At 46.3% G+C, this 71,861-nt stretch overlaps 3 protein-coding genes and 1 pseudogene across 4 annotated transcripts; 2 read left to right on the forward strand and 2 right to left on the reverse strand.

Annotated features, from left to right (window-relative positions):
* Positions 1 to 13,213: 13,213 nt before the first annotated feature.
* LOC121575779 lies at positions 13,214 to 17,467 on the reverse strand (annotated as a pseudogene).
* Positions 17,468 to 26,826: 9,359 nt separating this feature from the next.
* On the forward strand, positions 26,827 to 29,523 carry irak1bp1 (interleukin-1 receptor-associated kinase 1 binding protein 1). The gene is made up of 4 exons (XM_041887303.2): positions 26,827 to 27,151; positions 28,229 to 28,294; positions 28,861 to 28,991; positions 29,076 to 29,523. Exons 1-4 carry the CDS (start codon positions 26,861 to 26,863, stop codon positions 29,338 to 29,340), a joined length of 753 nt encoding a protein of 250 aa, XP_041743237.1. The 5' UTR covers positions 26,827 to 26,860; the 3' UTR covers positions 29,341 to 29,523.
* Positions 29,524 to 29,606: 83 nt separating this feature from the next.
* si:dkey-261l7.2 (uncharacterized protein LOC569751 homolog) lies at positions 29,607 to 50,515 on the reverse strand. 2 transcript variants are annotated; one of them, XM_041887305.2, is made up of 7 exons: positions 50,301 to 50,515; positions 48,704 to 48,846; positions 47,949 to 48,038; positions 47,039 to 47,136; positions 46,673 to 46,833; positions 30,995 to 31,108; positions 29,607 to 30,006 (listed from the first exon to the last, which is right to left on the reverse strand). In XM_041887305.2, the coding sequence occupies exons 2-7, from the start codon at positions 48,826 to 48,828 to the stop codon at positions 29,911 to 29,913; spliced, it is 684 nt and encodes a 227-aa protein (XP_041743239.1). In that variant the 5' UTR covers positions 48,829 to 48,846; positions 50,301 to 50,515; the 3' UTR covers positions 29,607 to 29,910. The 2 variants fall into 2 exon arrangements, with proteins under 2 accessions (XP_041743239.1, XP_041743238.1); XM_041887304.2 differs by having other exon boundaries at positions 50,296 to 50,514.
* A 179-nt stretch (positions 50,516 to 50,694) lies between these two features.
* On the forward strand, positions 50,695 to 52,315 carry LOC121575780 (major histocompatibility complex class I-related gene protein-like). The gene is made up of 2 exons (XM_041889074.1): positions 50,695 to 50,800; positions 50,901 to 52,315. The coding sequence occupies exons 1-2, from the start codon at positions 50,743 to 50,745 to the stop codon at positions 51,896 to 51,898; spliced, it is 1,056 nt and encodes a 351-aa protein (XP_041745008.1). The 5' UTR covers positions 50,695 to 50,742; the 3' UTR covers positions 51,899 to 52,315.
* The last annotated feature ends 19,546 nt before the right edge of the window (positions 52,316 to 71,861 follow it).

Here is a 71,861-nt window from a genome sequence, read left to right on the forward strand (position 1 = left end):
CCCTGACTATGAGAGGGCGTTTACGGGACTGGGACTCCTGGGGAGCAGGGGCCGGTGTGGTTGTCAGGTCCTCCTTGGGAGGGGAAGTGGATGGAACCTCTGGAACCTCACACTCAGCATCTGTCATAAGAACATTTCATAATCAGAAAATGAATGTGTGTGTTTGTGTCTGTCCGTCTGTCTGCCTGTCTGTCTGCCTGCCTGTCCGTCTGCATGTCTGTCTGTCTGCCTGTCCGTCTGTCTGTCTGCCTGTCCATCTGCCTGCCTGTCTGTCCATCTGCCTGTCTGTCTGTCTGCATGTCTGTCCGTCCGTCTGCCTGTATCTGTTGTCACTGTTTTAACAAGCTTGTCATAGGGTGATATATCAATATAACATCGATGCTTATCACTTACCCTGTGAAATATGAGTCTCTCTGAGACGTTTGGTAGGCAGCCAATCCAGTTCAGGGTGTCTCTTCGGTTCCCCTTTTGTCTTGAACAGCTGTTGACAAAACACATCAGGACAACTGAGCCTGTGTAAAATACAGAGTGTGCATCCCAAAGGCACCCTATTCGCTAGTAAGGCACTACTTTTGACAAGGGCCCATAGAGCGCTGGTCAAAAGTAGTGCACATATAGGGAATAGGGTGCCATTGGGACATAGCCATTGACTCTCTCCCCATGTATTAGGATTGTATTACAGCGTCCTCACTCAACCTCCTCAAGACAATGACAACAGTATTGTTCTAATGCTGAGAGACAATAGGTGTGTAGTGAATCTGTAGGGTAAATTTCAGCCCTGCCTTACAGAGGTAATCTCAAAACACAGAGCACCCTACCTTAATCATGATCTTTGGAAACGTATGCATTTTCGGTAGGAAATGCCACTTCCTGTTCTTCTTAGTCTCTTCCCCTCTGGCAGAGGAAGTGGGCCATGCCGTCAGCCTTTACATCAGCCGGGCTAAGGCTCCTGGCAGGGAATTCCTCAGTAGCATTAAGGTCAGCTACAACACCATGAATGATGTCACTTGCGGCATTGCTGGTGTCTGAGTGAGAAGAGCACGCTAGTGTGACCGACCTGTGTACAATAACTGGGAGAAGAGGACGCAGCCATGGAAGTTAGTCACTGCGTCCCAAATGGCATTCTCTTCACTTTATAGTGCACTACTTTTGACCAGGGCCCATAGGGTCTGGTCAAAAGTAGTGCACTAAATATGGAATAAGGTGCCATTCTGGACACAACCAGTGAATTTTACATCATAAAACGCAATGTATTGAGCATCATGTTACAATTAAGTCCTATGCAGATGAAAATAGATACTTTCACTTACCATCCTCCATTGCAGACTTGGACCCATAAGTCAGGCTGTCCATCACCACGTCTGTCATCAACTTGATGACCTGATCCAAAACCATTTCAGCCGAGGGTGGCATAGGCCTTCCCATACACTGCCCCAGGAGTCTCCTAACAGAAGTCTGGGCAAAGTTGTAAATGAGCTCTGAGGCATCGTCCTTGACAGCTTCCTCAGGGCTGGCTTAGGCAGCGCTGGTTGAGAGAGGCTTCTGTGGCCAGCCATGGATTGAAGCTGGCGGCTTATGGTTATCTCCAGAATGAGACCGTGGACCTTTGCGATCAGGTTGTCAGACGCACCTTGAAGGGCTTCAACTGACAGGAGCCTATCCAGATTTTCTTCTGCTGAAGTCATCTCTGGGTCGTCCGTCTTCAATGTGTCCATTATAGTTTTCACTATGATATTGGTGTCAGATATGTTTATTTCTTGTTGGCTCACAAGCGTTGACCGTGAACCTGTCTCGTCCCATTGCGATAGAGGTATGGGATTCTGTCCTTGTGATCTCATCGGCAGCGCTCATGTCAGGCAACTGGTCAAGGCTCTCCAGTAAAGAGTCTAACATGTTAGTGGCTATCAGACACTCCTGCCCAACAGATGAACTCTCAGAGTTGGCCACTCTACACTTGATCTCATTTAGGATCAAGCTGAGCATCTTCTTTGCAGTTTTGCTAAAGCCTTCTTGGCTGACTGCCACTGTTACGTCTTTTTAGAGCCACAAGAGGTTTGCAACTTTCACTCAATCCACTGCCGTGGAGAGGAGAGGCTCTCTTCAAACTGTTGTTGCTCACAACTGACATACTCTGGTGGGCAGAGTGACATCCTCACTGCATGTGTCAATTACATGGTGGTCTGTTGAAGAGCCACTTGAAGACACAAGGGCTTTAGACCTTTTAGCCAAACAGACTTTTGACAAAGGCTTCTCACTTCTCACAGACGGAGGGCGGCTCCTGTCCTCAACAAGAGCAGTGTCAGGGGGACTTAATGCGTCTGAGTGTCTCCACAGGGGGTGGAGTCCAGCACATCTTTGGCTGTGGTGACTGACACTGGTGGAAAAGAGAAAAAGATGTTCAGTCTATCCTTTACTCTGTGGTACATGGTTTGAGCAGCATCCAATAAGTTGTCAAAGACAACTCTGGGTTTGAGCTGGGACTCCAGCTTTTTCTCTCCTAGTGGGAAGGGAGTTCATGCGTCGTCCACAGTGTACTGGGATACACTTTCAAGGTCTTGCATGATAATATTTACTATATCTTCGGCTGTAGAAACCACATGGTGTGAGAAGGTGGTGCTAGGCATGCCCTGTAGCAAAGAATGGTTGGCTTTGCTAGCAGCTCTGAGAATGGTCTCACTCACAATGTGTTTGGCCTTAGCTCGGAACTCAGTACTGTAAAAGCTCTGGATGGAAATGTTAGAGGTTCTGCTGGCTGCACTAAGAGATCGCATGAGTGTGGCAATCTCGGCTGACGTCACATCACTCAAAATGGTGAGGTCCTCCAATTTCGAAATTATCGAGTCCAACTTCTGGTTGAAGTCGAAGGATGAATTTGTCTTGCTCTCCCCAACGGAAGCGGAGCAGTCTTCCCTTTGAAGTGTCCACCCTCAGCACCGAGATCACCTGTTTGATTACCCCTTTAGTGCAGGTGTCGAGGGTGAGCTGGTGGGCTGAGGACTTAGAAGGGGTCTTACTGTCTGTCTTCTGTACAGGAGATTCCTCCACAGTGGCCTCAGTTACAGGAGATACCTCCACAGTGGCCTCAGTTACAAGTAGTCCAGTTGCAGAGAGCTCGATTTGCACAGGAATATATTTTCCCTCAGTGAGATGGTTGAGGTGAACAGCTTCCTTAGTTTGTCCAGGGTTTTGGTGTAAATCTTCTGGGAACCTGAACTCACTTCCACCCAGAATATTTTGCGACCTGGTTTCGTACGCTTGGAGGCCTTATTGACCTCATATACCTCATGCAGGTCGGAAATAATTCCACCAAAGAGATCAGAGGATGCCTCCTCAATATTCTCTGAGGAAACATGGACAGATAGGATTTCCGACAGTTTCCCACAAGTGTCGGTTTTATCCAGCGCAGCAGTATATGTCACAGCTGCATCCTGAATGACCTGAGTGATGCATTGCTCAGCTTTGACAATATACTCCTCCACTGGCTGACCAAGGAGGATGTCAACTTTATCAGCAGGGCGCTCCTTCTGAATACTCACATTCTCCTTTGATGGGCATGGGTTGTTGAAGATAATGCTCTCAGTGACCATCTTAGAGGAGGCGAGAGATGAGTCGAGAAACAGAGATCTGTATATTGTCGAGGTGGACATCTCTGGGTGCTTTATCACAGCAGCCTCCTCCAAAATGGCAGACGGGCCCTGGAGGATGTCAGAGATATCCATGTCCTCAATGGTCTCTACCAGAGACGATAGTAGGTCTCTGGCTGCCAGGTTGGTAGGTCTCTGGTTCTCGAGCTCTGTTTTGATTGCTTGACAGGCAGTTGCCAGAGCAACAACAGAGCGAGAACACAACTGCTTCAAGGTGGAGTCAGAAAAGATGATGACAGATCTGTCATGGACATGGTGGAGAGTTGACTCTCAGAGACAAACGGGCTGAGTTTGACAGACACCTGTCTGACCAAGTCCCCAGCAAGAGCTCTCTTATCTATTGCTCCACTAGCTGAGTTGTGGGAGCAGGCACTCTGTGGCCTTGACGGGTTCCTGTTATCCAAAAATCCTGTTGTCCAAAAAACCTCAAGTACAAGATCCACAACATCGGATGACACTTCTGTCATTCTGTTGTCAGACAGAAATGTACTTGGATGAATGGTGCCTGCATTCACAGTCCAGTCGCAAATGGAGTTGTTGGACTGACTCTGGACTAGTGGAACTAGACAGGTTTCACTTTGACCTTGGCCAAAGAGCTCTGCCATTTTGAGCAGAACTGATCTTAGGACCTTCGATTTGGAAATGTTCAGCAGTGGGTTGTTGTTGGACAGTCTGGTGGATGGTCTGCTAGCCGATCTGTGAACCACTAGGCTTTGTATTTCTGCCGAAATGGCAGTTAGAAAATAGGTCAAGGGGCTGGTCGCTCTCCCCTCATTTCCTCCGTTGGCTTTAGCCTTGGTGATGCTATCTATGATGATGACTATGACCTGTCCAGCCAGAGGACCCAAGATGGCCTCAAGCTCCCTCTCTAACTCAAGGGGAGACTTGTGGCCGAGCGCAATATGCTCTATGGCATGGGAATACATCTTAGAAGTCGCCATGCTTAGCATCTCTTGGACAAACTGTTGACTTGCTGAGATACTTCCAGTCAGCGGATCTAGAGTTCCCTGACTGACACTTCGCATTAGCTCAGCCAATCTGGAGGTGAGAAGGTTTATAACCAACTCGACAATAACCATCATTAACTTGCCGTCCGTTGATATTTTGCTAAGTCTGTATTTCTCCTGTCTACTTCGTTTCGGCGGCAGTACGATGTCACTCTGCGACTGGCCGCTCTGGACCATGTCTGAGACAGAGTCCTCAGAGATTCCAAACACAGATCTCAGTGGTGCTGAGTGTGGTCTGTGTCTCATCTCTCTATCGCCACCCTCAGGTGAGGAGACATATCGCTCTTCGTTCTCACTCAGCAAAGAGGTCATGGACCTGCAGAATGCACAACAGAAATGAATAGTACATGGTAACAAAATAAAAATATGATCCAAGACTTTGGGACACAAACTCAACCTTGTTATTGTTATTCAAAGGAAGCATTGTGAACCATCTCAAACCACACTCAGACCAAACATTAACATTTAGAGTAAACTTTTTTAGAGTGGTTGTGTAGTATCTAAGTAGTATTTCTCACTAAGTGGATCTGGAATGGATATTTGTACCTATAACAGGAAAGACCTGCAAAAAGAGGAGGGGATAGAGCTAGGTATCTGTGAGAGGCGTGGATAGGGGTAGGTACCTGTGAGAGGAGGGGATAGGGCTAGGTACCTGTGAGAGGAGGGGATAGGGCTAGGTACCTGTGAGAGGAGTGGATAGGGCTAGGTACCTGTGAGAGGAGTGGATAGGGCTAGGTACCTGTGAGAGGAGTGGATAGGGCTAGGTACCTGTGAGAGGAGGGGATAGGGCTAGGTACCTGTGAGAGGAGGGGATAGGGCTAGGTACCTGTGAGAGGAGGGGAAAGGCGTGGGAGTGCGTGTGCTGCAGGCGGTTCTGGCGCTGGTGCACTTGCTGGGTCCTCCACTACAGCTGAATCTGACGCTGCGGCCAAGAGAGGTCACCTCTCCTGCCTCATTACTTCCTGATCCAGAAGAGCTTGGCGAATCAGAGAGCTCTATCTGCATGGTGAGGTCAAGGGCGGGAACAACCACAGTGGATGTAGACTCCATCACCCATGCTACAATATCCATGCACTTGGCACTAAACTCATGTCTGCTCATCTGCAATGTTAAAAGACCATACAGAGTTAGTTTGTTAAAGGGGCTGCACTGATATAAAACTTAGAACCATTTACTCAAACTTGTCAATTAAAGCAGTGGTTCAGGATTAAAGGTCCTGCAGGATTTCCACAAATGAATATTTGGTCCATTTTACCAACATTAACTACTTTAGAGGTGACTATAACTCACCCCGACACGCATATTCTCACTCAGCAGATTCCAATGGCTGAAAAGTAAATAAATGCAAGTACACAATGAATTACATTACCTCTATTCTCTTAGACTACGTTATGGATGGACATTACCTCTATTATCTTAGATTACGTTATGGATGGAAATTACCTCTATTATCTTAGATTACGTTATGGATGGACCTCTATGGAACTAGGCCACACCCAGACATCCCTGATTGGTTATTTGGTCCGTTGAGTCCTTTGTATTTGCCCGAGACTATAGGAGACTCTCAATCTCCTCACCTCCTTCTCAAAACCCATTGGATGAGAAGGTCAGAAAGGCGGGACCTCTGGCTTTCTCATCCAATGGGTTTTGAGGGAGGCGAGAAGAGAGGACACGAGGAGTATGCAATTGAGACAGGGAACATATCTAGGGGATGCATGGGGAAGCCAAAGAGCAACTTACTCGTCCTTCATGTCCTGCACAAAGGTGTGTAGGTCTGGGTAGCTTCTCTTTCCCCTGCTGAGGGTGAGGCTGGTCTGGGAGGTTGCATCCTTGTGGGTCACGGTAGTGAAGGTCACCACTGCAGCCTGATGGCGACAACAGAAAGCAGAGTTAGGCTGGAATTCAATTTTGCGTCATTAAAACACAAAATATCTAAATGAAATGTCATACATGTAATAGAAAAATACATCATACCTCCTGTGACTGAGATGGGATGGCAACAGCCTCGTCCATCTCACTCTCTCCTTCGACCTCCTGCGACTGAGATGGGATGGCAACAGCCTCGTCCATCTCAATCTCTCCTTCAACCTCCTGCGACTGAGATGGGATGGCAACAGCCTCGTCCATCTCACTCTCTCCTTCAACCTCCTGCGACTGAGATGGGATGGCAACAGCCTCGTCCAACTCAATCTCTCCTTCAACCTCCTGCGACTGAGATGGGATGGCAACAGCCTCGTCCAACTCACTCTCTCCTTCAACCTCCTGCGACTGAGATGGGATGGCAACAGCCTCGTCCAACTCACTCTCTCCTTCAACCTCCTGCGACTGAGATGGGATGGCAACAGCCTCGTCCAACTCACTCTCTCCTTCAACCTCCTGCGACTGAGATGGGATGGCAACAGCCTCGTCCAACTCACTCTCTCCTTCAACCTCCTGTGACTGAGTTGGGGTATCTGTCTCTAGAACAGCCTCGTCCAACTTGGTCAGTCTCTCAGCCTCTCTGTGATCTTTATGGGATCTAGATAGAGAAAAAGGAATCTCTCTTAGGTCACTGCTATAATGTGAGTGTGAGGATGTGTTCCCATTATAGAATTAGAATCATAGAATTAGAATGAATCATTCTAGAATTAGAATAGATATATAGAATAGGCTCCAATACTCTTGAGATGACTCGGCCTATCCAGAGCCAAATATTTAGAGAATTCTGCCAACTTTTAAAAGGACTCCATGTTAGCGCCTTGGAGCCTTTCATTTATCCTTTCATTATAAGTACATTCTAATTATAGATGTTCAGTTACATAGCATTGTTTAAAATGTCAATATTGCCCATGGGGAGCCAGCTGTCATATGGATATCTACTGTGTCATGTAATGTATACATAAACTCAGCAAAAAAGAAACGTCCCTTTTTCAGGATCTTTCAAAGATAATTCCTAAAAATCCAAATAACTTCACAGATCTTCATTGTAAAGGGTTTAAACACTGTTTCCCATGCTAGTCCCCTGTAGCTCAGTTGGTAGAGCAATGGCGCTTGCAACGCCAGGGTTGTGGGTTCGTTTCCCACGGGGGGCCAGTATGAAAATGTATGCACTCACTAACTGTAAGTCGCTCTGGATAAGAGCGTCTGCTAAATGACTAAAATGTAAAATGTTGTTCAATGAACCATAAACAATTAATGAACATGCACCTGTGGAACGGTCATTAAGACACAAACAGCTTACAGACGGTAGTTATGAAAACTTAGGACACTAAAGAGGCCTTTCTACTGACTCTGAAAAACACCAAAAGAAAGATGCCCAGGGTCTGCCACTGCGAAGATGCCCGTACGTGGTCTGCCACCGTCATGTCTCCCTGTAGCGCTGTCTTAGGCGTCTCACAGTACGGACATTGCAATTTATTGCCCTGGCCACATCTGCAGTCCTCATGCCTCCTTGCAGCATGCCTAAGGCATGTTCACGCAGATGAGGCCAGGGCAATAAATTGCAATGTCCGTACTGTGAGATGCCTAAGACAGCGCTACAGGGAGACAGGACGGACAGCTGATCGTCCTCGCAGTGGCAGACCACGTGTAACAACACCTGCACAGGATCGGCACATCCGAACATCAAACCTGCGGGACAGGTACAGGATGGCAACAACAACTGCCTGAGTTACACCAGGAATGCACAATCCCTCCATCAGTGCTCAGACTGTCCGCAATGGGCTGAGAGAGGCTGGACTGAGGGGTTGTAGGCCTGTTGTAAGGCAAGTCCTCACCAGACATCACTGGCAACAACGTCGCCTATGGGCACAAACCCACCGTCGCTGGACCAGACAGGACTGGCAAAAAGTGCTCTTCACTGATGAGTCGCGGTTTTGTCTCACCAGGGGTGATGGTCGGATTCGCGTTTATCGTCAAAGGAATGAGCGTTACACCGAGGCCTGTACTCTGGAGCGGGATCGATTTGGAGGTGGAGGGTCCATCATGGTCTGGGGCGGTGTGTCACAGCATCATCGGACTGAGCTTGTTGTCATTGCAGGAAATCTCAACGCTGTGCGTTACAGGGAAGACATCCTCCTCCCTCATGTGGTACCCTTCCTGCAGGCTCATCTTGACATGACCCTCCAGCATGACAATGCCACCAGCCATACTGCTCGTTCTGTGCGTGATTTCCTGCAAGACAGGAATGTCAGTGTTCTGCCATGGTCAGCGAAGAGCCTGTATCTGTTGGATTGGAGGGTGAGGGCTAGGGCCATTCCCCCCAGAAATGTCTGGGAACTTGCTGGTGCCTTGGTGGAAGAGTGGGGTAACATCTCACAGCAAGAACTGGCAAATCTGGTGCAGTCCATGAGGAGTAGATGCACTGCAGTACTTATTGCAGCTGGTGGCCACACCAGATACTGTTACTTTTGATTTTGACCCCCCCTTTGTTCTGTTAGTCACATGTCTGTGGAACTTGTTCAGTTTATGTCTCAGTTGTTGAATCTTGTTATGTTCATACAAATATTTACACGTTAAGTTTGCTGAAAATAAACGCAGTTGACAGTGAGAGGACGTTTCTTTTTTTGTTGCTGAGTTTATATCTCAATGTCCCAACTCTATAAATACATAGCTCTGGGCCTACCTCTCCATAGGCGGTGACCTTTGACCTACTACTGAATCTGTATCTGTAGGCCTATGTGATCCTGTAACCAGTCACAAATGTGTCATTAGTGTAAATCACTTACCTGACTTCCTTCATAACATCAGCTTCATTGATGGGGTCATCCAGGTCTATGAGGGTGAGGTCATTCCCACTGACCTCTGACCTCTGAAAGACAGCACAAAGTCATGTTTAGATGTCACCTACTGTGTCGCCTTTTGCCGTGCTCAAAACAACTGGGAAATCTCTGACTTCCGACTTCAGTGCGTTCAAGACAACTGGGAAATCGGGAAAAAAAACAAGCTCCGACTGGGAAAAATCTTTTTGAACAGTCATCCAACTCGGAATTCCAAGTCGGAAGCAGCGCGGCTTGGCGGGTCATGTTTTGGAGGACGCCTGACTCGACCTTCGCCTCTCCCGAGCCCGCTGGGGAGTTGCAGCGATGAGACAAGATCGTAACAAGATCGTAACTACCAATTGGATATCACGAAAAATTGGGGAGGAAAAGGGGGTAAAATTACCACCACAAAATGTAAAAAGGAATTCCAAGTCGGAAACTCTGGCATCTTTCTAGAGCTCCGACTTTCCGACCTGAAGATCACAGACGTCATGATTTGACCTAGTTTTTTTTCTTCGAGTTCCCGGTTGCCTTGAGAGCACCATTAACCCAACTCTCATTGTCACATCATAATGCATCATATTCATAGAAATAGAATCACCAGAACATCATATCAGGTGTACAGTTCAGTTTACCAGTCAAATTGCCATGGTCAGAGGCTCTATCCTTTCTAGTGATCACATCATAATGCATCATATCTATGCTTGTGTCCGAAATAGCACCCTATTTCCAATATAGTGCACTTATTTTGGCTGGAGCCCTATAGAGTCCCACAGTATGAGTCATAATACCCATAAAACCTAGTGGTCAAACAGGGAAATGGTTCCAATCGTTTTAATAATAATAATAATAATAATAATATGCCATTTAGCAGACGCTTTTATCCAAAGCCACTTACAGTCATGCGTGCATACATTTTTACGTATGGGTGGTCCCGGGGATCGAACCCACTACCCTGGCATTACAAGCGCCATGCTCTACCAATTGAGTTTTTCCACCATTCATTTTTCCCATTGGGGATTTTAGAAACACTTAAAATAAGGTCTGTGTTTCGTGTAGGCTTACCCTGGTGTGACGTTTTGATAACCGTGTAAATCTCTCTAGGACAAGGTGACTTATCAATATATTCTCTTGTATTTACCTCCCAAAAAATGTAATGCTTATTAGCTGCTAATGTGGCTATCATAAAGAACTACAAATGCCATGATGATCATGCTGATCGAGGCAAAGGTAAGAATCTCTGGATTAACTATCTAATGTTAGCTAAATGTAGTATATGAATAAATTGGCTGCATTTCTTTAAATTGACAATTTCTGTGAACTGTATGTGCAAGTTTTAAATTGACACAATACCTGTTAGCAAAGGTGTCAGCTAGAGATGACATGCAGGAGCTTGCAGGGATTTGTAGTTTTGCATGATGTCTACTTTGATGCTAATTAGCATTTTCGAATCTGAGAGTAAATGGAGCCGAATATACTGATAAAAGTCACCTTGTCCGAGAGAGATTTACATGGTTACAAAACGTCACGCCAGGGTAAGCCTACACGAAATACAGCCCTTATTTTATGTGTTTCTAAAATCGCCTATGGGAAAAATGAATGGTGGAAAAACGATTGGAACCATTTCCCTGTTTGACCGCTAGGTTTTATGGGTATTATGACACCTCCACTGTGGGACTCTATAGAGGGGTTGGTTGTTTAGCAACAAAACTGGCATGCAACTATGGGGCAAAATAGACAGGGTTTGCTTAGACTGTTGACAACATGTAAACTATATTTAGTCTCTAAATGTTTATTGCAACCATAAATACATTTGAACAATGAACTCGTCTCAAATACATTGTTACAGTTGTTGGTTAGCTAGGTAGCGAATTTTAGCCATTGCATAGACATGATATCAGTCAAAACACCTCAAAACAAGACATGGTATCAATAACACCATACAATGAGCTGAAACATGCCACAGAGCTACGATTCCCCACATGGCAGCTTGTTGTTAGCTGAGGTTCAGAATCATAACAAGATACACGACTTCCGGCCATCGATGCGCGAGCATCATTTTCGTGACGTCAGCCAACCCTTCTATGGCTCTTGGTCAAAAGTAGTGCACTAGCCTACATAGGGAATAGGGTGCCATTTAGGACGTATTTATGAAGGTGATGCCATAACCTTTGACCCACAGCAGATTCTACTGTACCTTTAGCCAACTCTCATGACTCCCCGGCCATAGGCTTTCTAGTTTGATATTACAGCATGAATAGCACATTATTTCATTTGTTAAACAATATTTAATCCACAGTAATTACTATAATTGAAGATTTAAAAAAATAAATAACATGCCTACCTTGCACTCTTTATTCTCCATCTCCTTGCAAAATCAGCACATTTCCTTGCCAAAATGAACGCATTCCTCCAGCACTAGGGAGGATCAGACTGAACTGCTGCAGCGGTTTCTGATCAGTTCCAACGTTTATCAGTGATGACGTAACAATGCTGTAAAGATTTGACGCACTTCCGATCTGGTGCTGATGCAACGCTCTGTGCTGTTGAAAGCTCACGTATGGAAATCCTGCGAGTTGGAAACAAATGTAGGCTATTGTTGCCCTTAAAACTGTAATGTTGAGGACGCCATGAAAAATAAAATACATAACCCACACCGTTAGGCCAAAGTAAATGCAATTTTCATCACTTTGCCAATAGACTTCTTGTTCCTCGTTGTAGCCTTTCTTTTGGGATTAGCACCACTGTCACTGCCTGACACCTAGAAATTGATACTGCGGTTGTCACATAAAACAGATAACCCATAGTTCATTATTAAATAACATAACTAATTTCTTTATTTTATTACTCATAAAATATACAGCAATCTTCAGATACTGAAAGAATTCATGGGAGTTTCGAATTCAGTCACTATTTCATATGTACATGCTAGTTTCATCCTTTTAAAGAAAAAAAAGGACACGAAAAACCTGTGAACCTCCTGTTCCTGATTTGACTAACATAGCATATGTATTGTACATATTTCCAGTTAAAATGATTTTCAAAAAGAGACAAAAAAACGGCGGTTTGAACAAGCCATCACATAAAAGGATTGAGTGGTTTCATTTTTTTGAAGAAGTTAAAGCAAGCAAAACCTGTCAAAATACATTGATTATAAGACCAAGACAAATAATATAGATTTTTTTTTTTTCAACAGAAGAAAATCTAAATGCTGCTGTCCTACCATTGGTTTACAGTGTTTCTCCTCTCCAAGGGAGGCATGTTTTCCCCCTCGTATGCCTCGGAATAGTATCAGTGCTTTTCACAAACGTTGTAGTACTTAGTGTGCATCATTGTTTTCGCTCATACAGCTGCCCCTACTCTCCTAACCTCCACTCAGTAACTAAAGAAGGCACAAAATGATGATGACATAAATATCACAAGAAAGAATACATGAATGAATAATTTACTTTCTAAAATATTTTAGGTAGGTTTAATAACGCAAATGTAAAAAGTCATGTTGCTCACATACCAGTATGCAAAATCTACATCCTAAATGGCACCCTATTCTTTATAGAGTACACTACTTTTGACCAGAACCCTATGGTCCCAGGTCAAAAGTAGTGTACTATAAAGGGAATAGGGTGCCATTGGGGATGGAATTTATTTGAAATTACTAATGAGAGCAAATACTACGATTTTTTGGTTCCCACAGAGGGTCAGGAGCTTAAGACATGAATGATTTTAATAAAATGTTTGTTCATAAAACATAAATGATTTCCCCTCCTTCCACATGGATTACAGACAAGAGGCTAGGTACGTTGACTGTCTTAGTGTGCGGATAAACATGACCATCACTCTCTTAAAACTTAAATGAAACATCACTCCTTATGTTTTTTCTCAGCCCAAAACGCTCAATCCCATTTCTACTGTCAAAACAGGTTTTGAAAAGGCTTCTTCCACATCTTTTGGTCCATGTCTGTTTTTCACTCAGTGAAGTGCTACTATCTCTTAGGACTACAGGTTATTGCCGTCATAAGGTGTCCGTCTGTCTGTTGGCTGGACAGTTTCTACCGTTTAGGACCTTTGTGGGTAAAGGTAAAGGTGGGGTATAGCAGCAGCAGTTCCTCTGAAGTCCAGTATCTGCTGGAAGGACACCTGGTGGTACGAGAGGATGAGTGTGGCCAGCCAGCCTGTTGTGCCTCCCCTCTCCCTCCCTCCCTCCATTTCTTTCTCTCCATCTGCGGGACTCTTAAGGCTCCTGTGCGGACTGTCTCGGCTCGTGCCCTCCCAAAGCTGGCTGTGGTGATTTAAGACACGGTGTGTATGTGTGTATTTGTTTGTGGCCTCTGCCCCACTTCACTGTCCATCCGCCTGCCCTTGGCTCCCCTCCTGGGCAGCGACCACCACCACCCTCAGTACGTCTCTGAGTCTGAGTCGTTGAGGTCCTCATCCTTGTAGAAGCCTCCATCGTGGTCGCGGTGGCCGATGTTGCTGAAGCTGCAGTAGGAGCTGTGCTCGCTGCGCAGCACGGGCAGGCTGTCGAAGGTCACACTCTTGGAGGGGCTGGTGGTGTAGTGGTTAATGGCACTGAAGGACAGGCTGGGCGCCGGGTTGCAGGGGGACACGGGCATCATGGTGGCCAGGATCAGCGCCAGGCAGTCCGCCACGTCTTTGTTGGGGGCGCAGGCCAAGGCAGGCGTGTAACCTGAGGGGTTCAAACAGAACAGCAGAGGGTCACTTCAGGAGCATCACCGTTTACTACAACGCTTTTGGTGAAAAACATGAAATAACACCAGGCTAGGAGATACAAAGTTAAGACAATAACCAAGCAGTGGATTAGAGAGAAACATTTGTGGACACATTGAGAAGAGAAGTACAGAAGAAAACAGTGTTAGCGTAATGGATCTTACCATTCTCATCGACTGCGAGCACGCTAGCACCCTTCGCTAGTAGCTCCTGCACCACCACCGTCAGACCATTTCTGGCTGCAACGTGTAACGGCCTGAGGAGAAAGTACCGTCAGATTAGACAGCAGAAAATGAGGATACCTCCCAAATGCCAGACTATTCCCTATATAGTGCACTTCTTCTGACCAGGGCCAAATTAATACAGCTGAACCATACGTACGTCTGTAAGGCTGCGTTAGTCGAGTTGATGAGGTTCCTGTCTGTAATCTTCTTCAATATCAACAAGGCACTGGTTTCATGCCCCTTTAAAAACCAGAGTCAAACATGTCAGACCAAAATTTAAACCAGAGAGAGCCAACTGTTCAGATGAACGTCATCTTGATGTGGGAATGCTCACCTTACTGCAGGCCAGATGAAGAGCAGTGTTCTTGACTGCATCCTGCAGGGTGAGTTCTGCTTTGGCACTGCTCACCAACAGCTCTGACACAGACAGAGAAACATAAAGAAACTCAATGAGGAAATTAAGCGACTTATTAAAATATAAAACAGACAGGTTGAACTTAAGCCGGCTGGCGAGGCAAAGTGGAGGAGAGGGGGCTGCATACCGACGGCGTTGGTTTGTCCGTTCTCAGCAGCCATCATGAGGGAGGTCTTCCCGGAGGCGTCGGGGGAGTTGACCTGGGCGTTGTGGCCTAGCAGCAGCTGAAGACACTCCACGTGGTCCGTGAAGGCCGCCGCATGCAGGGGGGTCCTGGAGAGAGGAAACGTATTTCACCGATATCGTGTAGGACTGTTATAAACAAGTTTGTTCAATTAACCCTGTTTATACCATAGAAATATAAAATCACTAATAGATGTATTAAAAGTAATCTACAATCCCTCATCCAACCCCAGAGGTCATTTTAACAACATTATTCTCCAGAAGAAAAGGACTTTGTCATGTGCTGTAGTTACCGGTTCTTGGTGTCAGTGGCGTTGACAATGGCCGGCCCCAGAGTGTCAATCAGCATCTCTGCAGCCCCCTCGTTGTCATTGATCACAGCACAGTGGAGGGGGCTGAAGGAGTTGCCCTCAGTCTTGTGGAAAACCTCCTGTTCCAGCAGCACCTCTACACACGTGTCATGGCCTAGTGGAAGATTGATTCATTTAATTTATAATTAAAAGTAATAGGTTGCTCCAGCAGGAAACATTACATACAGGAAAAAGATGACGTCGCTGCAGACCACAACAATACTCTCAGAGAAAGCTAAAAATCTGACAATCCCTGACAAAGTCCTGTTTCAGTGTAAGGTCCTCCACTGAGAGTCATAACCCTTAATTCTGTTGTAGTCTTGTTCATTCCCCCACATGGCTCCGTCCACACCAATCGAATGCTTTTCAAGCCACAAGAGGGAGTGAATGGGTGTACACTTCATGGAGGAGAGAACAGAGCTACAGTCCAGTTAGTCAGTACGTACCGTTGTATGGCCTACCTAATTCAGGGACATGTTTACAGTGCTGAAGAGAGAAAATCAGAAAATATCTAGTGTTCCGTTAGTTCAGTACGTACCGTTGTAGCAGGCCCAGTGTAGTGGCGTGTAGCCCTGGTTGTCTGTGATGACGGGAGGGTCTCCACTGACTGGGCGGCGTGTAGGAGCCCCCCCAGCACCCCGATGTGTCCGGATGCCGCCGCCAGGTGGACAGGGGTCCGCCCCTTACAGTCCCGAACCAGGAAGCTGGCGCTGTGCTGCAGCAGGGCCTCCACACACTCCTCATGACCCGTCACCGCCTGGGAGGAAGGGCGGGGAGACAAGAATGGATTTGAATAACTAATAATCAATGATATAATAATGAATCATCAATTATTTAAAATGATGTCTGGAGGCAGGTCCCCCTACAGGGATGAATACACCACTACCCATGGACAACTACTTTTCTGAAGATAATATGTATATTTGGGCATAACTTATATTCCATGCTAGATCCCACCCCAAAGCCATCCCTAGTAGTTCAATGGCCCCATCCCTAGATCAGAACAAGCCTCCCCGTCTCTTTCTGTGTGTGAGCGTATACAGCCAGCTCTCCTCCTCACCCCCTCTGTGTAGCGCTGTTCTGCCCCACTTGTCTTTGGCTTCTACGCTGGCTCCCTTGTTGAGCAGTGAGTCCACACAGTCTGTGTGTCCGCTCAGCACCGACAGCATCAGAGGGGTTCTGATACACAAGACAACAAGGTCATATTACAAACTGGTAATAACTAAGATGAGTCCCAAATGGCAACCTATTCCCTATATGGTACACTACCTTTGACCTGAACCCATAGGGTTCTGGTTTAAAGTAGTGCACCAAGTAGGGCATAGGGTGCCATTTGGGACGTATACCTAGTGTCAAAATCTCTTTATTTCAGGAATTGTATCCAAAACCCAATTGACTTACTGTCCATTCCCGTCTTGAACGTCCACTGCACTCTGGAGGTCAGCATTTCCAATCAGCAAACGCAAACACTCTAAATGACCGTTGGTAGCTAGAGGAGGATAAATACAGAGGATAGAAGAATGTGAGATGATTGACCGTTGGTAGCTAGAGGAGGCTAAACAGAGAGGATATGAGCTGATTGCTGGACGACTATTACCTTCACATGAACAGACAGATTTCTAGAACAGTGGTATCGGTAGATGACATCCTCATGATGTTAACACAGCAGATAATAAATCATTTTGGGGCTGAGGCCCTCGAAGCCTGTCACCTGCTAGCTGTGTACCTGGCTCTGGATAGAAGTCCCCCTGTGCACTGATCTAGGATCAGCTTACCCTCCCCAGATCCTCAACCATTAGTGGGGAACATGACAAAAAATGTCCTTAGATCAGTGTGTAGTGGGCATTTCACACTATACTATATAAACATCCCTAGAGTGGACATTGGCGTCGTAGCAACATGACCAAACAAATCTCCATCTTGGTCAGGAAAACTTTTGAATTACAGAATCTCTAGGTCTTACGTGATATCCTATGCATACCTGCAGCGTGGATGGGGGTCCTCTTCAGGGTGAAGTCTTTAACCAGGATGGAGGCTCCCTGGTTGATGAGGACGTCAACACACTCCACATGGCCTTTAAAGGCAGCCAGGTCCAGAGGGGTGCGCCCCTGGCTGTTCCTCACGTCTAGATCCAGCAGAGACTGAACCAGGACCTCCATAGCATGGTGTTGGCCGTGGTACGCCTGAATGGAAACAAACACACAGTCTGAAGCAAAGTCCAGTGGTATGCCTGAACAGATATACACTCTTAGAAAGAGCTAATATAATCAATGTCCTATAGTAGACCAGTGGTATGCCTGACGGAAACATGGATTACCACTGAAAACACTGCTACTCCTACTGCTCTCTCCTCGTCTGACCATGTGTTCTCGCATACCCCGAGAGCATCCGGTCAGAGGGGTGGTGGCACAGGAATCCTCATCTCTCCCAAGTGGACATTCTAAATGTTTCCCCTAACCCATCTGTCTATCTCCTCATTTGAATTCCATGCTGTCACAGTCACTAGCCCATTTAAGCTTAATATCCTTGTCATCTATCGCCCTCCAGGTTCCCTTGGAGAGTTCATCAATGAGCTTGACGCCTTGATGAGCTCCTTTCCTGAGGATGGCTCACCCCTCACAGTTCTGGGGGATTTCAACCTCCCTACGTCTACATTTGACTCATTTCTCTCTGCCTCCTTCTTTCCACTCCTCTCCTCTTTTGACCTCACCCTCTCACCGTCCCCCCCTACTCACAAGGCAGGCAATACGCTTGACCTCATCTTTACTAGATGCTGCTCTTCTACTAATCTCACTGCAACTCCCCTCCATGTCTCCGACCACTACTTTGTGTCCTTTTCTCTCTCGCTCTCCTCCAACACTACTCACTCTGCCCCTACACAGATGGTAATGCGCCGCCGCAACCTTCGCTCTCTCTCTCCCACTACTCTCTCCTCTTCCATCCTATCATCTCTTCCCTCTGCTCAATCCTTCTCCCTCCAATCTCCTGATTCTGCCTCCTCAACCCTCCTCTCCTCCCTTTCTGCATCCTTTGACTCTCTGTGTCCCCTATCCTCCCGGCCGGCTCGGTCCTCCCCTCCAGCTCCGTGGCTTGATGACTCATTGCGAGCTCACAGAACAGAGCTCCGGGCTGCAGAGCGGAAATGGAAGAAAACTAAACTCCCTGCCGACCTGGCATCTTTTCACTCCCTCCTCTCTACATTTTCTTCATCTGCTTCTGCTGCTAAGGCCACTTTCTACCACTCTAAATTCCAAGCATCTGCCTCTAACCCTAGGAAGCTCTTTGCCACATTCTCCTGCCTGCTGAATCCCCTCCTCCTCTCTCTCTGTGGATGACTTCGTCAACCACTTTGAAAAGAAGGTTGACGACATCCGATCCTCATTTGTTAAGTCTAATGACACTGCTGGTCCTACTCACACTGCCCTACCCTATGCTTTGACTTCTTTCTCCCCTCTCTCTCCAGATAAAATCCTGCGACTTGCACCCCTTCTCAAAAAACCAACACTCGATCCCACTGATGTCAACAACTACAGACCAGTATCCCTTCTTTCTTTTCTTTCCAAAACTATTGAGCGTGCCGTCTTTAGCCAACTCTCTTGCTATCTCTCTCAGAATGACCTTCTTGATCCAAACCAGTCAGGTTTCAGGCCAACATAACACATTTTGTGTTATTTGGACTTATTGTTCATAAGAATACGTTTTTCAAAGGTTTTCCAAATTTCCCAAGATGGAGTAAAATCTATCCTGACGGACCTGTTTTTTCCTTGAGGCAAATTTGTTCAGCATGAGAAAAAACACCTACATACAGTTTCAAGTCCAACGGGGCGACGGATATGAGGGTTTAAGTGAGACCATCATTCTATCCTCCTGATTCCTGCTTATAAGCAAAAACTAAAGCAGGTAGTACCAGTGACTCACTCAATACGGAAGTGGTCAGATGACGCGGATGCTACGCTACAGGACTGTTTTGCTAGCACAGACTGGAATATGTTCCGGGATTCATCCAATGGCAATGAGGAGCACACCACATCAGTAACCGGCTTCATCAATAAGTGCATTGGCGACGTCGTCCCCACAGTGACCGTACGTACATATCCCAACCAGAAGCCATGGATTACAGGCAACATTCGCATCGAGTTAAAGGCTAGAGCTGCCGCTTTCAAGAAGCGGGACACTAATCCGGACGCTTATAAGAAATCCCGCTACGCCCTCAGACGAACCATCAAACAGGCAAAGTGTCAATACAGGATTAAGATTGAATCCTACTACTCCGGCTCTGATGATCGTCGGATGTGGGGCAGGGCTTAAAAACTATTACGGACTACAAAGGGAAACCCAGCCGCGAGCTGCCCAGTGACGCGAGCCTACCAGACGAGCTAAATGCCTTTTATGCTCGCTTCGAGGCAAGCAACACTGAAGCATGCATGAGAGCACCAGCTATTCCGGACGACTGTGTGATCACGCTCTTGGTAGCCGAACAAAACCTTTAAACAGGTCAACATTCACAAAGCCGGATTACCAGGATGTGTACTGAAAGCATGCACGGACCAATTGACAAGTGTCTTCACTAACATTTTCAACCTCTCCCTGACCGAGTCTGTAATACCTACATGTTTCAATCAGACCACCATAGTCCCTGTGCCTAAGGAAGCGAAGGTAACCTGCCTAAATGATTACCGCCCCATAGCACTCACGTCGGTAGCCATGAAGTGCTTTGAAAGGCTGGTCATGGCTCACATCAACACCATCATCCCAGAAACCCTAGACCCACTCCAATTCGCATACCCCCGCAACAGATCCACAGATGACGCAATCTCAATCGCACTCCTCACTGCCCTTTTCCACCTGGACAAAAGGAACATCTATCTGAGAATGCTGTTCATTGACTACAGCTCAGCGTTCAACACCATAGTTCCCACAAAGCTAATCACTAAGCTAAGGACCCTGGGACTAAACACCTCCCTCTGCAACTGGATCCTGGACTTCCTGACGGGCCGCCCCCAGGTGGTAAGGGTAGGCAACAACACATCTGCCACGCTGATCCTCAACACTGGGGCCCCTTAGGGGTGCGTGCTTAGTCCCCTACTGTACTCCTTGTTCACCCACGACTGCATGGCCAAACACGACTCCAACACCATCATTAAGTTTGCTGACGACACAACAGTGGTAGGCCTGATCACCGACAACAATTAGACAGCCTATAGGGAGGATGTCAGAGACCTGGCCGTGTGGTGCCAGGACAACAACCTCTCCCTCAATGTGAGCAAGACAAATTAGCTAATAATGGATTACAGGAAAAGGCGGGCCGAACAGGCCCCCATTAACATCGACAGGGCTGTAGTGGAGCGGGTCGAGAGTTTCAAATTCCTTGGTGTCCACATCACCAACAAACTATCATCGTCCAAACACACCAAGACAGTCGTGAAGAGGGCATGACAACACCTTTTCCCCCTCAGGAGACTGAAAAGATTTGGCATCTGACCGTAAGGCGCTACAGAGGGTAGTGCATACGGCCCAGTACATCACTGGGGCCAAGCTTCCTACCATCAAGGACCTATATACAGTGAGGGAAAAAAGTATTTGATCCCCGGCTGATTTTGTACGTTTGCCCACTGACAAAGAAATTATCAGTCTATAATTTTAATGGTAGGTTTATTTGAACAGTGAGAGACAGAATAACAACAACAAAATCCAGAAAAACACGTCAAAAATTTTATAAATTGATTTGCATTTTAATTAGGGAAATAAGTATTTGACCCCCTCTCAATCAGAAAGATTTCTGGCTTCCAGGTGTCTTTTATACAGGTAACGAGCTGAGATTAGAGCACACTCTTTCTCACGATCGTCGTAGAGAGTAGACCAATGCGCAGCGTTGGTTGCGAACATACTTAACTTTATTATCTTAAGTGATAATATAACAACAAAACAATAAACGAAACGTGCAGAAACAAACCAAACGGAAACAAGATCCCACAAACACTAAGGGAAAACAGACTGTTTAAATGTGGTTCCCAATCAGAGACAACCAGCCACAGCTGACACTCGTTGCCTCTGATTGAGAACCACACTGGCCAACATAGAAATATAACACATAGACCTACAACACAGAACTAGAACACATAGAATCTACACACCCTGGCTCAACATATAGAGTCCCCAGAGCCAGGGTGTGACAGTACCCCCAAAGGCGCGGACTGCGACCGCGCCTCAACATAGACAAACCAGGGGAGGGCTGGGTGGGCATTCCTCCTCGGAGGCGGTTCCGGCTCCGGGCTTGACCACCACCCTCCAATAATCCCCCCGTAGCGCCCCTGGTCCGGTCTGGCCCCGCTGGCTGGAGCTGGACTGGACATCGTAGGAGCGGATTGCTTCAGCTCCGGTGTGGAGCAGCTGACCGGTACCTGACCAGGCACCGGTGACCCAGGCACGGGTTGTGCCGGACTGACGACGCACACCCCTGGCTTGGTGCGTGGAGCAGGAACGGGCGGACCGGACTGAACGATGCGCACCCCTGGCTTGGTGCGTGGAGCAGCAACGGGCCGGACCGGGCTGACGATGCGCACCCCTGGCTTGGTGCGTGGAGCAGGAACGGGCGAACCGGGCTGACGATGCGCACCCCTGGCTTGGTGCGTGGAGCAGCAACGGGCGGACCGGGCTGACGATGCGCACCCCTGGCTTGGTGCGTGGAGCAGGAACGGGCGGACCGGGCTGACGATGCGCACCCCTGGCTTGGTGCGTGGAGCAGGAACGGGCCGGACCGGGCTGACGATGCGCACCCCTGGCTTGGTGCGTGGAGCAGGAACGGGCTGGACCGGGCTGGCGACTCGCACCCCTGGCTTGGTGCGAGTGGCAGGAACAGGCCGGGCCGGGCTGGCGACGCGCACCGTAGCTTTGGTGCGAGTGGCAGGAACAGGCCGGGCCGGGCTGGCGACGCGCACCGTAGCTTTGGTGCGAGTGGCAGGAACAGGCCGGGCCGGGCTGGCGACGCGCACCGTAGGCTTGGTGCGAGTGGCAGGAACAGGCCGGGCCGGGCTGGCGACGCGCACCGTAGGCTTGGTGCGAGTGACAGGAACAGGCCGGGCCGGGCTGGCGACGCGCACCGTAGGCTTGGTGCGAGGAGCAGGAACAGGCCGGGCCGGGCTGGCGACGCGCACCGTAGGCTTGGTGCGACGAGCAGGAACAGGCCGGGCCGGCGACGCACACCGTAGGCTTAGTGCGGGGAGCAGGAACAGGCCAGGCCGGGCTGGCGACGCACACCGTAGGCTTGGTGCGAGGGGCAGGAACAGGCCGGGCCGGGCTGGCGACGCGCACCATCCACTTAGTGCGGGGAGCAGGAACGGGCCGGACCGGACTGGTGACGCACACCACTTGCTTGGTGTGAGGAGCGGGACTGGGTTTCATCATAACCCTCCGCTCCCTCAGCTGCCTACAGAGTTCCTCTCGCCGTGCCTCAATTCTCACCTTCTCCCTTATCGCCTCCAATAGCTCCACCCTCTGCACCACTAACCCCTGCTCCCTCTGCGCCAATAGCCCCCTTAACCTGGTGGCCTCCTCACCTAACCTCCTACTACGCCCTGTAGCTGCCTCCTGCTGCCCCGTCGCCCATGCCGTATGCCCCCCCCCCTAAAAATTTTTTGGGGTTGCCTCTCGTCCGTCCGACGACGACACTGTTGACGCCGTTGCTCCTCTCTCCGTCGCGCCTCTACCGTCTCACTCCATGGACGGCGATCCATCCCGGCCTGGATTTCCTCCCAGGTCAAGGACCCCTGCCCGTCCAATATTTGCTCCCACGTCCAGGCTGCCTGCTCCTGGACACGCTGCTTGGTCCTGGTATGGTGGGATCTTCTGTCACGATCGTCGTAGAGAGTAGACCAATGCGCAGCGTTGGTTGCGAACATACTTAACTTTATTATCTTAAGTGATAATATAACAACAATACAATAAACGAAACGTGCAGTCCTACGGTTAACACAGAAACAAACCAAACGGAAACAAGATCCCACAAACACTAAGGGAAAACAGACTGTTTAAATGTGGTTCCCAATCAGAGACAACCAGCCACAGCTGACACTCGTTGCCTCTGATTGAGAACCACACTGGCCAACATAGAAATATAACATCCTGTAAGTCGCTCTGGATAAGAGCGTCTGCTAAATGACCAATTTATTTATTTATTTATAACACATAGACCTACAACACAGAACTAGAACACATAGAATCTACACACCCTGGCTCAACATATAGAGTCCCCAGAGCCAGGGTGTGACACTCTTAAAGGGAGTGCTCCTAATCTCAGCTTGATACCTGTATAAAAGACACCTGTCCACAGAAGCAATCAATCAGGGTTTTGCCACCAAGTACTAAGTCATGTTTTGCAGAGGGGTCAAATACTTATTTCCCTCATTAAAATGCAAATCAATTTATAACATTTTTGACATGCGTTTTTCTGGATTTTGTTGTTGTTATTCTGTCTCTCACTGTTCAAATAAACCTACCATTAAAATTATAGACTGATGAATTCTTTGTCAGTGGGCAAACGTACAAAATCAGCAGGGGATCAAATACTTTTTTCCCTCACTGTACTAGGCGGTGTCAGAGGAAGGCTGTTCTCTCTGCTACCGCATGGCAAGCAGTACCGGAGTGCCAAGTCTAGGACCAAAAGGCTCCTTAACAGCTTCTACCCCCAAGCTATAAAACTGCTGAACAATTAATCAAATGGCCACCCGGACTATATGACACCCCCCCCCCAAAAAAAAATGTTTTAATACTGCTGCTACTCGCTGTTTATTATCTATGCATAGTCACTGGATATCCTCCCATAGCCCCCCTGCCACCCGGACACGCACGGGGGACAGTGATTACCTGCTCCACCGACCACTCATCAGCCCAAACCACCGTCCCAGACCACCTACGAGTCCTCACCTCCTCCCCAGTTCCCGCATTCCGAAACTTCTACCGCCATAGCGGCGGTTGCCACCGGGAGGACGCCGGCTACAGAGGCGTTCCCCGGGAGTATTGGGATATGGGGGAGTTGTTTAGTAAGAGGCGTGCCAAGGGCCTCACAGGCCACATGACCGCGCTATCGATCACCTTCCAGGCGCCATGCCCACACGAGGGCGATTGTTTTCCTTGTCCCGGCCGGAGACGCTGGCCATGAGGGAGTATATTGACGAGGCACTCGTCGAGGGTCACATCCGTCTCTCTACCTCATCCGCGGACACAGGCTTCTTCTTCGTGGGGAAAAAGGACGGTGGGCAGTAGCCGTGCATTGATTACCGGGCGCTCAACGGCATCACGGTTAAGAACTGCTACCCACTCCCCTTGATGACGACGGCATTCGAGTCGTTGCAGGCAGCCAAGGTCTTCACCAAGCTGGACCTACGAAATGCCTACAACCTGGTGACGATTCGGGAGGGGGACGAGTGGTAGACGGCTGGTGGACCTGGTGGAGAGGGACGACCCCATTGTCCCCAACGCCCTGATTGCTGCCCCAGTTTCGTGGGGAATCGATAGGCTGGTCAGAGCAGCGCTACTGCGGGAGCCCGATCCGGACGGAGGTCCATCAGGGAGGATGTACGTACCCAAGGCTGCGCGCTTACGACTGCTTCAGTGGGCACACGCGTCCGACCTCACCAGCCATCCGGGGGGCGGCAGGACATTGGAGTTCCTACGTAGGAGGTTCTGGTGGCCATCAGCTGAGAGGGATACGCACGCCTTTGTGGCTGCTTGCCCGGTGTGCGCGCGCACGAAGACCTCACGTCAGTCCGCGGCAGGGCTGCTCCGACCCCTGCCTATCCCCAAGCGCCCCTGGTCCCACATCTCACTGGATTTCATTTCCGCCCTACCACCCTCTGATGGATACACAGTCATCCTGGTCGTTGTGGAACGGTTTTCGAAGGCTGCCCACTTCATTCCCCTTCTCAAACTCCCATCAGCCCGACGGCTAAGTTGGTGGTGCAGCACGTTTTCCGGGTCCACAACCTTCCCCAAGATGTGGTGTCGGATCAGGGCCCTCAGTTCGCCTGCATGTTCTGTGGACCGCATCCTGGACTGCCGGCGGGTGGGGAGGGGTCTCCAATTTCTGGTGGACTGGGAGGGTTTTGGGCCGGAAGAGCGGTCCTGGGTGCGGGTCGGGGGCGCTGTTACAGGAGGAGGTCGCAGTTCCGGAGCGATCCACTAGGTGTCCTCCTCCAACAACCTTAGGCACCTCCTCACTCACAGTCTGGACTAATCATGATCCTATTGGGTTCACCTGTGCATTTATGCCCTCACTTCCCTTGCTCAGTTTTCTCTGCTAGTTTCTCGATGCCAAGAAGTACGAATCAGTGTCTGATCGCGAAACGTATGTACAGGTTTCATTGTTGTTTCAGTCGTAGTTACTATTTCGTATTTTTGCTATCAGCCTGTTTTTGGAGACCAATTTGCTCCTCCTTTATTTTATCGTGACAAGTCCGTTATTTTGTATCCTGGCTTTGGGACCACCAGTAAAGATCCTTGTTTCACCATCTCTGCCTACTGTCTATCCTGCACCGCACCTGGGTCACACCTCACACCAACCCTTACAGGGATGGCCAAGAGACCAGAGGTGTCGGAACGGAGTGCTCGGGTTGGGATGTAGGGTTTGAGTATAGCCTGAAGGTAAGGAGGGGCAGTTCCCCTTGCTGATCCATAGGCAAGCACCAGGATCTTGAAGATGGTGCAAGCTTCGACTGGAAGCCAGAGGAACGGGGTGACATGGGAGAACTAAGAATGGTTGAACACCAGGTGGGCTGCGGCATTCTGGATAAGTTGCTGGGGTTTGATGGCACAAGTGGGGAGCCAAACCATCAGAGTTGCAGTAGTCTAGACGGGAGATGACAAGTGCCTGGATTAGGACCTGTGCTGCTTCCTGGGTGAAAAAGGTCATACTGTAAGGATGTTGTAGAGCATGAAACTGCAGGAGCGAGTCATTGCTTTGATTGCAGAGAATGACACAGTGTTGCCCAGGGTCACACCAAGGGTCTTTGTACTCTGGGAGGGGGACACCATGGAGTTGTCAACCGGGATGGAGAGGTCTTGGAGAGGACAGGCCTTCCCCGGGAGGAAAAACAGCTCTGTTTTGTTGAGGTTGAGCTTGAGGTGGTGGGCCAACATCCGAGCTGGTGCCTTCTACTGACCACATCAATGCACAGGTACAGTTTCTTTGTTGCTATTTTAAAAAGGTAAAAGCCTGTCCGTCTTTATTAGAAACGTTCTGGGAGACTAGGAATATAGGGCTGGACAACTGAAATATGGGCTAAATAACTCAAAAGCATAATAAATCATACTACAATGTAAAGCCTATTTTCTTATCAGTCACTCTAATAGTCTAACATGTGTAACAAACTTTATACAAAATCTCAGTAAATCTTACAATTTGTATACATCAAAATGTGTACAAAATGTACGTTTTTGACAGAGAATTACCAAAAATGTGTGAGCTTCATTTGAATACCTCCCTCTGCATGTCTTGGAGCTTGTAGTTCTACATATGAACTACATATCCCTACACCCGGTTACCATAGCAGCGAGAGTTTAGTAAGTGTTCCGCCATGGCTAGCAGTCCGTCCAGAGTTTTCGCTGCTCTATTACCCGCTGCGGGAGATATTTACCGGGACGAAAATGAACCAGGGATGGGGGGACACACGGTTACCGTTCAGCAAACCCAGAACAGCGCGAGGGGGGTCCAGGTGACGGGGAGCGCGGAGGTCTCGTGCCCAGCCGACCGCGCTACGGTTTCCGTTAGTTTCAAAAACAGCAAGGAGACGGTGAACGACGTCACCAACAGCATCTCGAGGAGAGTAGAGTACATTCTACAGACCCTGAGACAACATCATGTCAAGGTAATTTAGAGTTCATTCAACCATAGATATCCTATTAAATTACTAGAGAGGGCTTTGTTATAAAACCTTAAACTTCCAGAATGGCGTTGAAAATGGCAGCCATATTGGTCAGGGAGAAATCCAAACCAGGAATTGGAATGAATGGCAGTAGAGGCATAATCCTGATTTTACTTATGCAGGAAAATAAAAGTTAGGCATGTGATATATCAGAAATGGTGTAATAGAATTGTCAACCTAAAATAGTAATAGAATTATAAATACAGTTTATAAGTGTTTTATACAAATTTTCTGTATAAATAACCTTTAAAATATATGTATACAGACCATAAATGTATCAATGTTTGTTTTTTTGGAAAGCTGTGAGTGCTATTGTATGATACAAGTATAGGTATTTGTTGCATTTACACAACTTGTCCTATCATCAACTGATTTCAGCCAGTGTATGGCTGTGGATTGACTGCATTGTTTGAATGGAATGTTGGCAGCAGCTAATTAGGGATCCTAATAAATACAAAACAATGACCAAAATGTCTGACCTTTATAACGTCATATGAAGGTTCATGTCTATTCTAGTGTTATAATTCCTAATTATAAGTTCAAATAACTGTTCATATAGATATATTGGCATATAGGCCTAAAACAATTAAATAGGATATCTATTGCTATTGGTCCCATAGTGTTAAATTCATATCCCAGCTGTGTAATGCAGTATTTCCCAACTCCAGTCCTCCAGTACCACCAACAGCACAGATTTATTTTGTAGCCCTGGACAAGCACACCTGATTCAACTTGTCAACTAATCATCAAGCCCCCAATGAGTTGAATCGTCTGTGGCTACAACTAAAATGTGTGCTGTTGGGGGTTCTGGAGGACTGGAGTTGGGCAACTGGTGTAATGCAATACCAGTGACATTATTGACAGACAGACACAGGGCAAACATCCAGTCAGCACACTGTGACTGACTGACACAGCTGTCTAATCCCAATAAAAGTAGGACGTTTGAAGATTTCTCTTCTCTCCATCCTCCTCTTTACTTTTCCTCTCCACACTTCTTCTCCTCCTCCTCTCACCCTGCAGGGGGAAGAGTTGACAGTGACGAGAAACATCTACAGAGCTGATGACCTGTACCACATGGAAGCTCAGGTAGGTCCCCCGTGCTGAAATCCCTAAACCTTTATGTACAGACTGAAATAGGCCATGCATTAACATGGGAAAGGAATGGAGACTGGTCTGAGAAGTGTTGGAAGTTATATTCTAGTTCATGCCTACTGTGAGAAGTCCAGCAGATCGTATCAATCAGAACACTGGGTTCAGCCTGATCAGAGCCATTACTGTTGTTGAGCACATGCATACATACACGCATATGCAGGTATGAGTCATGTTAAAGAGCTGCTCCTGCTGCTGAGCTGAGAGGAAGGTGTCCTGAATGTTGTACATTATAGCTGTGTGTAATAAAATTGCATTTGCTGGGTGCTTATATTTGGCCTGTTTTACATATGTACAAATGTTTTTTTGCATATCCCAACTCCCCCTGAGAATGGGGTCATAGCCAGGGTCAGCCATTATCAGCAGCGACCTTGGCGCAATTAGGGATAAGTGCCTTGCTCAAGGGCACAACAACAAAATGTCCCCCCTTATCGGCTCGGGGATTCTAACTAGCGACCTTTCGGTTACCGGCCCAACAATCTAACCACTGTGTGTTTTTACAGGTGATGGTGGTGTTCTCAGACTTTGGTCAGATGGAGAGAGTGTGTGTTGTTCTGTTGGAGAAGCTGGATAAGAGTGTGTGTGTCAGCGTGCCTCACTTCTACCACAGTGAAGAGTGTCTCAGCCTATTGAGGTAACACACACACACACACACACACACACACACACACACACACACACACTACTTACATAATAATGTGTGTGTGTGTGTGTCCAGGCGGCGTGTGTGTGTAGCAGCAGCAGAGAACGCTCGTCTGAAGGCGTCTGAGATGAGCAGCATGCTGGGACAGACTCTGGGGCACCCCCTACTGGTCAGAGAGGAAGAGGCCACAGAGAGGAGAGATGCAGGGAGAGAAAGAGTGATGGAAGGAGGAGAGGGGAGGAGGGGGGAGGGGGTACACAGGCCAAGCATCACTGCGACCTCTCGTGTGTTTGTCACCTTTAACCTCCGACCCAAAGACAGAACCAGGAAGAAGTTCTGAAGACTAAGTTACCCATCACCCCCTGCAGCACAGTGCAAACACACACTCACACTGTAGATACTTTAATATGAAGCCAAAGACGAGGATGGACAGTCATTGTTTTGTTTAGAATAATATTTATTCAATTCTTTCCTCAAAGCTTCTGTCAGTAAACATGAATGTCAATAAATTATGTAAAGGTGGCTGTTCCGGATTCAAGTTTGATCTCTTTATGATTAAAACTATTATATTTTCTGTCTTTCATTTGGTTCCGATATGAAATACTCTATTATCTTCAGTGATGTAGTGGTAAAAACAGTAGGTGGGTAAACGCTGATCACCGTTTGCAGCGAATAAAATAATGCTCCCTATATTTTCAATGCATTTTTCCACAATAGGTGGCTAAATGCTCACTAATTATTTTTTTTTAATGTGTAAACGTTGTTTCCCCTCTACACCACTGTGTGAAATTCTCTTCTATCTTGTTGTGGGGGAACAGAGAGAGAGGAGCTGTCCCTTCCTTTACATCTACTGTCCAGTTAGGTGACCCACACACACACCCACACACTCACTCCTGTGGTCCTTGTCTTGTCAGTCTTCAGGGAAGATCTCTTGGAGCCACGGCTGCATGATGAACCGCTCTCCGTCAAAGTGTGTGAAGTACAGTTCTAGGGTGGGGATCTCCGGCTGGAACACACACACACAGAGGTTCGGTTTAGGTGTGTATGTTTGAGTGTCAGTTTGCCTTCAGAAAGTATTTAACCCCCTTTACCTTTTTCACATTTTGTTGTGTTACAGACTGAATTGAAAATGGATTAAATTGAGAGTCTCACTAATCTACACAATATCCCATAAAGTCAAAAGTGAAATTTTTGTATTTAGATTGTAAAAAAATAAAACTTTTTTAAAAATGAAAAGCTGAAATGTCTTGAGTTAATAAGTATTCAACCCATTTGTTAGAGCAAGCCTAAATAAGTTCAGGAGTAAAAACGTGCTTAACAAATCACATAAGTTGTATGGACTCACTTTGTATGCAATAATAGTGGTTAACATAATTTTTGAATGACTACCCCATCTCTACCCCACACATACAATTATCTGTAAGGTCCCTCAGTTGAGCAATGAATTTCACTCTTCATATTTTCAAGCATGCTGGAGGCTGCATCATGTTATGGGTAAACTTGTCATTGGCAAGGACTGGGGAGTTAATTTTAGGATAAAAATGAACAGAATAGAGCTAAGCAAAGGCAAAATCCTAGAGGGAAACCTGGTTCAGTCTGCTTTCCAACAGACACTGGAAGACGAATTCACCTTTCAGCAGGACAATAACCTAGGCCAAACACTGGAGTTGCTTACCAAGACGACATTGAATGTTCCTGAGTGGCCTAGTTACAGTTTTGACTTAAATTGGCTTGAAAATCTATGGCAAGACCAACTTGACAGAGATTGAAGAATTTTACCCAAAAAGACTCACAGCTGTAATTGCTGCCAAAGGTGTTTAACATGTATTGACTCGGGGTTGAATACTTACCTGATCAAGATTTATGAGTGTTTTATTTTTAGAATTCTTTTAGAATTTTTCTACCACTTTGACAATAGAGTATTTTGTGTAGATCGTTGACAAACAAATGACAATTATATCCATTTTAATTCCACTTTGTGTGTGTGTACCTACCCTGGTTCCAGTGACCCGTTTCAGCCTGGTCTGAGGCAGGTATCCCACTAAGAGAGAGGAGGGGCCAGGACCGCTGAATAACACCTTATAGTGGGGGGTGTTCTCTGCTTTACCCTACACACACACACACACACACACACACACACACACACACACAAAGTGAGAGGTGAAGGTCAGAAGTTAAAGCTAGAACCCTTAAATGGTGTAACTGCCACTTCCGTTAGTGATATTATTACAACAACAAAAAAGTCCCTCGGACATTATTGCACACACGATAGAACAGCAGCATGTAGGACCTATTGCAATTGTTATTACCTTGAGGCGTGACGCTCCCCAGCTCTTTTTCGTCAACAAAAAACCAAAACGATAACAATGGCGGTGGGGCGGACAGTGCCACCGTTTCTCCCTACTGCGGATTCCATCTTTAAAGAGCAACTGCCCCTAAAAACCAACTTCTCCTTTTGAAAACGGCCTGTGGCATCGATAGGAGTCAGAAACATTTATTCTAGTGTCAAAATAGACTACAAAGTGCAAATAGGATCATTTTTGTCATAAAGTAAAAACTGAGTTTTGTAAGTAAGTTCATCACGACTTACTTGAGGGTTTGGTAATGGATTACTTATACAATTACCCAGTGACAACACGTTTGTGGTCCACCCCCAGCTGCCATGTTGTGAAGTCTGCATATGGGTGCAACACACGCACATGTCGCTCAGCAAATAGGTGTGAAAATGGGCTTCCATAAAGTTAGCACAAACTTCCAAAGCATTCCAACAATATTGACAGATGACCAGGAATGGATTACATCAGACACGTTCACTTCTGTGACTGGTGTTGGTGAGTACGTTAGCTAAGTAGATAGCTGGTGTAGCTACTTTTGGTTATACAACATTATTTTATAATGCTAGCGAGCCAGGCTAGCTATGATTTTATTTCTTTTTTATTTCACCTTTTTTTAACCAGGTAGGCCAGTTGAGAACAAGTTCTCATTTACAATTGCGACCTGGCCAAGATAAAGCAAAGCATTGCGATAAAAACAACAACAACACAGAGTTACATATGGGGTAAAACAAAACATACAGTCAATAACACAATAGAAAATCTATATACAGTGTGTGCAAATGGAGTAAGTTATGGAGGTAAGGCAATAAATAGCCCATAGTGCAAAATAATTACAATTTAGTATTAACACTGGAGTGATAGATGTGCAGAAGATGATGTGCAAATAGAGATACTGGGGTTCAAATGAACAAAATAAATAACAATATGGGGATGAGGTAGTTGGGTGGGCTAATTACAGATGGGCTGTGTACAGGTGCAGGGATCGGTAAGCTGCTCTGACAACTGATGCTTAAAGTTAGTGAGGGAGATAAGAGTCTCCAGCTTCAGAGATTTTTGCAGTTCGTTCTAGTCATTAGCAGCAGAGAACTGGAAGGAATGGCGGCCAAAGGAGGTGTTGGCTTTGGGGATGACCAGTGAGATATACCTGCTGGAGCGCATACTACGGGTGGGTGTCGCTATGGTGACCAATAGGCTAAGATAAGGCGGGGATTTGCTTAGCAGAGATTTATAGATGACCTGGAGCCAGTGGGATTGGCGACGAATATGTAGTGAGGGCCAGCCAACAGGTCACAATGGTGGGTAGTATATGAGGCTTTGGTGACAAAACGGATGGCACTGTGATAGACTACATCCAATTTGCTGAGTAGAGTGTTGGAGGCTATTTTGTAAATGACATCGCCGAAGTCAATGATCGGTAGGATAGTCAGTTTTACGAGGGCATGTTTGGCAGCATGAGTGAAGGAGGCTTTGTTGTGAAATAGGAAGCTGATTCTAGATTTAACTTTGGATTGGAGATGCTTAATGTGAGTCTGGAAGGAGAGTTTACGGTCTAACCAGACACCTAGGTATTTGTAGTTGTCCACATATTCTAAGTCAGACCTGCCGAAAGTAGTGATTCTAGTCGGGCGGGCGGGTGCAAGCAGCGTTCGATTGAAGAGCATGCATTTAGTTTTACTAGCATTTAAGAGCAGTTGGAGGCTACGGAAGGAGTGTTGTATGGCATTGAAGCTCGTTTGGAGGTTTGTTAACACACTGTCCAATGAAGGGCCAGATGTATACAAAATGGTGTCGTCTGCGTAGAGGTGGATCTGAGAGTCACCAGCAGCAAGAGCGACATCATTGATATACATTTACATTTTAGTCATTTAGCAGACGCTCTTATCCAGAGCGACTTACAGTTAGTGAATACATGTTTTTTAAGTTTTTTTCTTAGTTTTTTCATTTGTTCTTTTATTTGTATGTTTATTTTTTATTTATTTATTTATTAAAAAAAAAAATTATACTGGCCCCCCCATGGGAATCGAACCCACAACCCTGGCGTTGCAAACGCCATGCTCTATCAACTGAGCTACATCCCTGCCGGCCATTCCCTCCCCTACCCTGGACAACGCTGGGCCAATTGTGCGCCGAGAATAGAGTCGGCCCGAGAATTGAACCCTGTGGCACACCCATAGAGACTGCCAGAGGTCCAGACAACAGGCCCTCCGATTTGACACACTGAACTCTACCTGAGAAGTAGTTGGTGAACCAGGCGAGGCAGTCATTTGAGAAACCAAGTCTATTTAGTCTGCCAATAAGAATGCGGTGATTGACAGTGTCGAAAGCCTTGGCCAGGTCGATGAAGACGGCTGCACAGTACTGTCTATTATCGATCGCGGTTATAATATCGTTTAGGACCTTGAGCGTGGCTGAGGTGCACCCATGACCAGCTCGGAAACCGGATTGCATAGCGGAGAAGGTACGGTGGGATTCGAAATGGTCGGTGATCTGTTTGTTAACTTGGCTTTCAAATACTTTCGAAATCAGGGCAAGATGGATATAGGTCTGTAACAATTTGGATCTAGAGTGTCACCCCCTTTGAAGAGGGGGATGACCACGGCAGCTTTCCAATCTCTGGGGATCTCAGATGATACGAAAGAGAGGTTGAACAGGCTAATAACAGGGTTTGCTACAATTTCGGCAGCTAATTTTAGAAAGAAATGGTCCAGATTGTCTAGCCCAGCTGATTTGTAGGGGTCCAGATTTTGCAGCTCTTTTAGAACATCAGCTATCTGAATTTGGATGAAGGAGACGCGGGGGAAGTTATGGACAAGTTGCAGCGGAGGGTGCAGAGCTGGTGGCCGGGGTAGGGGTAGCCAGGTGGAAAGCATGGCCAGCCGTAGCAAAATGCTTATTGAAATTCTCGATTATCGTACATTTATCGGTGGCCTCAGTGCAGTGGGTAGCTGGGAGGAGGTGCTCTTATTCTCTTTACAGTGTCCCAAAACTTTTTGGATGCAAATTTCTGTTTGAAAAAGCTAGCCTTTGCTTTCCTAACTGATTGTGTATTTTTGTTCCTGACTTCCCTGAAAAGTTGCATATCGCGGGTGCTTTTTGATGCTAATGCAGTACGCCACAGGATGTTTTTGTGCTGGTCAAGGGCAGTCAAGTCTGGGGTGAACCAGGGGCTATATCTGTTCTTAGTTCTGAATTTTTTGAACGGGGCATGCTTATTTAAGATGGAGAGGAAAGCACTTTTAAAAAGAACAACCAGGCATCCTCTACTGACGGAATGAGGTCAATATCCATCCAGGATACCCGGGCCAGGTCAATTAGAAAGGCCTGCTCTCTGAAGTGTTTTAGGGAGCGTTTGACAGTGATGAGGGGTGGTCGTTTGACCGTGGACCCATTACGGACACAGGCAATAAGGCAGTGATCGCTGAGATCCTGGTTGAAGACAGCTGAGGTGTATTTATAGGGTAAATTAGTCAGGATGATATCTATGAGGGTGCCCATGTTTACGAATTTTGGGTTGTACCTGGTAGGTTCCTTGATAATTTGTGTGAGATTGAGGGCATTTAGTTTAGATTGTAGGACGGGTGTTAAGCATATCCCAGTTTAGGTCACCAAGCAGTACAAACTGAGGATAGATGGGGGGCAATCAATTCACATATGGTGTCCAGGGCACAGCTGGGGGCTGAGGGGGGTCTGTAGCAAGCGGCAACAGTGAGAGACTTATTTCTGGAAAGGTGGATTTTTAGAAGTAGAAGCTCAAACTGTTTGGGCACAGACCTGGATAGTATGATAGCCGGCAGAGCTCTCTCTCTACAGCAGATTGCAACTCCGCCCCCTTTGGCAGTTCTATCTAGATGGAACATTTTGTAGTTGGGGATGGAAATTTCAGAGTTTTTGGTGGCCTTCCTAAGCCAGGATTCAGACACTGCTAGAACATCAGGGTTGGCGGAGTGTGCTAACGCAGTGATTGATTCTTATTGTCGGAGTGACATAGCCCGCTGTTTGCAGCCAGTAGCCTATTATGGTTTTCCGTCGCTGGATCTATGCTCTCTCCTTTTCAATAGCTTGATTAGAAAGTGTCCTCTTTCGGCCAACAGGAACAGATATCACAGGCTCCAAACTGTCGACGGGATCCATAACTAAAAGCTCCATGACACTCAAGAGCTCAACGCTAGGTAGCCAGCGAGCAAAACCTAACTTGCGACTGAACAGAGAAATAATGGAAATGGCTCACTTTTGCGCCAGCTGCAAAAAATATATGGAACCTTCCATCCACCTGGACAATGGATATAGCACATCTCGGGGGACGAGTGTGTTGGATATCGTGTTTTGCAAAATTACACATTTTAAAGCACAACTAAAGTAAAATGTTTTAAAAGTTTGATAACAGCTGTAATTCATACACATAGAAAGGGACCCATGAGCATTCCTTTCAGACGAATGTATTTACATTTATCGCGTTTTGGAAATAAAACTCTTCAAGTGTAATATTTGCACATTGTTATATTAGCAGAACACCAGCTAACAATTCTAGGGAGCGAGAACGTTTTTGTAACGTAGAAGCTAAGACCGTTGGGCCAGTAACAGAAAGGTTGCTGGTTCGAACCCCCGAGCCAGCAAGGTGGAAAGCTCTGCTATTCTGCCCTTGAGAGCAAGGCAGTTAACCCCCAACATCAACTTCTCCCCGGGCGCCAATGACTTGGACGTCGATTAAGGCAGCCCCCCAGCACCTCACTGTTTCAGAGGAGTTGGGTTAAATGCGGAAGACACATTTCGGATGAACGGATTCAGTTCTGCAACTGACCAGGTATCCCCTTTCTCCTAATGTTTGAGTGTCCAGTTTTCCGTTAGTTAGGGGAACATTCAATCTACAGTGAGGGAAAAAAGTATATGATCCCCTGCTGATTTTGTACGTTTGCCCACTGACAAAGACACGATCAGTCTATAATTTTAAATGGTAGGTTTATTTGAACAGTGAGAGACAGAATAACAAAAAAAAAATCCAGAAAAACGCATGTCAAAAATGTTATAAATTGATTTGCATTTTAATGAGGGAAATAAGTATTTGACCCCTCTGCAAAACATGACTTAGTACTTGGTGGCAAAACCCTTGTTGGCAATAACAGAGGTCAGACGTTTCTTGTAGTTGGCCACCAGGTTTGCACACATCTCAGGAGGGATTGTGTTCTACTCCTCTTTGCAGATCTTCTCCAAGTCATTAAGGTTTCGAGGCTGACATTTGGCAACTCGAACCTTCAGCTCCCTCCACAGATTTTCTATGGGATTAAGGTCTGGAGACTGGCTAGGCCACTCCAGGACCTTAATGTGCTTCTTCTTGAGCCACTCTTTTGTTGCCTTGGCCGTGTGTTTTGGGTCATTGTCATGCTGGAATACCCATCCACGACCCATTTTCAATGCCCTGGCTCCCAAGATTTGACGGTACATGGCCCCGTCCATCGTCCCTTTGATGCGGTGAAGTTGTCCTGTCCCCTTAGCAGAAAAACACCCCCAAAGCATAATGTTTCCACCTCCATGTTTGATGGTGGGGATGGTGTTCTTGGGGTCATAGGCAGCATTCCTCCTCCTCCAAACACGGTGAGTTGAGTTGATGCCAAAGAGCTCGATGTTGGTCTCATCTGACCACAACACGTTCACCCAGTTCTCCTCTGAATCATTCAGCTGTTCATTGGCAAACATCAGACGGCCCTGTATATGTGCTTTCTTGAGCAGGGGGACCTTGCGGGCGCTGCAGGATTTCAGTCCTTCACGGCGTAGTGTGTTACCAATTGTTTTCTTGGTGACTATGGTCCCAGCTGCCTTGAGATCATTGACAAGATCTGCCTGTGTAGTTATGGGCTAATTCCTCACCGTTCTCATGATCATTGCAACTCCACGAGGTGAGATCTTGCATGGAGCCCCAGGCCGAGGGAAATTGACAGTTATTTTGTGTTTCTTCCATTTGCGAATAATCGCACCAACTGTTGTCACCTTCTCACCAAGCTGCTTGGCGATGGTCTTGTAGCCCATTCCAGCCACACGTTTCATGGGACGTTGCAAGGACATTTAAATCCAGTTTTCTGTAGGTTAGGAGCATATTCCATCAACGTCCCACCAAAGATACACAGAACGTGGTTGCCATGTTCTCAGAATGTAAGATATTAATGTTCTAGACACGTTTCATGGTAACGTTGCAAGAACATCTCTGTGCATCAGTTGTCAGGACATCGCCTGATGGAACCAAAGAAACATTTTTCTCCCCCCCAAAAATGTCATTACACATCACGCCTTGTTACTGTTGCCGAGCCAATCAAGGCCCTGATTGGTGAACTACCGATCCATTCATAGCTCTCTCTCTGTTGGCAAGGTTAGGGATACTCACACACAGTGCTTTTAACAGTGTTTTCAACGTACATATTTGACACACTTTGACATACATGATTACATTGTGTAAATGAACATGCACGGTAAATTATTAGACTAAGGAAGTCTCGAGGTTTTGCTCGCCTGAGGTAGAGTATCTTATGATAATCTGTAGACCACACTATTTACCAAGAGAGTTTTCATCTATATTTTTCAGAGCTGTCTATTTACCACCACAAACCAATGCTGACATTAAGATTGCACTCAATGAGCTGTATAAGGCCATACCTAAACAGGAAAACGCTCATCCAGAGGCAGCGCTCCTAGTGGCTGGGGACTTTAATGCAGGGAAACTTAAATACGTTCTACCTCATTTCTACCAGCATGTTAAATGTGCAACCAGAGGAAAAAAAACTCTAGACCACCTTTACTCCACACATACAAAGCTCTCCCTCGCCCTCCATTTGGCAAATCTGACCATAACTCTATCCTCCTGATTCCTGCTTATAAGCAAAAACTAAAGCAGGAAGCACCAGTGACTCGGTTAATAAAAAAAGTGGTCAGATGACGCAGATGCTAAGCTACAGGACTGTTTTGCTAGCACAGACTGGAACATGTTCCGGGATTCTTCAGATAGCATTGAGGAGTACACCACATCAGTCAATGGCTTCATCAATAAGTGCATCGATGATGTCGTCCCCACAGTGACCGTACGTACATACCCCAACCAGAAGCCATGGATTACAGGCAACATCCGCACTGAGCTAAAGGGTAGAGCTTCCGCTTTCAAGGAGCGGGACTCTAACCCGGACGCTTATAAGAAATCCTGCTATGCCCTCCGACGAACCATCAAACAGGCAAAGAGTCAATACAGGTTTAAGATTGAATCGTACTACACCGGCTCTGACGCTCGTCGGATGTGGCAGGGCTTGAAAACTATTACAGACTACAAAGGGAAGCACAGCCGCGAGCTGCCCAGTGACATAAGCCTACCAGACGAGCTAAACCACTTCTATGCTCGCGTCGAGGCAAGCAACACTGAAACATGCATGAGAGCACCAGCTGTTCCGGATGACTATGTGATCACGCTCTCCGTAGCCGATGTGAGTAAGACTTTTAAGCAGGTCAACATTCACAAGGCTGCAGGGCCAGACGGATTACCAGGACGTGTACTCCGAGCATGTGCTGACCAACTGGCAAGTGTCTTCACTGACATTTTCAACATGTCCCTGACTGAGTCTGTAATACCAACATGTTTCAAGCAGACCACCATATTCCCCGTGCCCAAGGACACTAAGAACCTGCCTAAATGACTACCGGCCCGTAGCACTGACGTCTGTAGCCATGAAGTGCTTTGAAAGGTTGGTCATGGCTCACATCAACACCATTATCCCAGAAACCCTAGACCCACTCCAATTTGCATACCGCCCCAACAGATCCACAGATGATGCAATCTCTATTGCACTCCACACTGCCCTTTCCCACCTGGACAAGAGGAACACCTACGTGGAGAATGCTATTCATTGACTACAGCTCAGCGTTCAACACCATAGTGCCCTCAAAGCTCATCACTAAGCTAAGGATCCTGGGACTACACACCTCCCTCTGCAATTGGATCCTGGACTTCCTGACGGGCCGCCCCCATGTGGTAAGGGTAGATAACACATCTTCCATGCTGATCCTCAACACGGGGGCCCCTCAGGGGTGCGTGCTCAGCCCCCTCCTGTATTCCGTGTTCACCCATGACTGCATGGCCAGGCACGACTCCAACACCATCATTAAGTTTGCCGACAACACAACAGTGGTAGGCCTGATCACCGACAACAATGAGACAGCCTATAGGGAGGAGGTCAGAGACCTGGCCGTGTGGTGCCAGGATAACAATCTCTCCCTCAACATGACCAAGACAAAGGAGATGATTGTGGACTACAGGAAAAAAAGAGGACTGAGCACGCCCTCATTCTCATCGACGGGGCTGTAGTGGAACAGGTTGAGAGCTTCAAGTTCCTTGGTGTCCACATCACCAACGAACTATCATGGTCCAAACACACCAAGACAGTCGTGAAGAGGGCACGACAAAGCCTATTCCCCCTCAGGAGACTGAAAAGATTTGGCATGGGTCCTCAGATCCTCAAAAAGTTATACAGCTGCACCATCGAGAGCATCCTGACTGTTTGCTTCACCGCCTGGTATGGCAACTGCTCGGCCTCCGACCGCAAGGCACTTCAGAGGGTAGTGCGTACGGCCCAGTACATCACTGGGGCCAAGCTTCCTGCCATCCAGGACCTCTATACCAGGCGGTGTCAGAGGAAGGCCCTCAAAATTGTCAAAGACTCCAGCCCCCCTAGTCATAGACTGTTCTCTCTGCTACCGCATGGCAAGCGGTACCGGAGTGCCAAGTCTAAGTCCAAAAGGCTTCTCAACAGCTTCTACCCCCAAGCCATAAGATTCCTGAACAGCTAATCATGGCTACCCGGACTACTTGCACTGCCCACCCCATCTTTTTACGCTGCTGCTACTCTGTTAATTTTATTATGCATAGTCACTAACTCTACCCACATGTACATATTACCTCAACTAGCCGGTGCCCCCGCACATTGACTCTGCACTGGTACCCCCCTGTATATATAGCCTCTACTGTTATTTTATTTTACTTCTGCTCTTTTTTCTCAACACTTTGTTGTTGTAAGTAAGCATTTCACGGTAATATCTACACCTGTTGTATTCGGCGCATGTGGCAAATAGATTTTGATTTGATTTGATGAACTGCTAGGACTCAAACAAAGTGTCTCCTGTTGCAGCAGCTTAGCCCAACACGCAGGTTCCCAAACACATTTTTATTTTATTTTATTATTATTCAACAGTCCACACCTGGGATTTGAACTCACAACCACTCTGGTTCACGGTATGCCAAATCTTTCAGCTACACCACCATGTTTGTGTTATGTATTGGTTAAATCTTACTATTCTCATCATTTAATTGACTTACTTCAGCAATTTAACAGCTTTCAGTATAGTTGTCTAATGTTTGTGGGGCATGTTAACATGTTATAAATGATACTCTAAGATCAATAAACGTTTTTGCTCTGACATACACTGTCAACTGTGGGACCTTATGTAGACAGGTGTGTGCCTTTCCAAATCATGTCCAATCAATTAAATTTCCACAGATGGACTCCAATCAAGTTGTAGAAACATCTCAAGGATGATCAATGGAAACAGGATGCACCTGAGCTCAATTTCGAGTCTCATAGCAAAGGGTCTGGATACTTATGTAATAATAATAATAAATATGCCATTTAGCAGACGCTTTTATCCAAAGCGACTTACAGTCATGCGTGCATACATTTTTGTGTTTGGGTGGTCCCGGGGATCAAACCCACTACCTTGGCGTTACAAGCGCCGTGCTCTACCAGCTGAGCTACAGAGGACCACAATGTAAATAAGGTATCTGTTTTTAATTTTTAATAAACCTGTTTTTGCTTTGTCATTATGGGGTATTGTGTGTAGACTGATGAGGATTTGTTAGTTATTTATTTAATCAATTTTAGAATAAGGCTGTAACGTAACAAAATGTGGAAAAGGTCAAGGGGTCTGAATACTTTCCGAATGCACTGTATATGTACATAGCTATCTCAATTACCTCGTACCCCTGCACATGGACTCGGTACTGCCTGTATATAGATATGTTATTTTTACTCCTTGTTAGTAGTTATTCACAGTGTATTTATTGCTCATGTCACTTCCTATTTTTTCTCTGCATTGTTGGAAAAGGACCCGTCAGTAAGCATTTGAATGTTAGTGTACACCTGTTGTTTACGAAGCACGTGACAAATAAAATGTTGTGATTTGGTTGGGGCGTTCGTCATTGGTGCTGGTGTGTTCGAGAGCCGCTAGGGGAATCATCCCACTCTCATATTCTTGTTAATGACATTATTTGGCAACAGTTACAACATGCCTATCTGATCTAATTAAAATGAGTTTCTCATTGAAAGATAGGAATCTTTAAGATTTCCCCTTGAGCACGAATTATGACCACATTTCCACTACCTCCTAAATTATCAGTATTTATTAATTCTATATAGCTGAGCATCTCAAAACAGAACTCTACCGTCTTTTTGAAATCTATACCACATATACCATGTAGAACAAACATCTCATTTTAATTAGATCAGATAGGCGTGTTGTAACTGTTGCCAAATAATTACATGAACATACAGTGAGGGAAAAAAGTATTTGATCCCCTGCTGATTTTGTACGTTTGCCCACTGACAAAGAAATGATCAGTCTATAATTTTTATGCTAGGTTTATTTGAACAGTGAGAGACAGAATAACAACAACAAAATCCAGAAACACGCATGTCAAAAATGTTATGAATTGATTTGCATTTTAATGAGGGAAATAAGTATTTGACCCCCTCTCAATCAGAAAGAGTTCTGGCTCCCAGGTGTCTTTTATACGGGTAACAAGCTGAGATTAGGAGCACACTCTTAAGGGGAGTGCTCCTAATCTCAGCTTGTTACCTGTATAAAAGACACCTGTCCACAGAAGCAATCAATCAGATTCCAAACTCTCCACCATGGCCAAGACCAAAGAGCTCTCCAAGGATGTCAGGGACAAGATTGTAGACCTACACAAGGCTGGAATGGGCTACAAGACCATCGCCAAGCAGCTTGGTGAGAAGGTGACAACAGTTGGTTCAATTATTCGCAAATGGAAGAAACACAAAAGACCTGTCAATCTCCCTCGGCCTGGGGCTCCATGCAAGATCTCACCTCGTGGAGTTGCAATGATCATGAGAACGTTGAGGAATCAGTACAGAACTACACAGGAGGATCTTGTCAATGATCTCAAGGCATATGGGACCATAATCACCAAGAAAACAATTGGTAACACACTACGCCATGAAGGACTGAAATCCTGCAGCGCCCACAAGGTCCCCCTGCTCAAGAAAGCACATATACATGCCCGTCTGAAGTTTGCCAATGAACATCTGAATGATTCAGAGGAGAACTGGGTGAACGTGTTGTGGTCAGATGAGACCAAAATGGAGCTCTTTGGCATCAACTCAACTCGCCGTGTTTGGAGGAGGAGGAATGCTGCCTATGACCCCAAGAACACCATCCCCACCGTCAAACATGGAGGTGGAAACATTATGCTTTGGGGGTGTTTTTCTGCTAAGGGGACAGGACAACTTCACCGCATCAAAGGGACGATGGACGGGGCCATGTACTGTCAAATCTTGGGTGAGAACCTCCTTCCCTCAGCCAGGGCATTGAAAATGGGTTGTGGATGGGTATTCCAGCATGACAATGACCCAAAACACACGGCCAAGGCAACAAAGGAGTGGCTCAAGAAGAAGCACATTAACGTCCTGGAGTGGCCTTGCCAGTCTCCAGACCTTAATCCCATAAAAAATCTGTGGAGGGAGCTGAAGGTTCGAGTTGCCAAACGTCAGCCTCGAAACCTTAATGACTTGGAGAAGATCTGCAACAGAAGTGGGACAAAATCCCTCCTGAGATGTGTGCAAACCTGGTGGGCAACTACAAGAAACGTCTGACCTCTGTGATTGCCAACAAGGGTTTTGCCACCAAGTCATGTTTTGCAAGCTCTGTTAACTGTTTTTTTTATTGTTTATTTCACTTTTGTTTATTATCCATTTCACTTGCTTTGGCAATGTAAACATATGTTTCCCATGACAATAAATACATTTGTATTGAAGACAGTGAGAGAAGTTGGTACAGGTCTGTATATTGAAGTCAGAGTCAAGTGTTGGTTTCTTGAGGAGGGGAGCGACTCTGGCCATTTTGAAGTCAGAGGGGACGCAGGCAGTGGAATGACTTGATGAGGGAAATGACGAATAGGAGATAGTCTGGAGAAGTGAGGAGGGGATGGGGTCGGGCGGGCAGGTTGTCGGGCGGCCGGACCGCACTAGTCGCAGATGAAACATAATTGCGTGAGCGAACACTTGAGTAGAGAGCGAACACTTGAGTAGAGAGCGAACACTTGAGTAGAGAGCGAACACTTGAGTAGAGAGCGAACACTTGAGTAGAGAGCGAACACTTGAGTAGAGAGCGAACACTTGAGTAGAGAGCGAACACTTGAGTAGAGAGCGAACACTTGAGTAGAGAGCGAACACTTGAGTAGAGAGCGAACACTTGAGTAGAGAGCGAACACTTGAGTAGAGAGCGAACACTCGAGTAGAGAGCGAACACTCGAGTAGAGAGCGAACACTCGAGTAGAGAGCGAACACTCGAGTAGAGAGCGAACACTCGAGTAGAGAGCGAACACTTGAGTAGAGAGAGCGAGAGCGAAAGCGAGCGAGCGAGAGAGTGCCGGGACACCTTCCAGCGCTGCTGCTGTCTAGAGAACAGCCAGAGGGTGGTCAAGACATCTGCTGCAACTTCACCTTTATTGTGTCAGCTCTGCTGCACCTGGGAGCTAAAGGTATGGCACCGCACTCCCAACAGTCATGTATGCTGCACCTGGGAGCTGAAGGTATGGCACCGCACTCCCAACGGTCATGTATGCTGCACCTGGGAGCTCAAGGTATGGCACCGCACTCCCAACGGTCATGTATGCTGCACCTGGGAGCTAAAGGTATGGCACCGCACTCCCAACGGTCATGTATGCTGCACCTGGGAGCTAAAGGTATGGCACCGCACTCCCAACGGTCATGTATGCTGCACCTGGGAGCTAAAGGTATGGCACCGCACTCCCAACGGTCAAGTGGTTTGGCGCTTACTGCTCAAGCCAGCAAGCTAACTAAACAGATTGCTCTGTAGTGCATCTCAAACAAAAGGCTCATAAAAGCCAATCACAACACTGGAATTTGTTAGTTCATCCATCACTCCAGTGAAAGTGACCAATCAAATCGGCTTCCTATTTAGTTACAGGGGAGAGGGGGGATGAATGAGCCAATTGGAAGCTGGGGAAGATTAGGTGACCATGATGGTATGAGATCCAGATTGGGAATTTAGCCAGGACACCGGGGTTAACACCCCTACTCTTACGATAAGTGCAATGGGACTTTTAGTGACCACAGAGAGTCAGGACACCCGTTTAACGTCCCATCTGAAAGACGGCACCCTACCAGAGTATGTGAGCAGAGTTGAGCGGTTGGAAATCACGCTCATGGAGCGGTGCTTGTGCATTGCTCTGGGGCTCCACGTCCTTTCCAACCACTCTGTTAAAAACCGCTCCGCGCTCACAGGAAGAAAAAAAACTGCCACTCAAAATTCGCTCCATTCATTAAGATCACAATTTAACCAACACCCATCTATTGTTATAACTACATGGACCTACCATTTGGTTTTGAAGTATTGAAACCAAACCATATGAATTAAAAGTATTTTAATAAATAAAGGTGAAAGTAAGAAGCGCTCATCATTTCAAATAGGCTACATGTCATATTAAACATCATATAAACACTAAATAGGTCAGGAGCCAGACAATAATAGATAATAGAACAAAAATGAACAAAACTTGAGATTTATTTTAAAGATGATTTTTTGCTTATAAATACTTTGCTACAATGACACACTTAGTTATCTACCCAGCTTGTTCCTTTATTTTAGCATGTGCACGTAGTAAGTACACCATCATGCTTTCGGGATATGTGTCTTTTCAGATTCCACAATGATTCTTTAGTTGTGGACACTACATCACCGCACTCCCTCTCTTTTGTCCTCATCTTTGTAAGTCACTTGTGCATTTTAGCGGTTTCTTTATGAAACTATTTAGTCGAACTCCATGACAGTAGCTAAAGCAAGGGGCTATAGCAGCACACAGCCTACGAATGCATGCTGGGCCGGGTCCTGAGCTGGTGAAGTGAGCGCTACTGGAGCGGGCGAGAAGGCCGACACTCCAGCCTTTAGGAATCTCGCTCAGCGTTCCAGTTCCACTCAGGTCACATACTCTGCACCCTACACAGGGCAATGTCCCCAATCACTGCCCTGGGATATTTCTTTGGGGACCAGAGGAAAGAGTGCCTCCTACTGGCCCTCCAACACCACTTCCAGCAGCATCTGGTATCCCATCCAGGGACCAAACAGGACAAACCCTGCTTAGCTTCAGAGGCAAGCCAGCAGTGGGGTGCAATGCTGCTGGCTATAGAATGATGAGAATAGTCAGATAAACTGATACCTGACACCAACATGTTAGTGTAGCGGGAAGATCGGAGTACCGTGAACCAAGAGGTTGTGAGTTCAAATCCCAGGTGAGGACATGTTCAATAATTATGACAGTATAAGTTAACATGCACAATGTAATCATCCACGTCAAAGTGTCTCAAATATGTAAATTGAAAACACTATGTTAAAAGCACTGTGTGTGTGTGAGTATCCCTAACCTTGCCAACAGAGAACTGAATTAGCTGACCATCGAGATGGCGAGTCAGTCAGGAGGGGAGAAGTCCTCAACTTCAAAACTTCTTTCCATAGCAAAGCTAGCTTATCTTACCTTGCTGTCACTACTCACTACTGCCCTTGTTTGTTGTGATTGAATGGCAAAGAAACATACACATCAAACCACACCCCCAACACAACTCTCATTTGGCTTCAGTCATGGCTAATAGCATTTCTTAAAGAGTATTATGAAAAGCGAGGCTAAATCAGGAAGTTCAGACCCCCTTTAAAGCGGAAATATGTAACTTTTTGGGCGACCCGACCAAATTCACATAGAAATGTGTATTATAGATCTGTCATTATCATTGAAAGAAAGTCTAAGAAGCGGTATATTTGTTCTATGTGCACTATTTCTATGCTCCCCATTATTACGTTTTGTTTTTGCTTCTTTTACTTTCGGTTTTGTACACCAGCTTCAAAACAGCTGAAAATACAATATTTTTGGTTATGGAAAAGCCATTTCACAGCGGTTTAGATGGTACAGTGATTTTCTATACTATAATTGCTTGGTTCTGACATCAGCCTTAGAGTGAAGGGTGTGTTTGTTTGTGTGTGTTTGTATATGCGTGTTCATACCTCAGCATTGCGATGCATCCTGCTGATCCACTCTGGGGGGGCTCGGAGCTCCGGGTCCCAGCTGACGATCACCCCGATCATGTGACCATTCCGCTCCATGACGACATCACCCACACGCAGGAAGACAAAGGGGGGGCGCGGCCTACGGACCGACCGGGAAGCTGGGGGATAAAGAGAGGTTGTGGTAAAATAGGAGGAGGAGAGGAAGAGGAGAGAGAAAGAGAGGAGAGGAAGAGGAGAGAGAAGGAGAGGTTCATACCAATCAGACCAGGCCAGTAACAGGTAAACCCAGACTGGTTCTGCAGGGTTTCTCCCCTTAATTCCTGACTGACATTCCTCTAAAACACCAAGAACAAACACACACACCTCCAAAGAAGCCCAGGTCGTTGTCTTGCAACATGACCTCCAGAGCAGGAGACTCTCCAGGAATCTCTCCCTCCTCTCCTCCTCCTCCCACCAGCACCCTGGGAGAGACAGACAAAGTCACCATGGCTGCATCCAAAATTGCCTGTCGGGCCTGGGTTGGTCTGCAGGTAGTGGATACTATAAGGTGGTGTGTATAATATAACATGAGAGTGGGGTAACTGTAGCATCACTCCATCAAGGGAAATATCATATTCTTTCTAACAAAGATATCTACATACAGTATATTTCAGGATGTTGTGTATCCCTGGAAATAATCTGAATTAATATAAACATTACAGTTTAAAAACATAGCTTGTCCCAAAAAAAAGTGGTCTCTTGGCACAACTTACCACGTATGGGGTAAGTTGAGCCACGGGGACAAGGTTAAAATTATCTACTTTGGTTTAGATACAAGCATCATGAAACCTCTAACGTTAATTCATTTGACTTGGTGAAAATCTGTTTTTTTGTACCCAACTTACTTAAAACTTTTTCCATGTGGTTTATTCCTTCACAGACTCCATGAAATGATGACCTCTTCTAAATATTTGGTCAAATTATGAATTGTGTGTGTGGTTTCCTAGAAACAAGGGTGGCTCAACATACCCCACTCTCCCCTACAGCAGGGGGGTCAAACTCCATTTCTGGACCGCCAAGTGTCTGCTGGTTTCTGTTATTTCCTTTCCATTTGTGTCCAATTAAGACCTAGTCAACCAGGTGAGGGGAGGTCCTAACAAATCAATTACTTTAATTGAACACAAAAGTACAAGGGAGCAGTGAAAACCCACAGACACAGCCCTCCAGGTTTGAGTTTGACACCTCTGCTATAAGGAGTAATGCTGTACAATTACTAGAGGTAAATGTGACGTACGTGATTGTATCCATAAGGTCTGTGATCCACTCTGTCCAGACAGTGGAGTTCAGGTAGGACTTCCTCCACTCTCCCCATATACCCAACAACCTGGTCAAGACAGAGACATTAATTACATTTACATTTTAGTCATTTAGCAGACGCTCTTATCCAGAGCGACTTACAGTTAGTGAATACATATATTTTTTATACTGGCCCCCCGTGGGAATCGAACCCACAACCCTGGCGTTGCAAACGCCATGCTCTATCAACTGAGCTACATCCCTGCCGGCCATTCCCTCCCCTACCCTGGACGACGCTGGGCCAATTGTGCGACGCCCATGAGTCTCCCCGGTCGCGGCCGGCTGCGACAGAGCCTGGATTCGAACCAGGATCTCTAGTGGCACAGTTAGCACTGCGATGCAGTGCCTTAGACCACTGCGCCACTCAGGAGTTATTCAACTCACCCTAGAGTCCAACCTGGTAGAGACAGACATACATTATAATAACCATAACCTCTAACCCCTGACCGCAGATACCCAGACACATTATTAACCGTAACCCCTGACCCCACAACCTGCAGTCAGATATTTCACATGTAATATTAGGAGAATAAAGGTCAAAAGAAAAGCTCTCATATGCTGTGCCATGTTTGTTGCTAGAGTTGGAGAGGTGTTGGCTCTCAGAATGGTGAGGTGTAGAGGCATGTGTGTGTGCGTGCGTGCAGATGAACGAGTGCCATGCCATTAGGCGCAGGGGTCTGAGCGGACCGTTACCGCTTGGTGGCGTGGTAGCGCTGCGCCACGGACGCGCCGGTCCACTGGGAGATGAGGTACTGGGCTGGTAGCGCTGAGAGCAGTAGGGTGAGCTGCAGGATGGTTGCCACCGTTAACTGAGGCATCACAACACCTGACCCGACCTTACCGGACAGAGAACAGGGCAGAATTATCAGTAGGCTAAACGGTTGGTGCCAGCAGGTAGGTATGCCTACCGTAGGCTATATAAATTACATTTACGTCATTTAGCAGACGCTCTTATCCAGAGCGACTTACAAATTAGTGCATTCACCTTATGATAGCCAGTGGGACAACCAATCATTTGAGCATATGGGACCGAGGTAAAATTAGTTTTAAATTGGATATTCAGTTTCCTCTCGTCAATAGCTATTGAACCAAGCAGGCCATGAAAATTGTATATTCTGAATCAGGTGTGGATGGAAAACTATTATTCATTTTAAATGGAGGAAAAAAAACAAGATTTCAGATTTACATTTTAAATAGCCAAGTGGACAGGCTGTTTGGCTCATCTCAGTCACAAAGAGGAATAACTTTGCAGCTGTTTCTGATTAATAAACAATGCCATGCTGGTGGGTGGTAACTAGGCTTGGGCGGTATCCAGATTGTCATACCAACCTTGTGCCATACCGGGATATTCGGTAATACCGGCACTGAACACAATTGGCGTTATTTTCTAACCCCCCAGCCTCTAATACGAAGGTTAGCAATGCTATAAAGTACATGTAAAATCCCATCGAGAATGCTAACTAAATACTAATGAGCGCATTGCGAACATTTTATACAGTCTTTGACCTTAACTATTTTCAGGACAGACAATCCAGCTCAAAAAGTTATACAAGTAACTCAAACATGCTACTCAGTTTCTCCATCCTCCCGATTCAGAATTTTCATAGTTATGCAAGCTTTGTTTAAGAGCTATTGAACATTTAAATCCGGGTAACAAAAAAAAAAAGTGAATTTTCCTCCATCCTCCCGATTCAGAAAACACTGAGTATACAAAACATTAAAAACACCTGCTCCTTCCATGACAGACACTTGTTAAATCCACTTCCAATCAGAGTAGATGAAAAGGGGAGGATACAGGTTAAAGAAGGATTTTGTATGTGTGCCATTCACCCTCTTACAAGATATTTGTAGCTCAGTTGGTAGAGCATGGCGCTTGCAACGCCAGGGTTGTGGGTTCATTTCCCACGGGGGACCAGTATGAAAAATGTATGCACTCACTAACTGTAAGTCGCTCTGGATAAGAGCGTCTGCTAAATGACTAAAATGTAAAAATATTTAACTGCCTTTGAACGGAGTATGGTAGTAGGTCCGAATATCCAATAAAACAAATTTTACTTCGGTGCCTATGGTCCATTTTTATTCATTGATTAAATTTTGTTCTAGCTCAACTGCCATATGGAAACATACAACATATTCCTATTCTATATGGAAGATAACTTTTTACTTTTATCCACCCATGACGCAGTCATGCATTTCTTCATGAAGAAAAGAAGGCACACTTAGGCTATAATGACACAAACCAACTGACAGCTTTCTAAACATAGCAGATATATTGGGACCCTTACCTTACCGTGATTACAGGAAATCCCGATTCAAATCAACTTTTAAACAAACTATCTGTCTGATATCGTTCCTGAGGAAGTCGACTAGTAAAGTGAGTTGACAGCAGTTGTGCTATGGTGTGAGGAACCAGCCATGGCGCGAGGAGAGACAGCTCCGTGGTTTCGGTGTCCCTCGGTAGTTATATTTACATAAATACACTCTCGGTCCGGCAACAGCACCTGCATATTTACATTTACAAAATTGTCAATATCGCGCGTCCAATCGCTGCAGGCCACGAAATACCGGCGCGCCTCGCCACGTCAGGAATGCAGGAACCAATGGGGGGAGAATGACAGATCTATAACTCACATTTCTATGTAGTATATATTATTTTTTATAAGTGAAAGAGGAAGTCTGTCAGAAACTTGTGACATGCTACACAAGGCTACACAAGGCTACACTTCAAAATCATGGGCAAACTGTCTGTCTTTTTGTTTGTGCTTTCATTTTACACCATTGTCAACGCAGGTAAGATGGACTACTAACTTTCTCTTCAACTAATGTAATGACTTTTATGTCATAAAATATTAAATGTCCATAACTGTGTATAATGTCACTCTTCTCTCAGGTTCAGGATCACATTCTCTGTGGGCACTTGCAACATACATAATCGGAGAGACACCTTTCCCTGAGTTTACGGTTGTGTTGATGTTGGATGACGTTCAAATAGGTTACTATGATTCCAACATTAAACAATCTGTCTACAGGGGGCACCATATCACAGACAATATTAATGATGAAGCTCAGGAAGGAATTTATGTACTTGGAACTATGTACCGCCACATGAAAGAGAGATCGTTTCGCCTAAAATACCACTTAAATCTCACGGAAGGTGTTCATGTTCAGCAAAGAATCGGTGGCTGTGAGATACTGCACAATGGTGAACCGGCCCTGATCATGACAAAGAACTCTTTTAATGCAGATTTTGCAGATTATGCGGTATATTACAACATGACACATTTTACATACGATTCTGGGCAACTACTACTCGGATATAATTGGATGAGGCAAGCAACTGAAAGAACACTTTATACTAATGTTTGGCTTCCTATTTGCATCAACACACTGAAAAAATGCCTGAACAGAGAGAAGAAATGTGTGATGCAGAGAGTTCCTCCCAGACTCAGGTTGATAAAGAAAGAGGTTTCTGGAGGCCTCCGGGTGAGCTGCCTAGCGTTTGGTTTCTACCCTCGCCACATCAACCTGACCCTGCTGAGAGACGGCCATCCTGTGGCAGAACAGGAGCTGACAGGGGGGGAGGTTCTGCCTAGTGGAGATGGGACCTACCAGCTGAGGAAGAGTCTGGAGGTCAGTACTGAGGAGCTAAGAGAGAGACACAACTACACCTGCACTGCCTCTCACCTCAGTCTGGACAACAAGCTGGATGTCAGTTGGGAGTCTGGGGCGGAGAGAGTTCGCCTATTCATCCTATCAGCTCCACTGGTGATGGTAGTGATTGTTATTCTATTGGGCATTTTAATTTGCCTCGCAAGGAGGATACGCGCCGCCTCGCAGAATTTGTTGCAACTAGCCAGCGTTGATTCAAAAGAGGCCGATGAAAAATGAACCTGTCATCAGATTCTGAGACCTAATATTTTTTTGGGACACTGATGCAACTTTGTCAATTCAGCTCAATTCACAATGACACCTATGACTATGAGGGCAGACACAAAATGTGCAAATCATTATTTTATTATCGGTCGACTATTAAAGGATCAGGAGACTGTTGTGGAGACTGTTGACAATTACAAATATCTGGGCATTGGTCCAGATTTGCATTTATATATTTTACATTAACAAAATTACTTTTTTAATTATTTCTGTTATGTCATTATTTTGAATCATTACTTTTCATTAATTACACAATACACTTCATATCTGTGTTGTATTAGCTGATATCCAGAATCTAAACCAGGAGACAGTGGCGTGTATTCATGGATGCCAAGAGAAGCCAGGCTTCCCCAAAAAATTACCAAGAAAAAAACATATTAAATAATGTATCTTTCGTCTCTGTGTTTAATAATTTTCCTTCAATTCGCAAGAGGCTGAATGTATATTTTACCGGAGAAAGCATCCGAGTGAGTGAAACATTGCCCCTCTGTATCTGTATGTGTAGCCCATCAATCTGATGCTGTCTGGTCAAAAAGAGTATGACATTGTTGCCGCCTGTAGCGTTGAATGCAAGGGAAGCCAGCGAGCATTTGGCCTCCCTTGATAAAAAAATTATAAAATAATAGCCAATCACTGTTGAGGTAAACTGAGCGAGCTCAACTGTGAATGGTCCTGGTGCACCGAAAGAAAGTGTCAAGGGAAGACAGTTTGGATTTGGCTTCACATCAAAAGCCAAACGTCATTGACAGAAAAAAATTGAATTGAATCTTGTTGTGTTGTTGTCCTCCAGTGGCTAGCTAGCTAAAATTTGAACATTAGGAACACCTGCTCTTTCCATGGCATAGACAGACCAGGTGAATCCAGGTGAAAGCTATGATCCCTTATTGATGTCACTTGTTAAATCCACTTCAATCTGTGTAGATGAAGGGGAGGAGACAGATTTAAAGAAGGATTTTTAAGCCTTGAGAAAATGGAGACATGGATTGTGTATGTGTGCCATTCAGAGGGTGAATGGGCAAGACAACATTTTTAAGTGCCTTTGAACGGGGTATGGTAGTAGGTGACAGGTGCACTGGTATGAGTGTGTCAAGAACTGCAACTATGCTGGGTTCTTCACACTCAACAGTGTGAAACCACCCAAAAGACATCCAGCCAATTTGACACAACTGTGGGAAGCATTGGAGTCAACATGGGCCAGCATCCCTGTGGAATGCTTTCGACACCTCGTAGAGTCCAGGCCCCAACGAATTGAGGCTGTTCTGAGGGCAAAAGGGGGTGCAACTGAATATTAGGAAGGTGTGCCTAATGTTTTGTACACTCAGTGTATATATATTTTTTAACACATTGCAAAAATGTGCAGGGACCAGAATTAGGATTTCTCCCCACTACCTATTGTTCCTGCAGTGAGGAATTAGTCTCCAGAGAATGTTTTTTTAGAATTAATCTACAGATCATCTTTGTCTGGAGTAACAAAAAAAAAAAGCAGCAGTATGTATGTAAATCAGGGAGCCAAATGAACGGCTCCTTCACAGATGCGATTCGGTTCCTGGCGTTCACCATAAACGTAGGTTGGTCGTTCCTAGCCAACGTAGGTTGGTAGTTAGTTGTAGTTAGGTATTGTATTTACTATAGGTTAGTATTGTTGTTATTGTAGGTTTCCGTAGGTAATTGTAGGTTAGTATCAAAGCACGAGGCTAGCTAGCTAGCGGGTAGCTACTGGTATCGATTAGCAACGCTGGAGAGCTGTTTCCAAATGTTAATGTAGTCCTAGCCAACGTTTAATTTTTGCTGCGTTATGCGTTATGAAAGGAACTAGACACGGACTTGAATTATCTGTTTAGTGTGCTAACACACTTTTGGCAGTTTGTCGTAACCAAGTATTGATGCTAAATTGTGTGTTAATGGATGCTAGCTTGCAGGTTAGCTACGAAGCGTCATAGCTAAGCATCGTGGGTTGTTGTGGGTAGTTACTGTGTCCTGGCAGTGCCGGGCTGTAGCACGAAGCGAGCTACCTAGCCGTTTTTTCGAACTGAGTTAGAGTCAACACAATAGCCATTGTGTGCCGGGTGTAGCACGAAGCTAGCCAGCTAGCCGTTCTTCAAACAAAGTCAACACAGTGGCCATTGCTAGCTGGATTAGCTACTACCAGCTTAACTGTACGGTAGTAGCTAAATACAATATACTTGTCCTAGCTAGCCAATGTCTAATCATTGCTGTGTCATGAAAGGAACTTGACACAGACACGAATGATCTGTTTAGTGTGTTATCACACTATTGGTGGTTTGTTGTGACCAAGTGTTGGTGCTATACGGTGTGTTATTGTTATTGGATGCTAGCTTGCTAGTTAGCTATGGTGTCATAGTTGAATAAAGTGGGTTGAGTCTATTCCTTTAAACATTGAACCGCTGTGGTTCACAACAATTCTGATTTCTAAAGGTGGAAGTTGGGAGAGTTTTTGTTCGGGTGGTTCAGTGAAACAATTTTAGTTTCTGAGGTAGAAGTTTTGGTGAGGGAGGTCCTGCTCTCTCCGCTCCCAGATGCTCAGCTCATTTCATTCCGATCTCCTCTGCATTTTTGTAGCCATTTGCTACAGCCTGTCAACTATGCCTCTGCCTATCGCTGTTCTCTCCTCTCTGCACAGGCTACACAAACGCACCACACCGCGTGGCTGCTGCCTCTCTAACCTGGTGGTCCCTGCACGCACCACCCACGTGGAGTTCCAGGTCGCAGGCAGCCTCTGGAACTGCCGTTCTGCTGCCAACAAAGCTGACTTCATCCCAGCCTATGCCAACCTCCAGTCCCTCGACTTCCTGGCGCTGACGGAAACATGGATCACCACTGAAAACACTGCTACTCCTACTGCTCTCTCCTCGTCTGACCATGTGTTCTCACATACCCCGAGAGCATCTGGTCAGAGGGGTGGTGGTACAGGAATCCTCATCTCTCCCAAGTGGACATTCTCAATTTTTCCCCCTAACCCATCTGTCTATCTCCTCATTTGAATTCCATGCTGTCACAGTCACTAGCCCATTTAAGCTTAATATCCTTGTCATCTATCGCCCTCCAGGTTCCCTTGGAGAGTTCATCAATGAGCTTGACGCCTTGATAAGTTCCTTCCCCTGAGGATGGCTCACCCCTCACAGTTTTGGGGGATTTCAACCTCCCTATGTCCACATTTGACTCATTTCTCTCTGCCTCCTTCTTTCCACTCCTCTCCTCTTTTGACCTCACCCTCTCACCGTCCCCCTACTCACAAGGCAGGCAATACGCTTGACCTCATCTTCACTAGATGCTGCTCCTCTACTAATCTCACTGCAACTCCCCTCCAAGTCTCTGACCACTACTTTGTTTCCTTTTCTCTCTCGCTCTCCTCCCACACTACTCACTCTGCCCCTACACAGATGGTAATGCGCCGCCGCAACCTTCGCTCTCTCTCTCCCACTACTCTCTCCTCTTCCATCCTATCATCTCTTCCCTCTGCTCAATCCTTCTCCCTCCAATCTCCTGATTCTGCCTCCTCAACCCTCCTCTCCTCCCTTTCTGCATCCTTTGACTCTCTGTGTCCCCTATCCTCCCGGCCGGCTCGGCCCTCCTCCAGCTCCGTGGCTTGATGACTCATTGCGAGCTCACAGAACAGAGCTCCGGGCAGCGGAGCGGAAATGGAAGAAAACTAAACTCCCTGCCGACCTGGCTTCTTTTCACTCCCTCCTCTCTACATTTTCTTCATCTGTTTCTGCTGCTAAGGCCACCTTCTACCACTCTAAATTCCAAGCATCTGCCTCTAACCCTAGGAAGCTCTTTGCCACATTTTCCTCCCTCCTGAATCCTCCTCCCCCCTCCTCTCTCTCTGTGGATGACTTCGTCAACCACTTTGAAAAAGAAGGTTGACGACATCCGATCCTCGTTTGTTAAGTCTAATGACACTGTTGGTCCTGCTCACACTCCCCTACCCTATGCTCTGACTTCTTTCTCCCCTCTCTCTCCAGATAAAATCCTGCGACTTGTGACTGCAGGCCGCCCAACAACCTGCCCGCTTGACCCCATCCCCTCCTCTCTTCTCCAGACCATCTCCGGTGACCTTCTCCCCTACCTCACCTCGCTGATCAACTCATCCTTGACCGCTGGTCATGTCCCTTCCGTCTTCAAGAGAGCGAGAGTTGCTCCCCTTCTCAAAAACCAACACTCGACCCCACTGATGTCAACAACTACAGACCAGTATCCCTTCTTTCTTTTCTTTCCAAAACTATTGAGCGTGCCGTCTTTAGCCAACTCTCTTGCTATCTCTCTCAGAATGACCTTCTTGATCCAAACCAATCAGGTTTCAGGACTGGTCATTCAACTGAGACTGCTCTTCTCTGTGTCACGGAGACTCTCCGCACTGCTAAAGCTAACTCTCTCTCCTCTGCTCTTGTCCTTCTAGACCTGTCTGCTGCCTTTGATACTGTGAACCATCAGATCCTCCTCTCCACCCTCTCCGAGCTGGGCATCTCCGGCGCGGCTCACTCCTGGATTGCGTCCCTACCTGACCGGTCGCTCCTACCAAGTGGCGTGGCGAGAAGCTGTCTCCGCACCACGCGCTCTCACCACTGGTGTCCCCCAGGGCTCAGTTCTAGGCCCTCTCCTTTTCTCCCTATACACCAAGTCACTTGGCTCTGTCATATCCTCACATGGCCTTTCATATCATTGCTACGCTGACGATACACAACTAATCTTCTCCTTTCCCCCTTCTGATAACCAGGTGGCGAATCGCATCTCTGCATGTCTGGCAGACATATCAGTATGGATGACGGATCACCACCTCAAGCTGAACCCTGGCAAGACGGAGCTGCTCTTCCTCCCGGGAAGGACTGCCCGTTCCATGATCTCGCCATCACGGTTGACAACTCCGCTGTGTCCTCCTCCCAGAGTGCGAAGAGCCTAGGCGTGACCCTGGACAACACCCTGTCGTTCTCCGCCAACATCAAGGCGGTGACCCGCTCCTGCAGGTTCATGCTCTACAACATTCGGAGAGTACGACCCTGCCTTACACAAGAAGCGGCACAGGTCCTAATCCAGGCACTTGTCATCTCCCGTCTGGACTACTGCAACTCGCTGTTGGCTGGCCTCCCTGCCTGTGCCATTAAACCCCTACAACTCATCCAGAATGCCGCAGCCCGTCTGGTGTTCAACCTTCCCAAGTTCTCTCACGTCACCCCCCTCCTCCGCACACTCCACTGGCTTCCAGTTGAAGCTCGCATCCGCTACAAGACCATGGTGCTTGCCTATGGAGCAGTGAGGGGAACGGCACCTCTGTACCTTCAGGCTCTGATCAGTCCCTACACCCAAACGAGGGCATTGCGTTCATCCACCTCTGGCCTGCTGGCTCCCTTCCTCTGCGGAAGCATAGCTCCCCCCTCAGCCCAGTCAAAACTGTTCGCTGCTCTGGCACCCCAATGGTGGAACAAGCTCCCCTCACGACGCCAGGACAGCGGAGTCACTCACCACCTTCCGGAGACATTTGAAACCCCACCTCTTTAAGGAATACCTGGGATAGGATAAAGTAATCCTTCTAACCCCCCCCCCCAAATTGTAAAGTGGTTATCCCACTGGCTATAGGGTGAACGTACCAATTTGTGAGTCGCTCTGGCTAAGAGCGTCTGCTAAATGACGTTAATGTGCCCTTGAGCAAGGCACTTGACCCTAATTGCTCCTGTAAGTCGCTCTGGTTAAGAGCGTCTGCTAAATGACTAAAATGTAAAATGTATAAAGAGCCGTTCACAAAGAGCCATTCATTCGAGAACGACCCATCACTATTGTTGGAAGTGGAGGGAGGGAGTGGCATCTGTGATGGACTGTGCCAAACTGCCGTCCCATTGCAAGAGAAGTGCAGCGCAGACTGCTATGGGAAGTTGAAATAAAGCTTATGTGGAATGCCTAGTGGAGTACAGGGGCCTCATTTATAAACTGTCCGTACGCACAAAATATACCCCAAAATGTGGTCCTCTGTAGCTCAGCTGGTAGAGCACGGCGCTTGTAACGCCAAGGTAGTGGGTTCGATCCCGGGGACCACCCATACACAAAAAAAATGTATGCACGCATGACTGTAAGTCGCTTTGGATAAAAGCGTCTGCTAAATGGCATATTATTATTATATATGTGCTTGCGCCTGTTTTCATGCAAAAGTTGGCATTTATAAAAAGGGAACTTGAAGTGAGAATGTGCTCACCTCCCCACAAACTTAAGACCAAGCCTACGCACATTTACTAGTGGTTGAAGTATTGCATTGCAAGCAGGCAAGTAAGTATTTTGTGCATATGGGGGATGACACGCATCACCGCCTGGTTCATAAAACATAAGAACAAGATGCAGCCATTTGCCTTTAGTGAGAAGAGCAAAAATCAATGTGTTGGAATCTAAAATAATTCAACATACAGTTGTAGTCGGAAGTTTACATACACCTTAGCCAAATACATTTAAACTCCGTTTTTCACAATTCCTGACATTCAATCGAGTAAAAATTCCCTGCTTAGGTCAGTTAGGATCACCACTTTATTTTAAGAATGTGAAATGTCAGAATAATAGTAGAGAGAATTATTTATTTCAGCTTTTATTTATTTCATCACATTCCCAGTGGGTCAGAAGTTTACATACACTCAATTAGTATTTGGTAGCATTGCCTTTAAATTGTTTAACTTGGGTCAAACGTTTCGGGTAGCCTTCCACAAGCTTCCCACAATAAGTTGGGTGAATTTTGGCCCATTCCTCCTGACAGAGCTGATGTAACTGAGACAGGTTTGTAGGCCTCCTTGCTCGCCTTTTCAGTTCTGCCCACACATTTTCTATAGGATTGAGGTCAGGGCTTTGTGATGGCCATTCCAATACCTTGACTTTGTTGTCCTTAAGCCATTTTGCCACAACTTTGGAAGTATGTTTGGGGTCATTGTCCATTTGGAAGAACCATTTGCGACCAAGCTTTAACTTCCTGACTGATGTCTTGAGATGTTGCTTCAATATATCCACATACCTTTCCTTCCTCATGATGCCATCTATTTTGTGAAGTGCACCAGTCCCTCCTGCAGCAAAGCACCCCAACAGCATGATGATGCCACCCCCGTGCTTCACGGTTGGGATGGTGTTCTTCGGCTTGCAAGTTAACCCCTTTTTCCTCCAAACATAACGATGGTCATTATGGCCAAACAGTTCTATTTTTGTTTCATCAGACCAGAGGACATTTCTCCAAAAAGTACGATCTTTGTCCCCATGTGCAGTTGCAAACCGTAGTCTGGCTTTTTTATGGCGGTTTTGGAGCAGTGGCTTCTTCCTTGCTGAGCGGCCTTTCAGGTTATGTCGATATAGGACTTGTTTTACTGTGGATATAGATACTTTTGTACCTGTTTCCTCCAGCATCTTCACAAGGTCCTTTGCTGTTGTTCTGGCATTGATTTGCACTTTTCGCACCAAAGTACATTCATCTCTAGGAGACAGAACGCGTCTCCTTCCTGAGCGGTATGACGGCTGCGTGGTCCCATGGTGTTTATACTTGCGTACTATTGTTTGTACAGATGAACGTGGTACCTTCAGGCGTTTGGAAATTGCTCCCAAGGATGAACCAGACTTGTGGAGGTCTACAATTTTTTTTCAGAGGTCTTGGCTGATTTCTTTTGATTTTCCCATGATGTCATGCAAAGAGGCACTGAGTTTGAAGGTAGGCCTTGAAATACATCCACAGGTACTCCTCCAATTGACTCAAATGATGTAAATTAGCCTATCAGAAGCTTCTAAAGCCATGACATCATTTTCTGGAATTTTCCAAGCTGTTTAAAGGCACAGTCAACTTAGTGTATGTAAACTTCTGACCCACTGGAATTGTGATACAGTGAATTATAAGTGAAATAATCTTTCTGTAAACAATTGTTGGAAAAATTACTTGTGTCATGCACAAAGTAGATGTCCTAACCGACTTGCCAAAACTATATTTGTTAACAAGAAATTTGTGGAGTGGTTGAAAAACGAGTTTTAATGACTGATTTCAACTGTAGCCATAGCAATCTATTTCCTATTTATTTTATTTTCATAACCATTGCAGAATAAATTCCTCACCTTTTCTGGCCGTGATGAGTTCATATTCCTGAAGTAGTCATAAAACAAATGACCATGCGCATCTCTCATTGAATTGGGCCTAGTAGTCTAGTAAATAGATAGGCTATGTATTTCAGTTGTTGCTGTATGCGATCCCATAGGCAGCGCGGTTTATAGCCTACAGTCCAGTTTAACAGGTGATCAAGACAGTTTGTGATGTATTGGGGTTGTGCCACAAAGCATCATTGAGGTTCTTTGTGTGTGTAGAGATGATCACGTTCCATATAAATGGTGAAACTGAATTCCTGTCTCCTATCTCATCATTATTGAATTGTTATAAATATGTGATTCTGAAACCCATGAGACATAACAAAATATTGGCGATAAGGAAGTCTGAACCTACAGTGACTTCTGTCCGGAATAAGTCATTTTTTCTTTGTTTAAAACTGTTATTTTCCGTGGTACAGTCTAAACCAGGGTTATTCAACTCTTACCCTACAAGGTCCAGAGTCTGCTGGTTTTCTGTTCTACCTGATAATGAATTGCACCCACCTGGTGTCCCAGGTCTAAATCAGTCTGTGATTAGAGGGGAACAATGAAAAAAGCAGTGGAACTGGCTTCGAGGTCCAGAGTTTAGTTTGAAAGGCTAATGTTAGCACAGTGTATTGCTAGCTGAGGCAAGTGCCTAGTCACTCTAGCTAAGATGAGCGTGAGCATCATCATGGACGGCAGAAAAGGATTCGAGATGGACATCTGAGCGGGAAAACAACTTGATTAAAAAGGAAGGAATTTACAGTGTGTAAAGGAAAGGACATGTATTCCGCTGTGAAGAGGAACTGAATAAAAAACTGCTTAGTGAGCGAACTTGAGGATGCAACGTCAGTGAGTGAAGTGAATGAAGATCACGTGACTAAGGAAAATATTGCCATGGGTGAACAGAATATTGCCGTGGTTGAGGACAATATTGAAGTGAGTGACAATCAGGAGCCTATTGAGAAACAAAAAATGGCTGGAATTATTGGAAACATCGGATAGTTTGATGAAAGTATTGAGCAGTGGTGCTCATATACAGAACGGTTTGAATATTTTGTTCCTGCAAATGACATTGATGAGGACAAGATGTGGCCTACATGTTTTGGTGTAATGGGGCCACATTTAATTTACTATGCAGCCTGCTACAGCCAGACAGGCCAGGTAATAATACTGAAAGGACACTTTTCACCAAAACCACTAGTTATTGCTGAAAGGTTTAGGTTCCACAGAAGAAATCAGGAAGAGAGAGAATCAGTGACAATGTTTGCTGCTGTATTAAAGAAACTATCAGAGTACTGTGAGTTTAATTATGTTCTAAATGACATCATTAGAGACAGACTAGTATGTGGGCTACGGAGTGAAGCTACACAAAAGAGACTATTGACTGAAAGTGATCTGACCTTGGCAAAGGCCATTGAAGTCAGTGTGTCCATGGAACTAGCTGCTAAAGAGGCTCAGCAGTTGAGTTCATCAGGAAAAGTGCACAGAGTTGCAACTGAAAATCAGAGACAGGGAAATCAAGGCACATGCTTTCGCTGTGGCAAAGTGGGACATCAAGCGTCTACATGCTGGTGTAAGGACATGGATTGCCGAGCCTGTGGTAAAAAGGGCCACATCGAACGAGCCTGCAGAAACAAAAAGAGCTCAGAGAAAACATCAATGACTGAAAACAAGAAAGAGACATTTCAACGAAAGAAAAATAGATGTTCACACTGTTGAGCAGGAGAACACTGAGGTGAGTGACTCATCAGACCAGGAAGTCACACTGTTGAGCAGGAGAACACTGAGGTGAGTGACTCATCAGACCAGGAAGTCACACTGTTGAGCAGGAGAACACTGAGGTGAGTGACTCATCAGACCAGGAAGTCACACTGTTGAGCAGGAGAACACTGAGGCGAGTGACTCATCAGACCAGGAAGTCACACTGAAGTACTAACAGTTGCTGGGAGGCTGCACGGCTAGTATGTCTCTCCCTTGCTAGAGGGGCAGCTGGTGTGTATGGAGATTGACACAGGGGCAACTGTATCTCTTGTGTCAGACACAGTCTACAAAAAGACAGTGAAACACCTTCCACTTCAGCCAGCACACATCGTATTAAAGATTTACACAGGTGAATCTGTTGCCGTGAGAAGCATCACTGATGTCGCAGTTCAGTTAAACTGACAAACTGAAAAGCTGCCACTCTACATCGTGAAAGGAGACTATCCATCACTACTTGGACATTTGTGGTTGGAGAAAATCACACTGGACTGGCCATCAGTGCATACAATGACACATGGAGACACAGGCCTACCTGTCATCTTAAAGGGACATTTCACCACTGCTGTATTTCACGATATATGTCCATTAATATGTTATGAAGTTATCATATGTGAATACAAATGCAGAATTTCCTCACTACACGAAAATACAAGAGATTCTGCATCTCACTGGTAGAAATGGGCCAGATACATTTCCTGGTTGTAAGCAAACCAAAATATCTGGAATTCATAGTGATTACAGGACGTACAGTAGTACCGCTCCTTGGAGGTGTATCCAGTTGATGTGAGAAATATCAAAATATCTGTGTTTGTAGCCAGCACTTTCAGACAGAGGATTATGAAACGGAGCTGATGTCTCAACTGATGGGGTTGCCATGTCGTCGAAATTTGAAAAGTGATGCTATTCCATCGATTTCCCCCTTTACTTAAAAGCGGAAGGCATTCGATTAGCCAACATCAGAGAAGCAGAAAATAAATCAAGCTGAGGTAACGTCGCTAACGTTACCTAGCTAACTAGCTAGGCATAAACATGGTCTGTGTCTTGTTGTCATAGTTTGTGTTTACAAGTAGGCTACAGCTTCTATTGTAGTTTTCTCTGTATTATGGAGGCTTAGTTGATGGTTCATGCAAGGCTTGAAGTCTAAATTGGAGAAAATGAGGTATTAGTAAGGAGGGGATGGTGTGGGTGACTGACTGGTGTCTGTTGAGGGTGGTATTTAGTATTGTATTAGGATCCCCGTTATCTGTCGCGAAAGCAGCAGCTACTCTTCCTGGGGTCCACACAAAACATGAAAGATGACATATTACAGAACATTAGTAGACAAGAACAAGGACATAACTACATCAATAAAAAAAATAAAAAAATGGCAGACATAACCTACATATCAATACATACACACAAAATATCTAGGTCAAATAGGGGAGAGGCGTTGTGCCGTGAGGTGTTTCTTTATCTGTTTTTGTAGCCAGCACTTTCAGCCACAGGGTGGGTATTGTGTGTCAAATCAAATCAAACTTTTATTTGGCACATGCGCTGAATACAACAGGTGTAGACCTTACAGTAAAATGCTTACTTACAAGCCCTTAACCAACAATGCAGTTCAAGAAAGAGTTAAGAAAAGATTTACCAAATAAACTAAATTAAAAAATAATAAAAAGTAACACAATACAATAACAATAACAAGGCTATATACAGGGGGTACCGGTACCGAGTCAATGTGCGGGTGGCCATTTGATTAATTGTTCAGCAGTCTTATGGTTTGGGGGTAGAAGCTGTTAAGGAGCCTTTTGGTTAGTATGCATGATCTATTGACACGAGGGGGATGGGTGGATATAGTACCTTGTTTGAGTGTGTATTGATGGGGACAAAGTAGTAAAATGTTGGCTAATCACTGAATATTGTGTGTCCTACAGACTAATATGGCTGCTGCTGATGACGATGAACACGACAGCTGCTTTAGTAGTACAGAGCCTGTAGACCCATTGGATGAAAACTTTCAGCCTGGAATAAGCTCAAACTCAACATCATCTGACTATGAAACAAGCCAGGACAGCCAAAGGTATTTATGAAAGCACAATAGCCTCTTGAGAAAACAAAATCACCAATACACTAAACTGTCTACAAAAAAACTTTGCACACCCTTGCAGTCAGTTCTTTGGCATGGAGGCTGTTAATATGCTCTTCAAGCCTGTTCACTCTATTGTTGGAAGTGCTTGTTTACTCAACAGCATAGCTGTACTCATACACAACAATTCACATCTTTGCAAGCAGCCCATCTTAATGTCCCATTATTGACTCTGAGTATAACAAAACACATACCAGTCTACTGTACCCTTTTTTGTTTACAGATGAACATGGTTTATTGTATGGTTACACACATCCTCATGATCAGTCTTCATGTTTTACACATCCTCATGATCTCACTTCATGTCTTTCCAGGAGACTTATAGTACAAACAAATCTTCTGCAAGAGGTCGAACCAGTGGGTGGTGAAGAAAGTGTACGAGAGGCTGTCCACCTGGCTGTGGAGTGCAGAAAGGACCAGAAAGTTGCCTACAATGTCACGATCGTCTTGACGAGAAGTAGACCAATACGCAGCGTGTTGAGCGAACATGATTGACTTTATTACCGTCAGTGATAATAAGCACACTACACAAAACAATAAACGACTCGTGAAGTCCACGGTGACAAAGACCGACAAGGAACAAAAACCCACAAACACAAAGTGAAACACAGACAGTTAAATATGGCTCCCAATCAGAGACAACCAGCACACAGCTGACACTCGTTGCCTCTGATTGGGAGTCATTCAGTCAAACATAGAAATAACCAACCTAGAACACCCAACAAAGAAACAGAACACATAGAATGAACACACCCTGGCTCAACATATAGAGTCCCAGAGCCAGGGTGTGACAGTACCCCCACCTAAAGGCGCGGACTGCGACCGCGCCTAAATACGAGCAAAACAGGGGAGGGCGTGGGCATTCCTCCTCGGCGGCGGCTCCGGCTCCGGGCTTGCCCACCACCCTCCAACAAACCCCCCATAGCGCCCCTGGTCCGGTCTGGCCCCGCTGGCTGGAGCTGGACTGGACGTAGCAGGGGCGGTAGGCTTCAGCTCCTTAGTGGAGCAGTTGAGCGGTACCTGAATTGGCACTGATGACCCAGGCACGGGTTGTGCCGGACTGACGACTCGCACCCTAGGCTTGGTGCGTGGAGCAGCGACGGGCCTTACCAGGCTGACGACTCGTACCCCGGGCTTGGTGCGAGTAGCAGGAACGGGCTGAACCAGGCTGACGACTCGCACCCCTGGCCCGGTGCGAGTGGCAGGAACGGGCTGGACCAGGCTGACGACTCGCACCCCTGGCTTGGTGCGAGTGGCAGGAACGGGCTGGACCAGGCTGACGACGCACACCGTAGGCTTGGTGCGTGGAGCAGGGACAGGCCGGGCTGGGCTGGCGACGCACACCGTAGGCTTGGTGCGTGGAGCAGGGACAGGCCGGGCTGGGCTGGCGACGCACACCGTAGGCTTGGTGCGTGGAGCAGTGACAGGCCGGACAGGGCTGACGACGCACACCGTAGGCTTGGTGCGTGGAGCAGGAACAGGCCGGGCTGGGCTGTCGACGCACACCGTAGTCTTGGTGCGTGGAGCAGGAACAGGCCGGGCTGGGCTGTCGACGCACACCGTAGGCTTGGTGCGTGGAGCAGGGACAGGCCGGACTGGGCTGGCGACGCACACCGTAGGCTTGGTGCGTGGAGCAGGGACAGGCCGGGCTGGGCTGGCGACGCACACCGTAGGCTTGTTGCGTGGAGCAGGGACAGGCCGGACAGGGCTGGCGACGCACACCGTAGGCTTGGTGCGTGGAGCAGGAACAGGCCGGGCCGGGCTGTCGACGCACACCGTAGGCTTGGTGCGTGGAGCAGGAACAGGCCGGGCTGGGCTGTCGACGCACACCGCAGGCTTGGTGCGTGGAGCAGGGACAGGCCGGACTGGGCTGTCGACGCACACCGTAGGCTTGGTGCGTGGAGCAGGGACAGGCCGGACTGGGCTGGCGACACACACCGTAGGCTTGGTGCGTGGAGCAGGGACAGGCCGGGCTGGGCTGGCGACGCACACCGTAGGTTTGGTGCGTGGAGCAGGGACAGGCCGGACAGGGCTGGCGACGCACACCGTAGGCTTGGTGCGTGGAGCAGGAACAGGCCGGACCGTACTGGGAACACACACCACTGGCCTTAAACGGGGATCAGGAACGGGCCGGACCGGACTGGCAATACACCTCAGTACCTCTCGCCGTGCCTCTACAACTTCCTTCCCTCCTCTCGCCAATGGCTCCCGTAACCCGGTGGCCTTCTCTCCTCGTCTCCCATTTCGCCCTGTGGCAGCCTCCTGCTGCCCAGTCGCCCATGCCGTGTGCCCCCCCCTAAAAAATTATTGGGGGTGCCTCTCGTCCGTCCGACGATGGCACTGCTGACGCCGCTGCTCCTCTCTCGCCAGGGCCTTAATCCTACCCCAAGGTCCCTTGCCCCCGAGCATGTCCTCCCAGGACCACGATTTGCCCACCTGGGCCATCGCCAGCCTCTCCATCTCCTTTCCTGGTGCTTCCTCCCATGTCCAGTCTGCCTGCTCCTGGACACGCTGCTTGGTCCTTTTATGGTGGGTTTTTCTGTCACGATCGTCTTGACGAGAAGTAGACCAATACGCAGCGTGTTGAGCGAACATGATTGACTTTATTACCGTCAGTGATAATAAGCACACTACACAAAACAATAAACGACTCGTGAAGTCCACGGTGACAAAGACCGACAAGGAACAAAAATCCACAAACACAAAGTGAAACACAGACAGTTAAATATGGCTCCCAATCAGAGACAACCAGCACACAGCTGACACTCGTTGCCTCTGATTGGGAGTCATTCAGTCAAACATAGAAATAACCAACCTAGAACACCCAACAAAGAAACAGAACACATAGAATGAACACACACTGGCTCAACATATAGAGTCCCAGAGCCAGGGTGTGACATACAAGGAGCCTGACTCACAGCTCCCCAAACCCAACATCCCAGCGAACATCGCCACAGCGCCAAAGCCTGCTAAACCAGCTGCCATTACCCAACACAAGAAGAGGTTCACCAGCTTAAGAACATTCTGGAACCTGCCTGGAACATTCAACCAACACAATATCCATATTCAGTTAGACTGATGTTGTAGTATAATACAGAATGCCTAGTATTCTCACAAATGCATTGTGGTATCGATATTGCTAGCTGTTGTACATATGTATATAATGTTTTATTTATATATTATTTTTTACATTTGACTAAATGATTCCAGCTGCATCTGAAACCAATAAAGTGTTGACTTCAGGATAAATTAATTGTGATATTCATGAAATGTATTTGGATAAACTAGCTTCTTACTGCTAAAACAAATGATGCAGGGAGTTGGTGTATCATTTAAACTTTAATTTGTTGGCATGTAAACATGTCGTAATAAAACAGTAGATTAGTCAGTCAATATAGCAAATAAGTAGACATGGCTTGCATTCAAGACAAAGTTTATTTGCTCTGGAGACCGGGGTGAGTTTACACAGCAGTATGCAGGAACAGTTATGGCAATGTATGACATACAGTATATACAGTAGAAGAAAAATATACACTAACGCTTATAATAAATACTACAGTTCTACAAAGGGAATACTTGCATATGGTGTTTTTGGGTGGTGCAGTGAGGTGTTCGGAGTCACTTTGATAAAAGGGGAGTTTATTGTTACGGGACCTTTCACATCTCCTCTAGAGAGTCATCAACTTCTTTGTATCCAAGCAGTATTGTCAGAGAGAATGAGAGTCTCCTGAGTGGCGCAGTGGTCTAAGGCACTGCATCGCAGTGCTAGCTGTGCCACTAGAGATCCTGGTTCGAATCCAGGCTCTGTCGCAGCCGGCCGCGACTGAGAGACTCATGGGCGGCGCACAATTGGCCTAGCGTTGTCCAGGGTAGGGGAGGGAATGGCCGGCAGGGATGTAGCTCAGTTGATAGAGCATGGCGTTTGCAACGCCAGGGTTGTGGGTTTGATTCCCACGGGGGACCAGTTAAAAAAAAATATATATATATATATGTATTCACTAACTGTAAGTCGCTCTGGATAAGAGCGTCTGCTAAATGACTAAAATGTAAATGTAATGACAATACTGCTATTACACATTCATGGGCAATCGTACTGTCTGTATTCCTACTGCAGCAGCATGGTGTAGAATATGATACATCTCACAGACACACGTTAGCTAGTTAGCTACAACACACAGGTATAGTTACCCCACGACTAATATGAGTCATTCCTTTACTTTTATTCAGTTTATTCAGTTGTGCTACTAATGAGAGGCACTGAGGCTAGTTAGCTAGCTAGATATACTGTAACGTTAGACTAAAGTACATTTTAGGTATAGCAAATACACAGCTAGCTAGCTAAACTTGGCTAGCTTGCCTTGCAGTGGTACTAGCATGCCCCGTTATGGCCGAATCAACCACCTAATTGTACTATACTGAACAACGTTGCCTCATGTAAAAAGAGAGCTTATATTTCTAGCAAGCTACCGACAGCAAAACAAATTACTCGTTTGTCATTTGCCCTCCTGGTCTAGGCTGCCACCACTGCTTGCTGGTCTCACAATTATTTTTCTCGCTGTCTCAAATCCTCTTCAGTGTATTCCAGCTCAAATAAATAGGGCTGTATGTTCCTATGTAAAAACAATTGTTTATATTCTTGGAAAGAGGAATCATCAGAAGCAGCCATTCTAGCTAATTATTTAACAATCTCAGATATACAGTCCACGGTAACATAGCTTCCGTGAACCTGTAAACTAGTAATGCCTCCATTTTGAAAAGCCTGCCTTCGAGGGTGGGAACAAGGAGGACGATCTACAAAATTTGGATGCGACCTTACAGAGATTTAAGGACTACGGACTGCAAGTGCATAAGGACAACTGTGCATTCTTCCAAACATTGGTTAAATACCTTGGATCCGTCATCGATACCACAGGCCTTCACAAGGCTCCGTCCAAGGTCAAGGCTATCTTGGACAACAAGCTCCTCAGAACGTCAGCCAACTACGCTCTTTCCTGGAGTTTCTGAATTACTACGGACGCTTTATCCCGAGCTTAGCAACAAAGCTGAAACTGCTGCATCAGTTGCTTCGTCAGGACAAAACATGGAAATGGACAGAACAATGCGAGGAAGCATTTGCGAAACCAAGGAAATACTACTGAAATCTGAGGCACTAGCTAGGTTTCCATCCAATTGGTGACAGATTTTCATGCAAATATTCTAGAATATTCACTAAGAACATATGCACATTTTCTCAACAGTGGAGTTCTACCAAATGGACTTGTTGCAGATAGAAATCAGTGCGTGATGAGGTAGTGCACACAAAATGTACTTTTTTGCTTAAGTTTTCATGTAACAAATAAAAGTCGAAAGTTCAATATGTTTCCATCGCATTTTCAAATCTACCGATAGTTTTGTTGTGCCTACTCGCAGATAATATGATGGTTATTATAGCAATATTTGCGCATTATGGCGTTTCCACAGCCATTTCTTGCATAATTAATTTTACAGACACAAAAAGATCCCACCATGTCGAACGAACAACTGTCGGCATTGATACAATTGTTCTGAAACGTCCCTTTAAAAAAAAATACAGCATGACTTTACTCGCATAAAAACTGTGGATGGAAACATACTGCGACCCATCATTGCCCATCCAACAAGCTTGTTGATGCTAGTCCATATGGTATGGGAGCATTCCTGTCCCATATCATTTACATTTTAGTCATTTAGCAGACGCTCTTATCCAGAGCGACTTACAGTTAGTGAATACATTTTTTTTTTTTATACTGGCCCCCCGTGGGAATCGAACCCACAACCCTGGCATTGCAAATGCCATGCTCTATCAACTGAGCTACATCCCTGCCGGCCATTCCCTCCCCTACCCTGGACGAATTGTGCGCCGCCCATGAGTCTCCCGGTCGCGGCCGGCTGCGACAGAGCCTGGATTCGAACCAGGATCTCTAGTGGCACAGTTAGCACTGCGATGCAGTGCCTTAGACCACTGCGCCACTCAGGAGACACTCATATCATGCCTTCCGGTGAAGAGTAGCCGATCACTTTCCCATCGAGGACAGTGAACAAAGCAGAAAGTAACTACACACAGATAGAAGGGGAAGCCCTAGGCATAGTTTTTAAAATGCGTAAGTTTCACCATTATCTGTACAGGAGGAAGTTCACCCTACTTACAGATCATCATCCGCTGAGGAGCATATTTGGACCGCATACTGGGATTCCGTCACTTGCTACAAGAAGAATGCAAGCGTGGACTTTGTTGTTGTCAGCACACACCTTCGACATCAAATACCGCAAATGAAAACTGCACTGCAATGCAGATGGACTTTCCAGGTTACCGCTACCTGTGGTTAAGCCGTAGTCACGCCAAGTGGACATCTTCTACTTCAGACAAGTGGAAAATGCGCCAGTCACTTCAACACAAGTTGCGTAAAAACACCAGAAACAACCCTGTGTTATCTGAAGTGAAGGACATCATCATCAAAGGTAAAGCCGCAGGAGATGCTCCGGAACTGAAACCTTACCCTTTGAGGAGAACTGAGCTGTCAGTACAGTCCAGTTGTCTGATGTGGGGTAGGAAAGTTATCATTCCGCATTCGCTGAGGAAACCAGTGTTGCAACAGCTACACTCAGGTCATTGTGGAATGGTTTGCATGAAGGAAATCGCACAAAGCTACTTCTGGTGGCCTGGATTGGATGGAAGCATTGAGGACAAAGCAAATACTGTACATGTTCCTCTTGTCAGAAGGTTCACAACGTACCTCAATTTACACCCCTTCATCCGTGGGATTGGCCGGAGGAAGCGTGGCAACGCATACACATTTGCAGGTCCATTCGAAGACAGAATTATTCTCGTGGTTGTGGATGCTACTGCAGAGAAGACCATCGAGAAGCTTGGGGAAGTGTTTAGTCGGTTCCGATCACCACTCCAGCTAGTGTCCCCAAGAAATGGCCACGTTCCTACAGGTGAAAGGCCTACAGCACATCTGGTCCGCACCGTATCATCCAACAGACCCATGAAACATGCCTTAAAAGCATCTCAGTGTCAATGGACACTGCACCAATGCTTGAACAGCTTCCTGCTATCCTATTCAGGCAACTACCAAGGCTTCTCCTGCACCGCTACTCATGAAGAGAGAGCTACGCACAAGCTTCGACCTACTCAAACCTCAAAACACAAAGGAGACAGTGCGACGTCAACAGGAGATCAAACGTTGTGAACTGAGAGCAAAGGACAGAGTTTTCAATCCTGGAGAAACAGTCTTAGCAAGGAACCACTTCAAAGGACCAAAGTGGGTTCCTGCTACAGTCATTGCTCAGACTGGTCCTGTGTCCTACACTGTCCAGACTGCAGAGGACGTCACCTGGAAAAGGCACACTGACCGCCTTTACCCTACGAGAGATAGGCGGGCACCAAGACTCTTGGATTTGTAATTGTTGTTCATGTTGTTGTTCATGTTCAATGCACGTCGGGAGGATATGTGGTGTATTGGGGTTGTGCTGCAGAGCATCATGGGGGTTGTTTGTGTGTGTAGAGATGATCGTGCCATATAAATGGTTGAACTGAATTCCTGTCTCCCATCTCATCATTATTGAATTGTTATAAAGACGTGGTTATGAATCCCATGAGACCTAACACAGTTGGTATTTTACTTTGAAGTAGCCTATGTATGCTACTACTGTATGAAGCTTACTGTAATTTAAATTAGGTTTGAAAGCCTACACAATTTTTCAGAATTTGCGGGCAGTCAAGCAAAACATTGTTGAATTGAAACGTTTTGCTAACAGGTCCACACAACAATTAGCCTTTAAAAAAAATATATATACTGTCAAAATACACCATAAATTACTGCAAAAGATTAAAACATTCTGCCAACACAGTAAATAGACAGGTATTGAACAACAATTCGTCTTTTGCATAGAAGTGTGGGCTGTAGCATTTAGCCTACT

The sequence above is a fragment of the Coregonus clupeaformis genome, chromosome 10, assembly GCF_020615455.1.
Source record: "Coregonus clupeaformis isolate EN_2021a chromosome 10, ASM2061545v1, whole genome shotgun sequence".
In the NCBI taxonomy this organism is placed as follows: Eukaryota; Metazoa; Chordata; class Actinopteri; order Salmoniformes; family Salmonidae; genus Coregonus; species Coregonus clupeaformis.

Excerpts from the sequence above, each read along its gene's own strand:
- LOC121575780 (XM_041889074.1), top strand. The coding sequence starts at position 50,743 with ATGGGCAAACTGTCTGTCTTTTTGTTTGTGCTTTCATTTTACACCATT. Across the intron at positions 50,801-50,900 it reads TTACACCATTGTCAACGCAG|GTTCAGGATCACATTCTCTG; the intron begins GTAAGATGGACT and ends CTCTTCTCTCAG.
- si:dkey-261l7.2 (XM_041887305.2), bottom strand. The coding sequence starts at position 48,828 with ATGCCTCAGTTAACGGTGGCAACCATCCTGCAGCTCACCCTACTGCTC. Across the intron at positions 46,834-47,038 it reads CGACCTGGGCTTCTTTGGAG|CTTCCCGGTCGGTCCGTAGG; the intron begins GTGTGTGTGTTT and ends TTTATCCCCCAG. Across the intron at positions 31,109-46,672 it reads GGATGCATCGCAATGCTGAG|GGTAAAGCAGAGAACACCCC; the intron begins GTATGAACACGC and ends GTGTGTGTGTAG.
- irak1bp1 (XM_041887303.2), top strand. The coding sequence starts at position 26,861 with ATGGCTAGCAGTCCGTCCAGAGTTTTCGCTGCTCTATTACCCGCTGCG. Across the intron at positions 28,295-28,860 it reads TGTACCACATGGAAGCTCAG|GTGATGGTGGTGTTCTCAGA; the intron begins GTAGGTCCCCCG and ends GTGTTTTTACAG. Across the intron at positions 28,992-29,075 it reads GAGTGTCTCAGCCTATTGAG|GCGGCGTGTGTGTGTAGCAG; the intron begins GTAACACACACA and ends GTGTGTGTCCAG.